General features: G+C 42.8%; 1 protein-coding gene across 1 annotated transcript; it reads right to left on the reverse strand.

Annotated features, from left to right (window-relative positions):
• Positions 1-235: 235 nt before the first annotated feature.
• Positions 236-42,111, reverse strand: LOC142491539 (trafficking regulator of GLUT4 1). Its single transcript, XM_075594251.1, has 3 exons — positions 41,386-42,111; positions 5,270-5,402; positions 236-3,168 (listed from the first exon to the last, which is right to left on the reverse strand). The coding sequence occupies exons 1-3, from the start codon at positions 41,785-41,787 to the stop codon at positions 3,158-3,160; spliced, it is 546 nt and encodes a 181-aa protein (XP_075450366.1). The 5' UTR covers positions 41,788-42,111; the 3' UTR covers positions 236-3,157.
• Between the last annotated feature and the right edge of the window lie 29,978 nt (positions 42,112-72,089).

The following is a 72,089-nucleotide window of genomic DNA, read 5'->3' on the forward strand; positions in this document are numbered from 1 at the left end:
GAAATCCAGTTTGATAAATCTTCTCCCTGTGTGAGTACAACCTGCTCCCTGTTTAATCTCATCTTTCACCACTGATGTATTGCAAACCTGGTTGGGTTCCAGCATGTTCCATCTCATTGCACATTCTCCTCTCGGATAGTCTGCCAACCCCATTGTGCAAACAAAGGCCAAGCCAGGGATCCTAGTGCTGCCATCCTGGACAGAGGAAGTATCAGACAGAAAACGCTGGGCCCATGCATTGTAAACTTTATTATCTTCATGCCGAGAAATACAAAATGGAATGCATTCAATCCCTCAACGCCCCCCTCTCATTGTATATCATCCATATTTCATGCCCTTGGGAATTGGCAAGAGGAAGCCAGTGTGGGATTTCTGCATGCTACAGTTTGTTGACTGTATGATATGAGAATCTGGAAGAAATTACTGACCCTGTTTGTCCAGAGGGAAGGCTAGCTGCGTATGCTATAGGAGAAAAGTAGGGTGTGATGCAAGTGTTCATTGGTCATGCCACTGCTTAACAAGGGTTGGACCGCAGCCATGCAGCATCTCTTAGCATGGCACTCTGCCCTGCCTGCATTGCACCTCATTTTGGCATAGATACATTCCTGTTGTGTCTCCAATATAAGTCTCCTCTGATTGGCAAAGACAAGCTTCCTCCTGATAGAGGACTTAAGGGTTACTGTGCCCCAAAGGCTCGCTATTTGTCTTTGCTGTGACTTGATAAATTGCAAGGACAGGGACTCCAATCTCCCAATGTTTACTTACATGTTGATGCTGTTGTTGCTATATTTGAATTGTCTATATGGTCCTAATGTGAAGCTCTGCTCATGGATCATTCCTAAAATCTACAGTATGAATGGGGAACTCATGTATTGATTTTGGAAATCCATTGCTTAGAGTGATAAAAACATTGTATTGCTGGGTTCTTTGGCAAAATGTTGTAAACCTCTCTGGTAGTACAGGGTTTTGCTAATTTTTATGCAGGTTATGAAACGGACTATGGCACAAGAAGAGTTGCCAAATGACCTCTACAGTTTGAACAACTCCTGCAAAGGGGAGTACAAATCCCATAATCTTTTAACAAATAAGTAAAACAAACAAGTATGAAATAACATGACCAGCAGACATTATTAATGTGGACAATCCCAAAGGCTGCTTGTTAATTTTTGGCATCTAGCCACAGTTTGCTGCCTTATTATGTTACCAAAGCATCACATCAAGCCATTTTTTTCTTACACTGATGTTCCCTCAATCTAACATTTTGTGATATCCAATGCTGTAGAAATGTAGTTATTTATCATTACATGAATTCACTGCTACTTTCCCCTTTTTGTGCCATTTAACTATATCTTACTTTAAATCCCACATTACATTTCTAAATGAATGAAGGATTTATGTTACTGAATCCTTTTTCCTCTGGACTGATTGCAGGATGCAGGCAGTGTAATTCTAGCTGCAAAATGAGGACTGTAAAGTGTGCCGTTTTCTACCAATCTGTACTCTCTACAATCCTCACTTTCTCTAATCAAAAGTACTTTAATGTCCTAAAGACTGAAATTAGGATTATTTGCATTGCATCCATGCGGCACAGAAGGGGTGTATCAACATGGTTAAAAAGGAATTTTAAAATAATGTACATTTCATTAATGCAAGATGTTAAGGGTAAGAAAATGTGGTACACTAAAGGAAATTGTGGATCCCATATTGCAATGTTTGTTTTTTTTAAACACTAATGTAACAGCATAGATGAAATGCTTCGAAATTCAATTGATGAATTCACAATTTGAGACTTACTGTGAAATGTGCAATCATTTATGATTTTATGGGATGCATAAACATAAAATATACATTGGTATTGTAGCTGAGGTATTCTCTGTGTGTTCCAGGAAGCTCGCCCTGACCAATAAGATATAAAAGATGCAGTATTGCAAGCTTGCAACGGACCAGTTTTTCATTCACATATCATGGCTACAATATTTAAAAGGCAAGCTGAAAGCTCTTATAGCCTTTTGAGAAATAGGAGAGATTTCACTTCAGGTTTGTGGTTCTTAAGAATAGTTGTAGGCATTTATACATTATGTGTACCCTCTTCTGGCTTTGCTGCAATACATTTCATATGGTTACATCTGTATTAAGTCTGCAGGATACCTTCAGCCACAACTATTTAAGGAAACTGTGTGCCACCTCCATATTCCACATAGAAACAGAATGAATGCAACTAGAATCAGATCAATCTCTGGGTTTCCCTAGTGTCATTTCTATGATGCTGCAGGAAAAGAATAAGCCAATGGTATGAGTAAAAACTTACACTGTGATCCCCAAATACATAACTATTAGCCAGCAAAGAATAAATGAGAAGCAGGATTAGATCAGCATGTCCTGCAGACATTGACCCAAGTGGCAACCCATGTGTGCAGGGCAGTGAGACAGGATATACAAGTAGAGCTGGATAGCTGGATCATTGTCAGTAACCCGAGGAGTACTACACGTCACTGAACATTTTTGCCTGTGTGTCCAGCTGGATGCAAGCGGAGAAGAGGTGATCACTGCGGCAGGGAAACGCATTCATAACTGCATGCAAAACATCAGATTGTTTTCAGTGTTTCATCAAAAATACTAAAAAAAGAGATTTAAAGTCCTGTTCCGTTTTGTCATCGAGGAAGCAGCATCATCCAAAACAGGGAGAAACCAGATGACGCATTCTCTGTGTGTCACTGTCTTTTCCAATCCCAGCTCTATTAGTGGCAGTTTTCAGCTTTTTTTTTATTTGAATACAGATAATAGCTTTCATTCCTTTGATACAAAAGCTGGAAATAAAAACAGATTTGTGCCATCACCTGAATGCCAGTCCCAGGATGCCCCTCCATACATTGTCCTTCTTCAGGCCTTTCTGTTTGGTGGACATCCTCAGGGCATCTTGCTGTTCCCCTTCTACAAGTCCTTTTCCTTGTGTGCTGTACTTCTGCGTCTCTCAACTTCCAAGGGTGTGTAAAGTGCTGCATGCAATCCCTTGGACCTTAGGTAGAGCTGGGCCTGCTCCTTCCTCTCGCGATCCTCCAATACATAATATTCTCTCGCAGTGCGGAGGTTAAAAAGTGCGAAGGAAAAGGCAGGCCACGTCCGGATCTCCCTCTCAGCTCCGTCTCACCTGCAGAACCTAGTGTAAAACTGGGAGGGAAAGCAGCAGCTGTAAGCAGAGCATAATAATGGCTATCTATTTCATTAAGTTAATAGAGTTAGTGGCAACAACATTTTGGCCCATATTTACTACATGGTGCTATGACACAAGACCCTTTGCAGTGGCAAAGGTGTCTTATGGAGTAACAATGCTTAGTAAATATAGTGCTTTATGTAATACAAATACACAAGGAGCAGACACTGCCTTTTGTTTCAACATTGTCCCTTATTCCTTCCAGATTGTAAGCTCTCACTAGCAGGGCCCTCGTTACCTCTTTGTATCTGTCTGTGCTTGTCTGTCCTTATGTGGTATGTCACTCTGTTTATGTGATTTACCTCTTTCTGTACCACCATTGTACCGCGCTGAGGTATATGTTGGCACTTAAATGATATTAACAATAACTATAGTGTTTCCTAACTTATATTAGGGAGATGTGCTGTTACTACATAAGAGGTAGATGTCTCTGGTAAACTGTACAGTACTTTTATTAACATTTTAGAAATCAAGATTTCAGAAAAAAGCACGAACAGAAAATGGGCATTAGTAATCAAAATTGCCTAGGTGATGTGTAACACCCCTCCTAAAGGGTTACTAACAGTACTGGTACCGTATATGCTGGGCCCTACCCTGGTTGCTATGAGGATCCATACGTCATGCAGGGGTATTTAAGGAGGACGGACTGTTCTGGAAGAACAGGTTCCTGGAAGAACACATTCCCGGAGGTCCAGAGGAGCGGAGCCTCGGGGGTATGTTAATAAAGGTGATAGCATAGACCAGGACCCCCAGTTTCTTATGGTGCAGATAGGGCCAGTACCACTTAAGTAAGAAGCCCTTAAAGATGGAAAAAGAGTCCTGTACAGTTTCAGTAAAAGGAATATGGCACGCCATATAGGTTCTCAAGAAAAGAGGGCCCCCGGGTGCCTGCTGATCAGCTCTCTGTGGTTCAGTGCTAAAGTTTCTGATCAGTCTGTGTGGAAGTGGCAGTTCCCAAATACAGACAGCAAGTTATTGGGTCAAGCACAATGAGCCCTATCAGGATTTACCGTAGGGGCCTCGAATAGTCTGATCACTATCTAAAGGGTTCTGAAGAGACAAGGAGGGCCGGGTCCCAAAGCTATCCAAGCAATTAAGTCAAAGTACCTCCATGTAAGTGTTAAGAGTGGGCACAGATGGAAAAGAGGTGTTTGTCTTTGTATGAACCTCTGCACAATGTGTGAAGATATGTCTGAGCGGTCCCTGGGTTCGGGACACGAATAAATAACGGTTGTACTATAAACGTTCCTGACGCTCATTATTTCTCAACGCTACCTCATTGCCCAGCAGCCTGAATGCCGGCACCCTGAGCCAAGATAAACCATGCGGAGTAGCCATATAAGTACCACATTGATATAACCTCCCTAGGAAGCTGGGCGGAGAGGGTTACATATGTAAAATTAATACAGCCCAGATGTCTACTTTTTTCTTTGATGCATCTTTTGCGGTTTTACCTTTCTAATGGAAGATATCGAAGTTCTGCAGCTAATTGGATGTAAGTTTTGCTTCTGACATTGATTGACCCGTTGAGGATGTCATTGGTTACACTGTCAGGCATACCTGCCCAATAACTCCAGGTACACAGCGTGATAATAATCCTGGAGTCACAGCAACGTTAGTATCATATGCCAGATCTGAAGAATAACTTGCATCATTACCACACTATTGATCTGCACTGGCAGTTATGCATCTTTAAGGTTTTCAAATCCCTTCGAGCTAAACAGGGATGTTTTTGAAACTATGATAATTGCTGGAGATAGATCAAGGAGAGGTGTCGGAGAAATGGAAGACATGAATAGCCGAACTGCAGTGAATTGGATTATAGTTCCACTGAGCCATATATAGCTTATTTCTAAAAGTTCCTGTCTCTACTATGATTTATATGTATATTTGATAAAATACGTCCTCTAGATGCTGAAGGAAAAATAAATCTACGAACATTAGGTTACCTCTTTGTCTGAGTTACAATATCATATTGATATAAAACGAAAAGGCTTGATGGGCCAAAAAGCTTACATCTGTATCTATATTTCTACAACATGCATCCAATTTGCTTACCTGCAAAGTTGAGGACACAATAAAGTATGATGATGAGAATGCCCAGCACAATGGAGACCACACTCAGTAGCCTGGCCAGGCGTCCTAATCTCCGGGCTCCATCCACATCCCCCTGCTGCAAGCTGTTCCGTGACTAGTGAAATGGAGACAGATAGCGTTAAAAACTAAGGTTAGCAATGCCACTCGTGATTCTATGAAGGACCGCAGAAGTCACTGACTGTATAGTGTGAGCCAATGAAAACTGGTTAGAGATGGTCAACAAAACACATACACCTGTTGCGCAACACTTCTGTAGGCAACACTTCTGTAGGCTCAATCATATCAAGGACATGAAAGTAACAGGCATCAAGGAAAAACTAAACTCATGCAGACTTGATATTTTAAATTCAGAACTAAACTGGGGTGGATGATTTATGTCATTATGCTATGAAAATATATTGTATCACTAAATCTTAACTTTTTTCTTTTTTAAACTCACATTTTATTACATTTTTCAGGGCCCCCTCCCTTTCTCTCTTTTGATATAAAGAGGTCATTGTGCCCTGAAACAGTGTTTTGCCATTTTTGGGGGGTCATATTTTTGCATGTCTGTAGCATAAAAAACCCTACTATATCCTATTGAAAGAGACTTGGTGTCTTGCTGTCTACTGCATTACAGCAAGTATTATCTTTACCTGAAACATCACCAGGATGTATTTCGTACAGTACTGTAAGTGTACATGCTGCAATGTCATGTTACAAGAAAATGGATCGTGGTTTAAATTCAGTGGTGAATTTCCCATTAGTCCTGGGTCTAAGACGGCAAATATACATATGCATTTGCCGCGCTCGAGTCTACCAGGCCAAATGGGAAGGCAATTACATGCGGCAGCAGCCTCCTTGCTGCCGCCCTCGTCTCCTATTCGAATTTCAACATCAAATGATGCCGCGGACGTCACCAACGTGATGTCACACGGCGTCTCGTTGCCATTGCAATGCAGCATCGCTGCGTCAAATTATGTCACGGTGACGTCTGCTGCGTCATTTGACGCTGCGGTTCAGAAGGAGGAGGGTGGCAGGAAAGAGGAGGATGCTACAGCTACTGTAGGTGCCATGGGGCGGCGGATTTTCAAATCCGCTGCTGAATGTAGTTTTTTTTTTAATGGAGAAAGATAATAAAGTGACTTTATCTGGGTCGCACAAATCTTGCAATAAATCATGGCTCCTATGTAACCCTTTCTGTGCCTGAGGGACAGTGTTCAGACAGAGTTCACCCCTACTTTGCACAAATATAGGTTGTGGATCACCCGCAGTCTTCGCTCCACAGAAAGGGTTCTCGTGCCTGTTACCTGTGCAGTTAAACAGGTTACGGAGCAGGTAAAACAAAGCACAGGGAGAGAGAGAGGTGGGGTATAAAGTCCTGGGAGAGAAGAAGGGCTGGTGTTCATATATAAGTATGTAAATATTTTCTGTATATAGTGTACAATTTGTTAAGTTTGTTGCTTTTGTATTGATGTTTGTTAAAAAAAAATGTAATTAAAAAAAATACCCTTCTTTGCACAAAAGGACTGATGTTCGCTGAACATCACAAGGGCTGCTTAGAGTGAAAGTCCTCGTGACGTTTAGGAAACATCGTCAAGTCTCCCAACCAGTTAAAGAGGCAACATTAAATTCAATTAAATAACATACCGTATCAATAAAATTGGCTTCTTTAGAAAGATTCAATTATCATTAAAATAAAGTAAAAACCTTCCAAAGCTTTTATTTACCATGGAAAAGTGAAAGGTTTAAATAATTATCTAAAATACCTTTTTTTTTTTTTTTTACAGAAAAGATTAAACTAGATTTAACCCTATTAAACATGATTTAATCCTTAATTCACTTTTGTCCTTGGAGAAACGGTCCTTTAAGAGGCTAAATTAGGACCAAAGTTACTGTTATTGTAATCTCAAACATTGTTCCATTATCTTTCTTTTTTTAAGTTAATGATGAGTTTTTTCTGTAGGTAATGACACTAAAACCATTGCAATTAATTGTATATCTCTTCGACTTCTACTTCTTCTGTTTCAGCCCAACCATATGTGTTCCTTCATTACCTGATGTTTAGAGGACAGATGGAAGGAAAATAAAACAGGTTTGTACTGTTCAAGAAAAATCAGAAGTTATAGACTTTAGTAAGGAGTTTCAAAGCACTTTAGTAACATACAAAAAAAATATCAAAGATTGCTGTCTCCAAGGGAGAAAATAAATCTATTTGAACCATTTCATGTAACAATTCCTGATGTGTACATGTTAAAAAATAAAAATAAAAAATAAAAATGGATTTAGTCTTGCTTAAGAATACTTTGCTTTTATTTGATATTTATTACTATTACTTTGCTGTAACCAATATTACACATCATATTGGGAAACCTTGCAATAGGAATGAAAGATACCAACCAAAGATACAACCTTCTAACATAATACCTGAACATTCAGCGGTTGTGGAAAATCGTAATAAAAAAAGCATAGCAAACAATACTATATTTTTGAATACAATGACTTGTCATTGTCAAAATCCCACAATCAGCGCTAACTGTTGACAAATGAATATTGGCCTCTAGTGCCCTTTCAAAGATCTCCTGTGTAAAGTTATGAGATGAGGTGAGACTATGATGTTACCTACTGTGCCGGTGACATCTTGGACATATTTTGTGTGTGGTCCTTAATGGACAGCACTATTCATATACTGTAGCTATATTTTATTGTCATCATTGTTATCTTCTCTTTGCTCTACATTCTCTATCACTAAATAATTCTGATATTAAGAGTACAACGCTGGACTGATGTAGTTCTTGCTGAGCTGCCATTAGCTTTGCGGTCATATCTACTGACGTAATGATCTACATTTTAGTCGTGAGTGATGCTTTGGAGGGATCAGCAGAGTATTTTATGTACTTTGTTCTTCCTTAGGGGAAACCTGTAAGGCTGCATGTGGTAAAGAGACTCAATCATCTAACTTTTGAAGTACTTTATATATTGCACACTTCAAACCCTAGAATGTAGTGTGCAAGCTGGAGACAAGTAACTGTGCGCAATATATGTGCTCAATATATCACATGGCTGTTATTTGCATATTTAATATAGAAATGCAGATTTCCAGTGAAGAAACATCCAATGTGGCCACAGACACAATTAGTCTATACACAACTCACAGAATGCCACACACACGCAGGATTGTCTTGTCCAAATTAGGACATAACTAGAACATCATATCACACAAGATTCACAATGCTAAAATTAGGTATCTCACCCCTATCTGGTATAACCTGACATTCACATCAATGGCAGTTAACACTAGATCGGGGTGTGATACTCTGCATCCTCACTTAATGAATCCTGGCCAAAGTGTGATTGTCAAATAACAACATGCACGTGAAATTGGAGTGAGTGCGGTGGAATGGAAAACAGCCGTGTGAAGAGTGATCTCAAGAGATATGAAGCAGGGAACAGCAAAGTTAATTCGACACCTTTTCTGCTACAGGGGCCTGTATGGCTCTCTGGCAGAGATGTGCTGTAGGTTTAAACATTAAAAAAAGGCAAAACAAAAAGGCAAAAAATGCCTTAACTAAAAGTGGCCAATGTTTCTGTGGCATATGGGACAGTCTTCAGTTTTAATGTTTCTATTTACAATGTATATGAGTTTGCAAGTAAACGTTGCAAAGCATTGCAGGGTTAATCAGCAATGATAAAGTTTATGTATTTATTTTTAAACCACTATTTATCCATTAGACTGCAGTTTACTGCCACTTGCAGAATAACAGATGCCCTTATAGCGCGATAATAGCGGTTTATCACCCATAAACAGTATTTGGGAAAAAAAAGTCATATGATAGACCAAAAAATGGCAAATCTGACGTTTTTTGCCAGTAACTGCTATTCACAAAGCAGTGATAACTTTATTGTACTTTTAAAGCTCACCATTTCTTTTCACCAGCTAAAGGCTGACGCAAAAGAGATGGAGACATGCATTAAAGCATTTATTTTCTGCACAGCATTAATACTAGAGGCTGACAGGGGTTTCCAGGTGGTTCCCATGGGTGTCCAGGGTGGGGGGGGGAGGGGAGGATGGGGGTCGGACACCATTATGAACACCATTATTAAAAATCAAAAGACCAAAAATAAACCACAATTAAAAAGCAAACACCAAAAACCCCCAGAAATAAACAATTGAAAACACAACAAAAAATGCCATAATTCAAAATCAAAACACAAAATAAATTGCAGAAATATTTAAAAGCAAAGCACCCTCCCCTGCTACCCATTGATTGGCACAGTATTAAAGCATGCCCATATAATATGGGCATACTTTGCCACTATAGCAATGAATGGGGGAGAACATAAAAACAGTCCCAAAATCAAATCAAATACATTACATAGAAAAATCAACACATTAGAAATGCCAATAAACCAATTGATTTGCAAGTGGTATACCATTGCCATATAATAAGGGCATGATTTGACACTATGGCAGTCAATGGTCAACCTAAAAAAGAAACAACCACCAACAATATCCAATCCAATCAAAACAATCACCAAATAAAACAACAATAAACAAGTAAACACAACAAAATTACCATCAATCAATAAAGCAACTACCAAATAAACACCAGAATTATAAATTAAAACACCCCCCAAAAAATCAATAAAGAAAGAAAACTCCAAATAAACACCATTATTAAAAATCAAAAGACCAAAAATAAACCACAATTAAAAAGCAAACACCAAAAACCTCCAGAAATAAACAATTGAAAACACAACACAAAATGCCATAATTCAAAATCAAAACACAAAATAAATTGCATAAATATTTAAAAGAAAATCACCAAAATACATTTAAAAGAAAGAAAAGCACACATTTGCCAAAAAAAAGCAGCATTGCTTGTTACTGTATGTATGTATAGCCCTAATGGGCAATGAAAACAAAATAAAATGAAACAACATGTAAAAAATAAATAAAAAATAACATACATTCAAGGTTTTTACTTACCTTTTAGTTGTCTTCACCCTCCAATTTCCGTGGTCTCAGCAAGTTCTCGAACAAATCCACGATCCAAAACAGCAACAGGCATCAGGTAAAGTCCAAAGTCCTTTCCATAGCCCCTTTAGGGCTATACATACATACAGTGACAAGCAATGCTTTTATTTCGGCAAATGCGTGCTTTTATATCTTTTAAATGTATTTTGGTTCTTTGCTTTGAAATATTTATACTATTTATTTTGTTTTTTGATTTTTAATGATGGGAATTTTTGGGGTGTTTTCAATTGTTTATTTCTGTTACTTTTTTGTTGTTTGCTTTTTAATTGTGGTTTATTTTTGGTCGCATGCTTTTTTAATAATGGTGTTTATTTGGAGGTTTCTTTTATTTATTGATTTTTTTGGTGTTTTAATTGTTTACACTGGTGTTTATTTGGTATTTGCTTAATTGATTGCTAGTAATTTTGTGGTGTTTACTTGTTTATTATTGTTTATTTGGTGATTGCATTAGATATTATTGGTGGTTGTTTATTTTTTAGGTTGACCAGTGATTGCTATAGTGTTAAATCATGCCCATATTATATGGGCATGATGTACACACTGTGCCAATCAATCGGTTTATTGGCATTTGTAATGTGTTTATTTTTCCATGTAATGTGTTTTATTTTGGGCCTGTTTTTTTTTTTTTTTTTTAGCTTTATTGCTACATAGTGGCAAATCATGCCCATATTATATGAGCATGATGTACCCGCTGTACCAATGAAAGGGTGGAGGGTGGTGGTAGTTGCCTGGGGAGGGTGGGTTAACCCCTTAATTACTATAGCGGTTATTAACCATTACATTGTATTTTTTTATTGTATTGTTTCTGGCAATGGAGGACATGGATGGTGATGAGGATGAGGATGGCCTTCATTGTGGCAGGCTGGCAGGGTTGAATGCAAGTTTTATTTACTTTATTTCTGCTGGTTAATGTTTTATTTTAAATGGGCAAATGCACTAGTAATTATATCTGGATAATAGTAATTTTTCCCATTACCGTACTGTATGTATTGGGGGGGGGATGTATTTATTTGAATGTATGCATCATTTTTTTTTTTAGGCACAGGATTGGTACCACAGGCCAGCGGGGTCCCCCGGACACCCGTGGGAACCTCCTAAGGAACCTCGGACACCCGCGGGGACCAGCCAAGGGCTCCCACCGGCCTCTGGTATCATTCCTTTACATACAATTAAAAAATTGCTTTTGTGTGTGTTAGGGGGTTATGGGGGTGTTGGGGGCACAGGGGGTGGGTGGATTGTGTATTGGTGGGTAGTACATATTTCAATGTTTATTGGTTGCAATTGCTCCCAATAAACCTGCTATTGTGCCTTAACCCCTTCATTGCCTTAGCGGCTATCCGCAAAGGTAATGAAGCTGCTTTAATGTAAATTTTATTAATAGTGTGCGGGAGCAGGTGGTTTCCTAAGCTGAACCACTTTGATTTCTGCCTCAGGGACCCCCTGCTTTCCAAGTTACAGGCCCCAGGATGGGGCATTGGGTGCCGGTATCGCTACCATTTTAAAATCATCCTCATCATGTGACTTGGGGAGATACCGGCACCCCATACTAGGGCCAGTAACTCGGGAAGCAGGGGGTCCCTGAGGCTGAAATCAATGTGGGTTATCACAGGAGACCCCCTGCTCCCGCACACTATTAATAAACATTAAATTAAAGCTGCTTCATTACCATAGCGCATATATATAATCACCACGACTATTAAGGTTATGGTGGGTAAAAAAGTGACTAAAACCCTCCACAGTAAAGCATAAAGCAACTGTAAATATTCCTGTATATTCATTTGCATGTCTTAGACAGGTCTGCAACCCTGTCTTTCACCATTATCACCCAGCAATCAGCACTTCCACTGCAGCAAGGGATTCTGGGAAATGACATGCAAATGAGCACACAGTGCCACTTTTTATCTCATTCTCACATTACATGAGCAACCCTTAGTCAATGCATGCTGCTTTAAACACAGCTTTTAAGCAAGGACTTGGGAGATGCAAAGTCAGTTAAGAGTGGGTGATGATCGCCTTTCTGAAAAGGGTTCACCACGATTTCTTTCAGCTGCAGGGAGAGCCGCCTCTCCCTGCGCAAATCTCGCCCGAAATAAATGTTTTTATATAAATTTTATCACTCTAGTGTAGATGAGCAGGGGGTCTCCGGAGCAGAACCGCGTTGATTTGAGGTCCGGGGACCCCTGATTCCCGAGATACAGGCCACGTTATGGGGTGCTGATATCTCCTATGCATTTTATTCCCACAGTCACGTGACACGGGACATTTAATGCATAGGAGATACCGGCGTCCCATACCGGGGTTTGTATCTCGGGAAGCAGGAGGTCCCCGGACCTCAAATCAACGCAGTTCTGCTCCGGAGACCCCCTGCTAATCTACACTAGTAATAAAATGTATATTAAATCAGCTGCTACCCATAATAAACATTAAAAAGACAACAACACTAATACCCACTTCCTCTACCCCCACATGATTGATACCAGAGGCTGCGGTTGTCTGGGGGTCCTCAGGTGGTCCCCGTGGGTGTCCAGGGGTCCTCAGGTGGTCCCCACGGGTGTACGTGGGCCCTCAGGTGGTCCCCACTGGCCTGCGGTACCAATTCTGTCCAACATTTTAATCAATACATTTAAATAAAACCCCTCCTTCCTCACCCCCCCAACACATACAGTACAGTAATGGGCAAAAGAACTATTATCCAGATATGGATAATAGCTCATTTGCCCATTATTAAATAAAACATTAGCCGGCCAGCATAAATCAAGTAATTAAACCTTTCTACTTACCCCTGCCATCAGGAATGGCATCCTTGTCAGCATATTGCAGGTCCATGTCCTCTGATGCCAGCAATAATACATGAAAAAATACAATCTAATGCCCCTAGCCCCTTAATCACCTTAGCGGTTAATAACGCTATAGCAATTAATGGGTTAACCCACTCTCCCCCGCTACCCACCCGGAAGGCCTAGCCACCCACACCAGGACCACAATACCCACCCTGTACACATTGATTGCAATTGTGGTAAATCATACCCATATAATATGGGCATGATCAGCCACTATAGCAGTCAATGGTCACCCTAATAAAAAAGCATGAAGGCCAAAAATACACAATAATAAAATTTATATACAAGCACCTAAACACCCCAACTCAAGAAATAAAAGCACTAGCCAACCAATTCCATAAATAAAAGCGCTAGCCAACCAATTAAATACATAAAAGCACTAGACAACCAATTAAATAAATAAAAGCAATAGCCAACCAATTAAATAAATAAAATCACTAACCAACACAGCAATTAATGAATTTAAACTACTAGCCAACAAATCAATTAATTAATAAAAACACTAGCCAACACATCAATTTAAAATAGTAGCCGTCAAAAGGAATAATTAATTAAAAACGCTAAACAATCGGAAAATGAAATAAAATCAAGCCGTCCAAATTACAAACAATTTAAGCCAAACAATATACAGAAATAGAAATAACAATAATAAATAGAAAAAAAAGCATTTGCCCAAAAATGCATTGGCTGTCACTGTATTGATCTGTACCTAAACGGCACAGATTAATACATTATCAGTCAATGGGCAATGGAACACATTAAAAATAAAAAAATACAAAAAAGAAACCTGTAAAAATAAAATTACATACATTCAATATTTTTCTTACCTTTAGAAGTGTTGACCATCCGAATCCCAGCATTTCAGGAAGCTCTCGTACCGCGACATCATCAAAGTCAATCCAACGCCATCCACCTTGAAGATCCGGAACAGGTAACAAAATTCTTCTTTATTTTATCTTCTATCATTTTCTTCTATCTTCATCTGTCATTATTTATTTCTTATCTTTAATGTTGTATCTTCTGTCTTCATCTGACAATCCAACCCCATGGTAAATCCCAACTAATGTTGTTGTCTTCCTCCTGTTAAAATGAGGCATCTGGGCCTTATATAGGGCCTGTGATGTCACATTTTCAGGTCAGATGGTACAGCTGCAATCTGATTGGACACTGTATCATGTGCCCGCCTTTTTTTCCTGTTAAGTATGCAACGTCATCTCCAACTTGTTTTAGTTGGTCCGCTTGATAATATTTAATAATATCCGGAACCCCATGCCTCCATTTGCCCATGGGGCTAACATTACCGATCTCGCCACTCTCGGTCTTTTGTCATTCCATATGAATTGGAAAACCTGATTTTGTATGTTTTTAAGCTCATGGAGAGGGATGATTATCGGGAGGGTTTGGAAGTGATATAGAAGTCTTGGTAGGATGTTCATTTTTACTGAGGCAATTGTTCCCAGCCATGATTGTGATGGTGAAGGGGTACTGTAACAGGGGATTTATCCCTGTTCACAAATGTGCCTATAATCCAGCAGTGTGGTGGTTAACTGCTGGTAGGCAATTAATTAACCACACCTGGCTGATTACAGGTCTTAGAAAAAGCCTGCCTCTGAGACAGGAAGAGAGACTCCTGAGCACACATGTGAGCTGAACAAGGAGACAGACGTCTTGACCCTGCCAGAAGAGACTGCACGCTGCCAGCAAGACACAGGGGAAAGTACTTCTAAACCTGGATCCTGACATTGCCTTATCACACAAAGGTGTGGACACCAGGAGAACAAAGAAGCCTTCCTCTACAAGAAAACAGATAAGACTTTTCTTATAAGACTGTTATCTATGTCTTTATGTATATATAAATGTCCCTATGACTTGGGCCGGTGAATCGTAACCACACATTTAAAGAGAGCTGGACTACAAGTGTACAGTATATATACTCCAAAGTGGAGCGGATTTTGTTTGCTGATTTACATGTTTGCTGTGTTTAAAATGAAAGGCGCAATAAAGCCTTATTTTAATTTCACCTTAAAACAGTCTCCATTGCATACCTCTGAACACGTCTCTTACATATGGTGTCAGAAGTGGGATGAGAGGTGGCCCTTGAAGTTAAAAGGGCCCCCGGAGATTGCCTGTGAATTTTTTTGTGCTTTTTGCCTGCATACAGTTTTACAAATAGCCTGAGCAACAAAAACAAAGATTCACCTGCAGCAGAGATCAGAATTAAAGGTATACACATCCAGGCAGGAAATCTACACTGCACTGAAGAAAGCCACAAAACCACAGATGGACTCTTTCTCCCGATTCCAAGAGGAGAGAGAGAGACTGTGCTGAAGCAGGTAAACCTTACTTGCCTATCACAATAAAGTGTAATATGGTTGTTGAAATAGGGGCTTTGCCTTCCAGCCGTAGTCAGGGTTCAAGAAGTGAGTTGGTGCTCCAATGAAAGGAGCTAGGTTTTGTTTATTGTTTTCTTAAAAAAAACAAAACAATTTTGTGCTGAAGCAGTGAGTACAGATGGTGATCCACGAACGGTACTGATTCTGCAAGTAAAGGCTGCCACACCGCATAGGACTACCAGCTGTGAATGGAGTATATGCAGAAAAGTGTGAAAATTGATGCAAGACTGTGCTGAAGCAGGGGAATTTTCAGAAAACAAGTGCTAAGTGTAAAATTGCCCTATCGGAATAAAAAAAAAAAAAAGGGGATTGCTGAACTGTGTAAAAGGTAACCCAAAGCCAATTGCTGAGTGTTGAGTCACCCTGCCGGGAGTGAAAGAAATATTCCACTGCAAAGAATATATTTTTTTCTGCAAGTAAAGTCTGTCTATGTATCTTGTGAGTAAAACAGGCACCCAAAGTGTGAATAGTGAATGCCATAATACCCAAAGATGAGACTGAAAATTACTGAACTCAAGCAGAAAACCACATTATTTTGCTGAAGCGGAGGGATTGTACCTAGCAAGTAAATGGTGTAAAGCAAATAAAAGTTTTTACTTAGCAACTGCAAATCCAGTATACCTAATGAGAAAGAATGTGTGCACAGTACCGCTGATGTTTTAAAACTTACTAAAGGAAAGAAAAAGTCTACGGAGATGCCTGTGAGAGCTACGACCTCTACAAGCAAAATATGCCCACCGGTAGGACTATCACAAGCTGGTGTTCTAGAAAATACACTGGCAAAAGCTGCAATAGCGCCTCCATAGGTCAGGAAGAAAAATGCACCTGATAGCCCCAAAATGGAGGACAAGATGCGGTGTTCCTGTAATGAACCCTACCCCACGGAAGAGTGGCCCTTCCAGTCCGATGCGGAGGAAGACATCTCTTACGGGGAAACCAAATTGAGTCACACCCACACAACACCCCAAGAATGGTGGGGGTGCCTGAACTCGGTATGAACCGAAAAGACCGCTCCCTATGATGACGATTATGATCGACAGGAGAAAGAGCTGGAGCAACAAATCACCGAATATTTCTGTCAGCTAATACAGTTGCAAGAAAAGCATGGTGGATCCAGTGAAGCGGCTAAAATTTCAAATGAAGATGGAGACCCCAGTATCCCCGAGGGGACGGAGTCATCCAAAACAAAAAGGCGAAAAAAGAAAAAGAAAAGCGGTTCTTCACGTACCGTGGAAGGAACAGACACGTCCGCAGATCCCACGGAGAAAAAGGGGGACCGAGATGCCCTGCAGCCTAGAGAAAATGGAGAATTCGTCATGCGAATGACCAAATTTCCAGAGGGCCCAAGGCAGAAGTCGGGTAACCCAAAGAAGTGTCTGTCTGGTGCCAACAGTGAGGAACCCTCAATCAACCATCCCAGGGAAGTGAAGCCGGAACCAGTGAGTGACGATCCCTTGACCAGCCCTGAAGATGCCCTGAAAATTGCCAGGTGTGACTGTGATCTGCTCCGGGAACAATTGAAATTGAAGAAAGATGGTTACGCAGAGCTACTGAAAAATAACGTGGAGCTACAGAAGAATGTGCTCACGATGTACTCTTTGGCCAGGACAGAATTGGCGATCTCAAGACTGAGCTTGATACTGCAAACGCTACTATTACCGCCATGGATGAAAAGCTTAGCCAATTTGATAAAATGATGGCTAAGCTGAAGCGGAAGTATGAGGAGGCACTGAAGGAGATTACAGTTTTTCAGCAAGATGTTCACAATCTTCGCGCAGCACTGGATGCCTCACAGCATGAGATCAACAGCAGCCACACAAAACTGGAATTCTCCAGTAAGGAACTACACAGTCTCGCTGAAGAGCTGGACAATTCTAAAGAAACTATAGTCAATCTTAATACAGATCTCAATGTCTCTCAGAAGGAGCTTCAGACCCTCAACCTAGAGAAGGAAATCTCACGCCAGGAGACTGTCATTCTCAAAGCAGATGTGCGTAAATGTAAGGAGAACTACATGGAGGCCCTGAAAATTACAGAGACTGCAAAAAGAGAAAATTTAAGACTGAAAGAAGAGAATTCTCATTTGACAGACTACGTCAAGGAAAAAAATGAAAAGCTGCACGAGCTGAAAGAAATAAATAAAGTTTTGGAAGAGGAAAAGTTTGAAGCAGAGCACCGACTGCAGAACCAACTGCAAGGTCTGCGTATGCACGTCCAGAATGTTGAGGAGAAGCAGCAAACTCTGCAGGAAGACAATCTGCAGGCTGAAAAATAAATAAAAGTGCTGCAAGAACGTCTGATTACCCAGTATGTCCCCGCAAAGCAGCATGAGAAACTGAAGGCTACCCTGAGCATCACCAAAGCATCGCTAGAGGCCAAGCTTAGAGCCCAGGTGACTCGGCACAAGAGGGAGCACAAGAAGGTTCAGAAACTGAGACAAGTAACTGTGGCCCAAGCAAAGAAATTCACAGTGCTTCACAATACAATGAAAATTTGGAAGCAAGCTCAAAGAAAGCAAAGTGCGCAGATAAATTCCCTGAGAATAGACTTGCAAGACGCACTCAAAAAACAGGGATCTCTTGCGGATGAGATTACAGTACTACAAGGACAAGTATTGACCCTGACCAAGCATCAGTATCCCACAGCCACAAAAACCCAAAGGAAAAAGGGTACAGTGAGAGCTGTGAGCACCACTCGCCTAAAAAACAAGGTTGCAAAGTCTGAACCACCTAAACAAGCACTAGCTAAACCTTCAGCCACCGAACAGGCAACAAAAAAAGGTATACTGCACCGACACACTTTATTCGAGCAAATACCCAGTATGTACCTGGCAGATACCTGGAATGCGCCGCTCCTCACCTTTGACAAGCCCGGTTGCGTTTGCCTTCCCAGCCTGAGTTCATGCCTGGCTGACGGGCGGCTGATCTGTTAAATGATAATGATTAGGATTTAATAGGCTGCAATGCTTCGCGTGTCTACCAGATGGCATAAATTCATGAATTGTAATGCAGTATATATATATACTGTGCAGTATTGCAGCCAGCAGGAATAAAATGCATCAATCCCTGCCTGGAAAATACCTCAATGCACTCGGGCAGAAAACAGTCACAAACCTCAATACACCCGGGTATACCCGAATTCGTGGGACTAGCCGAGTTCGAATAAAGTGTGTCGCCAGTGTACGTGCAGAATCAAAACCAGAAGAATCCTTAGCTGATGAAGCTGAAAAGATGGGACATTCTCTGGAAGTGGATGTGGAATTGCAACTCAATCCCAAAGAAACTGAACTAGCATTGAGTGGAAAAAGAGCAGAGAGACAGCTTCAAGAGCGGAAAACTCAAAGGGCTATTCTTAAACGCACTGCAACTGTTCCATACAGTCTGCCTACAATAAGAGGAGCACCCGACGCAAGGGAAATCTCATGACCACGCACGCAGTAAAAAGACTATTCTTGGAAAAAGTCCTCCTCGAGCGACTGAGGAGTGCTGATCTCAAGCACCTTCGGGAGGAGACACGAATAAACTGGACAAAGGGCTCCAGTCCCAGCGGGACTGAGGGTTCTCTTCCTCCATCCATTCTCATTCAAGTCACAGAGATATCTAGAATGAGAGTGGAAGGATGGGCTTCGGCCGTGGCAAGCCCGAGCTTTCCACAAACAAGGGAGGTATGTAACAGGGGACTTATCCCTGTTCACAAATGTGTCTCTAATCCAGCAGTGTGGTGGTTAACTGCTGGTAGGCAATTAACTAACACCACTTGGCTGATTACAGGTCTTAGAAAAAGCCTGCCTCTGAGACAGGAAGAGAGACTCCTGAGCACACATGTGAGCTGAACAAGGAGACAGACGTCTTGACCCTGCCAGAAGAGACTGCACGCTGCCAGCAAGACACAGGGGAAAGTACTTCTAAACTTGGATCCTGACATTGCCTTATCGCACAAAGGTGTGGACACCAGGAGAACAAAGAAGCCTTCCTCTACAAGATAACAGATAAGACTTTTCTTATAAGACTGTTATCTATGTCTTTATGTATATATAAATATCCCTATGACTTGGGCCGATGAATCGTAACCACACAGTTAAAGAGAGCTAGACTACAAGTGTACAGTATATATACTCCAAAGTGGAGCGGATTTTGTTTGCTGATTTACATGTTTGCTGTGTTTAAAGTGACAGACGCAATAAAGCCTTATTTTAATTTCACCTTAAAACAGTCTCCATTGCATACCTCTGAACACGTCTCTTACAGTTACCCAGGCCATTAATAAAGGTATTTGGCCCGGCTGGGTGCCCCTGGGCCATATTGGGGAATTGTGAGTGTCAGCTCTTCAACCCAATCATGGCATGCAACTGCATGTATAATAAAGATGTATGTGTCGTTTTACTGTTCCAGGAGTGCCAACCAGCGGAGATGTGCATGAGTACATGAGTTTCAGGGACGATTTTACGGTAAAATGTTGTCGGGGTGTGTTTGGATAGAAGGGGGCCAGTGTTGCGGGTTACCCCGAAACATGTACTCAGGAATCCCCCCAGAATCCTGAGGACATGAGGAACACAGACAACCAGATAAAATCCTCCCTAGAAAGCAGTTTGCAGCTCACCGCCAAATCTCCCTGCTTCAGCACAGACCAGGGCAGTAAGACCGGGCAGGGAACTGGGTTAAATTACAGGTCACGGTATATGCCCAAACCCCAGAACCCAGTGGGGGTTCCGTACATCTCTCACCAGGTATAAGGTGTAGAGAGTTATGGGGGTTTTAAGTTAAAGTGTAGAGTGTCAGCTCTGCGACCCAGTGATGACTGTAATTGTATTAAAAACTGTCTGTGTGTCTCCCACCAGGGATAAAGGTGACGAGAATCATATCATGTTTTAAATGTATGGGTTATTGCAACGGTGGTTGCCTGTAAACTGTGCCAAGGAAAAGGGTTTTAAAAGCCAGCAGGCCGCAGCCCAGCGAATAGCTTTTAGCTAACTTCTGCTAGGAATGTCCTAGCTAGCGGAATTTCGCTGTGAGTGCTGGTTAGGTAAAACCATTAAAAAGGTTATCACGCAATTTTTATAAAGCCTTATAAAAATTGATGAATAAAAGTTTCCCAAGATTTATATGTTTAAAGTAATGTCAGAGGAAGTCATTCAGTGTAGATGAAAATCCCTTTGCATGGTAGCCAGAGTGTGTACTCCGCCCCTAAGATTCATAGGCAATCCAGGACGTGGAGGTGTTGAACTTTTGTTAGCAATGACGGGTGAAGGAAGAGAACTTCAATAAGCCTTCTGGCAAATTGTCCCTCTGCCCAGACTGAACGGCGTCAGGTAAGAGGGGCAGGGTCCCATATGCTAAGTGACAAGTGGGGGAAGATGGCGTTTGTCACACATGCCCAGTTGCTATGCTGAAGATCCCTCTGCCAAGCTACACAGGACTGGCAAAACTCCAAGAAAGGTGGGATAATTTATTCCCACGCAGAGATTGGCTGGCCAGGTTAGGTATATGGAGTTTTAACCCTATAATAAACCATGCAGCCCATAAGGTAACAGTTCCAGCTAAGTTCCATCTAAGATTCATCATGCGGTAAAGAGTTCCATCTTAGTTCCATCCTGTAACAATACTTAACATCGTAACTAGTACAGTAAGTATATTTGTTTATTGTAATTGTAAATCAAGCTGTGTATGTTCATTCTGTAAATAAATTACAATTTATTTTATCTCTTGCTTTGCTCAATCAAAGGATCCGGGTAATTTTGGTGTTAAAAGTTCTGGTCTCCTGTGACAATGATATCTGGAATTTGTTCCAGGTCAGCAGGTCTTTTTTAATTTTCTCAAAGAGGTGCGGATAGTTACTCTGGTAAGGGGAATTATATGAGCTTGCTATCTTAATTTCCAAGTATTTAATATGAGTGGAGCTCCATTTATAATTAAAATTTGCTCGTAGAAGGTTCATTTCTGTGGGTGGAAGTGATCAATTTAGAGCTTGCGATTTGTCGTTGTTGATTTTATACCATGAGACTCTACCAAATTGGTCTTGTTTAGATTGTAGATTAGGGAGGGATGTCAATGGATTAGCTAGTGTTAATATTATATCATCCGCAAATAAAGATATTTTATAATTGGACCCCCCGATTGGGATTCCCTATATATTGACTTCTTCTCTAATTGTTGCCACCAGGAGCTCAATTGACAATGCACAGAGGAGTGGGGACAGGGGACAGCCCTGTCTGGTTTCATTTTAAATTTTTATGGGTTGCAAGACACCTCTAAGGAGCATGACATATACTGTGGGTGTCGTGTAAAGGGCTCTAACGCCTTCCAGGAATGGGCCCAAGAATCCAAATATTAACATAGTTTGATCTAAGAATGCCCACTTTATCCTATCAAATGCTTTTTCAGCGTCTAAGCTCAATAGAATAGCCTTTGTACCAGTCAGGTACACGTGGTCAATGATGTTTATGATCTTTCGGATGTTGTCTGAGGCTTGTCTGCCCGAGACAAAGCCTACTTGATCTATATGAATCAGTCTTGGAAGGATCGGGTTCATCACAAAAACATGAGCCAATGATCATAAGGGATCACAGAAAGCCCCTAATGATTGCACTCAAGATAGGTCACACTGGGAATAATAGTGTAAACACAATGAAAGCTAGAAATAGCCTAACCCTGCAAATAGGGTCAACCACTGATTGTCACACAAGAGTACACAGAAAATAATAAAGTTTTAATATAACTGTAACAGGGGAGTTATCCCTGTTCAGGTAATGTGCCTCTAATCCAGCAGTGTGGTGGTTAACTGCTGGTAGTCAATTAACAAACACCACCTGCCTGATTAGATGGCTTAGAAAAGCCTGTCTTTTGAGACAGGAAGTGAGACTCTTTAGCTCACACCTGAGCTGAACTTGGAGACAGAGCAGGGATTATCCTTGACTCTCACAATTTGTCTTGAGCCCTGCCAGAAGAAACAGCAGAGCTGCTTTCAAGACACAAGGGAAACTTCTAAACCTGAATGCTGACAAAACCTGAGGAAAGGTAGCAACGCAGGAACAGAGAAGATTTTCCCTCCAAACCACAAGGAACAGATAAGACATTCATTTATGAGACTTTATATATCTGCTTATTTTCATGCTATATGTTTGGGGCTGGGAGACATGCTTATCTAAAGGGAGTGTGGACTGCATACAGTAGTATTTCACTAGAAATACTCCTAAGTGAATGGAAGCTTTGTTTACCCCTTGTTTGGATGGTTTCCTGATGTTAAGGAAACAGGCGCAATAAAAATCCTTATTTAATTTCACTATAACCAGACTCCCTTGCATACCTCTGTGAGCGTCCGCCTACATATGGTGTCCGAAGTGGGACGAGAGGGGGTTCTTGAAGTTAAGGAACCCGGAGTTTGGCTGTTTATGCTTTTTGCCTACAAATAGTCTGAGCAACAAAGATCTCATGCAGCAGAGACAGAGTTAAAGGGACACACCCAGGCAGGAAACTTACACTGCAGTGAAACTTACAAAACACAGATGGACTCTTTTCCCCAATCACAAGAGGAGAGAGAGAGTGACTGCTGAAGCAGGTAAATCTTATTTGCCTATCACAATAAAGTGTAATATGGTCATTGAAATAGGGGGTTTGCCTTCCAGCCATAGTCAGGGTTCAAGAAGTGAGTTAGCCCTTACATGGATAGGCGTTTGTTGTTTTCAAATGTTTAGCTGAAGCAGTGAATACAAATGGTGACCCATGAGCGGTACTGATTCTGCAAGTAAAGGCTGCCACACCGCATAGGACTACCAGTTGTGAATGGAGTATATGCAGAAAAATGTGAAAATTGAAGCAAGACTGTGCTGAAGCAGGGGAATTTTCAGTAAACAAGTGCTGAGGGTAAAATTGCCTACTATAAAAAAGGAACTGCTGAACTGTGTAAAAGGTATCCCAAAGTGTGAAGAGTGAATGTCATAATACCCAAAGTTGAGACTGAACTCAAGCAGAAAATCACATTATTTGGCTGAAGCAGAGAGATTGCACCTAGCAAATAAATGGTGTAAAGCAAACAGAAATTTTTACCTAGCAACTACACATCCAGCATACCTAATGAGAGATTATACCTAGCAAGTAAATGGTGTAAAGTAAATAGACGTTTTTACCTAGCAACTGCACATCCTGTATACCTGATGAGAGAAAATGCGTGCACAGTACTGCTGATATTGTAAAACTTATCCAAAAAAGAAAAAGTTTACAGAGATACCTGTGAGAGCTACGACCTCTACAAGCAAAATATGCCCACCTGTAGGACTACCACAATTGGGGGTTCTAGCAAATACAGTGGCAACAGCTGCAATAGCGCCTCCTGAGGTCAGGAAGAAAACTACACCTGAGAGACCCAAAATGGAGGACAAGATGCAGCGTTCCTGTAATGAACCCTACCCCATGGAAGAGTGGCCCTTCCAGTCCAAAAAGGGGGAAGACATCTCTTACGGGGAACCCGAACCAAGTCACACCCACAAAACACCCCAAGAATGGTGGCGGTGCCTGAACTCGGCACGAATCGAAAAGACCGCTCCCTTTGATGACGAATATGATCGGCAGGAGAAAGAGCGGGAGCAGTGGATCACCGAATATTTCCGTCAGCTATTACAGTTGCAAGAAAAGCCGGGTGGATCCAGTGACGCTGCTAACATTTCAAATGAAGATGGAGACCCCAGTATCCCTGAAGGGACGGTGTCATCCAAAACAAAAAGGCAAAAAAAGAAAAAGAAAAGCGGTTCTTCATGTACCGTGGAAGGAACAGACACGTCCGCAGATCCTGTGGAGAAAAAGGGGGACCAAGATGCCCTGCAGCCTAGAGAAAATGGAGAATTCGTCCCGCGGATAACCGAATATCCAGAGGGCCCAAGGCAGAAGTCATGTACCCCAAAGAAGTGTCTGTCCGGTGGCAATAGTGAGGAACCCTCAACCAGTCATCCCAGGGAAGCGGAGCCAGAACCAGTGAGTGACGATCCCTTGACCAGCCCTGAAGACGCCCTGAAAATTGCCAGGCTTGACTGTGATCTACTTCGAGAACAATTGAAACTTGAGAGAGAAGATAATGCTGAGTTACAGAAGACGGTCCTCGCAATGTACTCTGAATCTGGAACAGAATTGGACGATCTCAAGACTGAGCTAGATACTGCAAACGCTACTATTTCCGGCATGGATGAATAGCAAAGCCAATCTGATAAAATGATGACTAAGCTGAAGCGGAAGTATGAGGAGGCACTAAAGCAGATGACAGTCTTTCAGCAAGAGGTTCACACTCTTCGCGTAGAGCTGAATGCCTCACAACAGGAGGGCAACAATGTCCGGACAGAGGTGGACGTATCTCAGAAAGAGGTTCAGACACTCCGCAGAGCACTGGATGCCTCACATCATGAGACCAACAGCTGCCACACAGATCTGGAAGTTTACAGAAAGGAACTACACAGTCTCACTGAGGAGCTGGACATATCTAAAGAAACTATTGTCAATCTTGATACAGATCTCAAAGTCTCTCAGAAGGAGCTTCAGACCCTCAATCTAGAGAAGGAAGTCTCATGCCAGGAGACTGTCATTCTCAACGCAGATGTGCGTAAATGGAAGGAGGACTGCAAGGAGGCCCTGAATAGTAACGAGACTGAAAAAGGAGAAAATTCAAGATTAAAAAAAGAAAACTTAAAACTGAAAGAAGAAAATTTTCAGTTGACAGACGAAGTCAAGGAAAAGAATGAAAAGCTACACGAGCTTAAGGAAATAAATAGACTTTTGGAAGGTGAGAAGTTTGAAGCAGAGCACTGACTGCAGAACCAACTGCAAGGTCTGCGTACGCACCTCGAGAAGGCCGAGGAGAAGCAGCGAACTCTGCAGGAAGACAATCTGCAGGCTGTTAAAGAAATTCAACTGCTGCAGGAATGTCTAATGACCCAGTATGTCCCCGCAAAGCAGCATGAGAAACTGAAGGCTACCTGAGCATCACCAAAGCATCACTAGAGGCCAAGCTTAGAACCCAGGTGACCCGGCACAAAAGGGAGCACCAGAAGGTCCAGAAACTAAAACAAGTAATTGTGGCCCGAGCAAAGAAATTCATAGTGCTTCACAATGCAATAAAAATGTGGAAGCAAGCTCAGAGAAAGCAAAGCGTGCAGATAAATTCCCTGAGAAGAGACTTGCAAGATGCACTCAAAAAACAGGGATCTCTCGCGGATGAGATTACAGTCCTACAAGGACAAGTATTGACCCTGACTAAGCGTCAGAATCCCACAGCCTCAAAAACCCATGAAGACAAGGGTACAGTGAGAGCTGGGAATACCGCTCATCTGAAAGACAAGCTTGCAAAATTTGAACCACCTAAACATGCACTAGCAAAACCTTTAGCCACCTAACAGGCAACAAAAGAAGGTACACGTGCTGAATCAAAACCAGAAGAATCCTTAGCTGATGAAGCTGAAAAGATGGGACATTCTCTGGAAGTGGGTGTGGAATTGCAACGTAACCCCAAAGAGGCTGAACTAGCAACCCCATTGAGTGGGAAAAGAGCAGAGAGACAGCTTCAAGAGCGGAAAACTCAAAGGGCTGTTTTTAAACGCTCTGCAACTGCTGCCATACAGTATGCCTACAATAAGACGAGCACCCGACGCGAGGGAAATCTCATGACCGCACACGTAGCAAAAAGACTATACTTAGAAAAAGTCCTCCTCCAGCGACTGAGGAGTGCTGATCTCAAGCACCTTTGGGAGGAGACACGAATAAACTGGAGAAAGGGCTCCAGTCCCAGCAGGACTGAGGGTTCTCTTCCTCCATCCACTGTCATTCAAGTCACAGAGATATCTAGAATTAGAGTGGAAGGATGGGCTTTGGCCGTGGCAAGCCCGAGCTTCCCACAAACAAGGGAGGTATGTAACAGGGGAGTTATCCCTGTTCAGGTAATGTGCCTCTAATCCAGCAGTGTGGTGGTTAACTGCTGGTAGTCAATTAACAAACACCACCTGCCTGATTAGATGGCTTAGAAAAGCCTGTTTTTTGAGACAGGAAGTGAGACTCCTTAGCTCACACCTGAGCTGAACTTGGAGACAGAGCAGGGATTGTCCTTGACTCTCACAACTTGTCTTGGGCCCTGCCAGAAGAAACAGCAGCGTTGCTTTCAAGACACAGGGGAAACTTCTAAACCTGAATGCTGACAAAACCTGAGGAAAGGTAGCAACGCAGGAACAGAAAAGATTTTCCCTCCAAACCACAAGGAACAGATAAGACTTTCATTTATGAGACTTTATATATCTGTTTATTTTCATGCTATATGTTTGGGGCTCGGAGACATGCTTATCTAAAGGGAGTGTGGACTGCATACAGTAGTATTTCACTAGAAATACTCCCAAGTGAATGGAAGCTTTGTTTATCCCTTGTTTGGATGGTTTACTGATGTTAATGAAACAGGCGCAATAAAAAACCTTATTTAATTTCACTATAACCAGACTCCCTTGCATACCTCTGTGAGCATCCGCCTACAATAACGATAAAATCTGACAAAACACTAATTAAAATAAGTATAAGTAAAATCCCCATGCACTGGGAAGAGGCAGAAATGTGGTACCAGTAATCTATACTACCTACATAACATAAACATCTAGACTGATTTAATAAGCCATAAAGCCACACAAATGTAAGGGGCTGTAAGATTGCTACATCACAGGGAGAAACATGTAACCAGTATAAGCAGCCAGAGCACAAGTAGCCTCAGATTGGGGCATTGGCTGTAGGTAAGGTGAATATACGACCTGATCACATCCGTAGTATGGATGTGATTTCCCCGCTTGTGCCTTGGATAGATGTCCGGAGCAAACACTGTCTGCCATAAACCTCAGCCTTAAATGCATAAACGTCAGCGTGATGACGTCACGTAACCCCGACATATACGTTTTGCGCATCACCGTCATGTTTTTGTGATGTTCTCTGTTCCCCTAGGCACCAGGTAGAGTTTCTATGTTGTTTGTCTATGGTGAGCGACGTGTTCATTTGTGTTACCAAAGATTGGGTTCAACCTGTTCGCCAGGGTCTTACTATAGATTTTTAGGTCTGAATTGAGTAGAGATATTGGCCTATAATTTCCACACTGGAGGGGGTCTCTACCCTCCTTATACATGATGGCTAAATTGGCCATGGACATTGAGGTAGAAATAGCTGCGCCCTCCAGGAAGGAGTTGAATGTTTCGAGAATAAATGGGGACAGCACCATCTTAAATTTCTTATAGTACAGGTTGGAAAAACCATCTGGGCCTGGTGTTTTATTTGTTTTTAGAGATTTGATCGCATCTGATAGCTCTTTCTGCATAATTTTTTTATCTAATGCTTGGGAGTCTTCCTCTTTTAGATCAGGTAAGTTACACTGTTTTAAGTATTCAGATAAAGCCTCGGACCCTGTATGGCGACCTTTTACTGAATCTAGGTTATATAATTTTGCGTAGAAGTTTGAGAATTCCTGGGCTATCTCTTACTTGTTATATGTGGTCAATCCTGATTTAGTCCGAATCGTGCAGATTTGAGATTTTTACTCTCATACCTCTAAGTTTTTTTAGCCAGAAGCCGGCCTGCCTTGTTGCCCCTATCACATTAGAGTTGGTTTGTCCATTTTAGTGCTCTCTCTATTTCGTCAAGTTGGAGATGTTTAAGTTCAGTCCTCGTTTTGTCTAGAAGTTTGAGCAGAGAAGAAAAAAGTGTCCTCTGATGTGTTGACTCAGGTATAGTTGTTGAGGATAGTCCAGATAAATGCAAAAGAAGACAACAATATATCAATAAAGGTTATATACCTACAAAAGTACTTATAATAAAGTACTTGCACTTACAAATTAAATGTGGCTTGTACTGATAATTTTCATCCCATCCGGAATAGTAGGGGTTAATCAGGAAAGGAAATTAAATGTGACGTATACTGAAAATTTTCATCCCATCCAGAATAGCAGGGGTTAATCAGGAAAGGCTAGGAAATTTAGATATGGCCTGTACTGATGATTTTCTTCCCATCCGGAGTAGCAGGGGTCAATCAGGAAAGGCTAGGTCTCCAATGCATTCAAAGTATGCAATGGAAAGGAGAGAAAAAGAGCGAAAAGATCATGGCACAATAAATTTATTAACAAGAGATTGGTTAGAACAATTTTGCACTTACAGCCAATATGTATTAAAACAATGTTTTGGATAGCTTCTATTTCTACGTTCTAGAACATTCTTTCAACCTGAGGAGTTCCGCCTATAGTTAGGAGCCCACCGAGGAGGACCTCCATAGTCTGTCTCCCGATCCATAATGATGGACCTCAGGGCCACGTAAGTATGTACCACAGTCTCCCCGGACCTCAACCTCAATCTTGGCGGGCACGGGTCAAGGGGCAGACCATTCAGATGCAGGGGGGGGAGAAACCCTGCTGTCCGAGACACCTCTCTCTCCTCTTGCTTTTAGCTCCCGGAGCATCCAGAGATTCGCCGGGGTTTTTCGATGGATCCGTTTCAGTGTAGTGGATCATCCGCTGCTGTAGCATTCATCTCTAAGGCAGGCCAACATCCTTCCCGTTAGTATGCGGCTGTCCTTTCTTCAGCTCCCAGCGAGGACTCCGGAGATCTTCATTCGCGTCTGAGGGTAGGTAAGGGAAGGGGGAGGGTAGTTGAGGGGCGGGAGGGTGGTCGGGAAGGGAAGAGTATGGATAGGATATAGGGGGGGGGTCGGGAGACGCGGGAAAGGAGGCAGGGGAAAACTGGGGGGGATGGGAGGGAAAGGGGGGACTCAGGGAAGGGGACCCAGAAATGGAAGGGAGGACCTAGATGGAGGTAGAACTGGAACCAGAGGGGGGGGGGGGGGGGGGGGGAAGGAGTAAACAGGGGGCTTCAGCAACCATGGGGTTTGGAACTCTGCCCCGGGGCCACCTCTTTTTCTAGACTGACGGGCGTTTTCTTCTCCCCTCTCTATTCAGAGAGGAGGCAGGTTTTCTTTGCCTTTCCCCGTCGGCCCGCAGGGATGGTTTGAGCCAGAAAGGCCAATCTTTCTAAAGCCACTTTGAACCCCCCTTAGCTAGTCATATCCTGGTTTCTTTTTTTCCTTTGTATTTTCCCCCCTCTCTTTCTTCATTGCTGACTCAGGCAGAGCCCCATCCCTAAAGGGGGGGGACATGGAGGGGGGGGGGCTATTGCTATAAAAAAAACTAGGGAACAGCCAAAACAAGGCAACTTTAAACAAGAAACATCCGAGCTCATCCAGGAAAAGTTCAGGATCTGGAAACTTTTAAACTTTGCTCATCCTTCTTTCTCAGGAGAATCGATGTAAATCAGTCTCCCGTTTTGGGGTTCTTCTGGCTCGCAAGCCTTTCAGAAGCTTTGTGAATAGGCCCCTTAAAGTACTTGTAATGTTGTTCAGGGAGTGCGAAATCATGTGCATAAAATAGAAAAAAATAGAGAAAAAGACACATAGTGCAGATCTGTATGTGAATCAGTAGAGATAAATTAGTAGTGTCTATTTAAGTGGCCAATGCCGCAACTCACACAGTCCATTGAGGATAACTGGCACTCAAAGGTTTCTTTTAAGGATGTGTGTCCGTCTGTCTCAGTCCCCCCTGGATCTCACGGAATGGATCAGTGGAAATGTAGCCCTCGTACATACCGATGTGAGGACCTCTCCAAACATGATGTGGTGTATCCTCACCCCAACAAGTATAGTTACACAGATAAATGTATGTGTAAAAAATAGGTTTTTATAATAAAATAATAATAGCAAATCCACTCTTACAATTAAGTTAGTACAGGAAGATCAAACAGGATAGACAGCGAGAAATGGACCACACAGCACTTCTCTGAAGTGTCCAGCTGGCAGGGAGTCCCCACTTCCGCGCTCGGCTTCTGAGCTACGTCATCAGCTGGTCGGAGCACCAGAAGCAAAGAACTTTCGTGAAACCGGTTGAGGACGACCGTGATATTTGTTTTGTGGAATTCAAACGCGCCGCCGTAAACGTGATGCTGCATGCGAGGCTTCGCCTGAGACTACTTTGCTGTTCATACAATGCCTTATGTTTAGGGTTCGAATGTGAGTTTACATTTGGCTTACACTTACCTTATTCATAATACACTGTTACCATGTGCACTATCCTGCTTTTCTCCTTTTTTTGCATGGGATCCTTATGCTGCGTCTCATGTATTACCACACCTGAGCATTGTATCGGGAGAATCATACTGAGAGTCTTTATGGGATTCAATGCCTGCTTTATGCATTGAAATTGTAAGTGTGCATTTCATGAGAATTGATTGATTTGCTTTACTTCCCCATAGGGAAAAATCTTTTTCTTTATACTTCTCTGGTTCCTTGCACACCCCGCATCTCCCAAAACCATACAGTAAATAAGATCAGAATATCTATCTCAGAATATACAACTCGGAATATCTGAGTTTCCATAAGGTTGAAGTTCTCAACTCCACTCTTCAAGACCCCCTCCAACCGCTCAGGTATTAAGGATATCATAGCTTTAACACAGGTGGCTCAATTAGTGCCACCTGTGCTGAAGCAGGGAGCCACTGATTGACCCACCTGTGCTGAAGCAGGGAGCCACTGATTTACCCACCTCTGCTGAAGCAGGGATATCCTGCAAAGCTGACATGTTAGAGCGTCTTGAGGATTGAAGTGGAGAAACCCTGCACTAAGGTTCAATCGCAATACATCTTATCCTATGTCGCACCAAAAAAAAAACCCAATAAAGCTGGTTACATTTGTATGAGCAAGTTATCATGTGAAATAAAAGTGACATGTAACTGTCCACTACAAATATGGTCAATAAAAAATAATGACGTTATTTACGGCACGCAATTACTTATGTATGGCATAGCTGCCTTGTTAATAGCATGGTAAATATTGCCTGTTTCTTATAGGCATTGGGAGATATTTCCAGCAAAGACCAGCACTTTTCTACTGCATCAATTTGCACAGAACGGAAGCCGCCTTTGCCAACAAATGCAACACTTTTAACCCTCTCACTTCCCAAGCAGCCTGTAATGATAGCCCATGCCAGATGAAAAATTACAATAGGCTGGAGTGCATTTTTTTCTACTGTAATGCTCCTAAATTATATCAGAATGAAACCTGCCAAACTAGAGCTGTGTCATAATGATGAGATATATATACACACATACACACGCACACACACATTTCTGACTGTAATCTTACCCCAATCACCAGTACAAGATGAACCTACAAAGCATAGATAGAACCACAAAACATCTCTGGTCTTTGAAAGCTAGAAAATGTACTGATCTATGAACCTGTTTTGCACCTAAAACAATTGCATTTTTCTTCAATGTATATTGGATGACTTGTTGGCTCTAGATCAGTGATGCTCAACAGGGGGGTTGGGAATCCGTAGGGATTCACAAGGTCCCCCCCTCCAAATAAATGTAATCCCAGGCAGTATAGTGGGTTCCTGATCCCGCGTGGGGACTGCACACCCCAAACTGCACCTTGGCATGAGTGGTATTGCTGTCAATTACAGCGGGAGCATCCAAAGTCGCTCCCCACAGTGCTTTGCATCTGCCATTGAAAAGGCATTATGGGGTGTGACTTTGGAAGCTCCCACAGTATTTGACAGCTACTGTATACAATCCATGCTGTCTGCACACTCAGCACACTCAGGTGGAATACAGTATGTAAAAAAGGTTGCGAACAGCTGCTCTAGATAATCAGATTTTTTTTAGCCAGACATGCATATATTCTACAATATAGTACTGCTGACCGTTTATCCTACAGAAAAATCAGTTTGGAAGGAACAAAGCCAGAGCGGGTTAAGTAGTACTGGTGAACTGGAAAACACATACTGTAATACACAGATGAAAAAAAAACTTCAAGTAAAAATAAGTCGCATCTTTTACACACATTAACTTTCCTAGATTTTTCCTTAAATGCCTAAACTGACACAATGGCTTTTGGGGAGTTCAATATAGTTATTTGAGGTAGCATTCATATTATATGTCTTTCTGGGGCGATTTTGCTTCACATTATGTATAAATCTATAGTACAGGCATACCCCACATTAACGTACGCAATGGGACCGGAGCATGTATGTAAAGCGAAAATGTACTTAAAGTGAAGCACTACCTTTTTCCCACTTATCGATGCATGTACTGTACTGCAATCATCATATACGTGCATAACTGATGTAAATAAGGCATTTGTAACAGGCTCTATAGTCTCCCCGCTTGTGCACACCTTTGGTACAGGTAGGGAGCCGGTATTGCTGTTCAGGACGTGCTTACTGGCACATGCGTGAGCTGCCGTTTGCCTATTGAGCGAGATGTACTTACTCGCGAGTGTACTTAAAGTGAGTGTACTTAAACCGGGGTATGCTTGTACCTGCCCAAAACCGCTTTCTGATTTATGTCAAATGTTCAGAGTGATTTTGAGTAAGGATGTGAATGGAAATAAGAGCTAATAGTAGTCACCCAACCCATTAAATATAGGGACACATTACCTCTTTGGGAGGCACATAAAGCTGTATTGAGGGGCACACTTATTAGGATAGCTTTGGCTACAAAAAAAGAAGAGGCTCGTAAGGATAGTCTCTCAGTGCAGAAACCACGACCTAAGAGTCAGCACACAAACTCAACCCTTCCAGGTGAATATTGAAGGAGTTGGCGGCCCGCAAAAGGGAATTAAATGCCTGCCTTGGGCAAGAAAAAAAATATTTTGAGCAAGCCAATAAGCCTGACTCCATGTTGGCCTATAGGCTCAGACATGTGCAGCCTCTGCAGAGGATCCATACGATCCGCACTAAATCAGGTAGCCTGACCTCAAACCCAACAGCAATAGCTAAAGAATTCCACAAATATTACCGATCCATTTAAAATGGAAAAAAGTGGTAACATCCCAAAATATGCAAAAGAGCTCTCAAGATACCTGCATGAGTCGAATCTTCTTACTGTCCGAGGACCAGCTTGAATGCTTAAACTCATCAATCACTCCCGAGGAGATACACGAGGTAATAAAAGTACTCAAACTGGCCAGGTCCCTGGGCCCAGATGGGTTCTCAAACATTTATTTCAAGACATTTGTCCACCTCCTTACGCCCCACTTAATTAAATTCCACACTAGAAGGGGCACAATTTCCTAGCAGCATGCTGCAAGCCCACAGCTGTCTTATTCCTAAAGTAGGGAAGGATTCTGCAAGCTGTCCCAGCTGTAAAAAATCAGAATCCTGAACATAAGTCTGTCCCAAGAGGAGATTACATTAATTGCCATAAATTTTGACTTCAAATGGTGCAAGGTTGCTCTAAAATACCTAGGTATATTCCGAACAAAAGATTGACACCTTTTACCTGACAACTTTCCTGGGCCTATTCAAGTCACTCAATGCAGACCTTGTGAGATGGTCTAAATTCATGGATTGGTAGAATTAATGCAGTAAAGATGAACCTTCTTCTGGGAATCCTCTACCTCTCCCACATGCTACTCATGCGGTGCCCCTTGGTGCTATACAGCAGGGGTGCGCAAAATGGGGGGTGCCCCCCCAAGATTCTCTGCAGGGGACGGGGAAGAGGCCTGGCGTGCTTCCTGAAGGCATTTAAATTAAATGCATGGAAGTGGTGAAGGCCTCTGTAACTTCATTAACCTTGGCTCAGACGGCTTCAGGTGTTGCATCACCATGACAACGTGATGTCAAATGAGGACGCGGGGTCACGTGACGCCGCATTGTCATGGCAACGTGATGTTGTGACATCAGAATGCTGGAGCCAAGGTGAGGAGGGTGGGAGAGCCGGCAGGGGGGAGCAGAGGAAAAAAAATTGCATACCCATGCCATAAAAGATCTGCAATCCCCAATTTTTTTTTATATCTGGAATAAAAAAAACTCCTGTGTAAGTAAAACAATCCTATGCTGGAGTGAGGTTGTGTTGCTCCCCAGCTACATTACAGTAGCTGCTACTTCCTATCTGTTTTGACTTCCCAGTTTCTGTTCCATGCTTGTCTCTGACTTCCCGTTACCTGCTATTGCCCAGACTCCTGCCTCATCTGATGACTCTGCCTTCTGCCAGTTCTGACCTCTGCCTCCAGTCCTGACACCTGCCTCCAGGCTTGAGCCCTGCATACTCCTCTGTCTACCCAGATATATGGGTTCCCTTCCAGCTCTCACCCCAATACCAGGTATTTGATCTGACTCTCTCCATGGATATCCCAGTACTCCTAATAGTTTGTGAAATCTAACAAAAAAAAAGAAATTGTCCACCTGAAGAGAAACAGGAAATGCACAATGCGCTGCAGTACTTACTGGGTTTAGTCCTCAACTTGCAGGGTCAAATCTCCTTCCTACAAGGTCAAGTCACCACCTTACAGGTGGAGAAAGTTGTGCTACAGGATGCCATTCTCACCTTTAAAGAGACAGGTGGCTCAAGTGCCGATTACTTACCCCACTTTTCCAGACCTGACTTTACCCATGCCGGACTGCTTTTATGAGAACCGGATACATTTCAGGTTTCCTTTAATCAATGTGAAATACATTTTCGTTTTTCTTAGACCTTGTTTTTAGATCAAGCTAAAACTGGACTCGTCCTCCGTAACTTGACAGGGGGATGCCCTTATGTGGGTGACACCACTGCTTGCTCAGAACAGTCCCCTGCCTGGGAATTATCCTGACTTTCCAGCCAAATTTAAGAATGTTTTTGACTGCAGTCCTTCTATCCAAATAATATTCTACTATCTTCTAGAACTTCGACACGGTTCAAGTGATTTAGCATCGTACATATTCAAATTCAAGATTTTGATGGCAGAGACTGATTTGACCGACAGTGCACAAGCTATGTTTTTTTGACAAGGATTAAGAGATGAACTCGATGGCTCATGTTGCCCATCTAGAGACTTGTACTGCAATGACACACTTAGTGCATCAGATCGATCACATAGTGGGAGAGCGCAGGACTGAAAGACGTCACCCTGGAATTGTATGCTTAGCCAAAATGCTCTGAAGTTTTTATTCAAGATTCCTCAGCTAGCCACTCTCCGCCTGAACATATGCAGATTGGATCTATCAGGTCTCACTTGACCCCAGAAGAAAGACGACAACTCAGGTCAGAATCACTTTGTCTGTTTTGTGGTAATTCTGGACATTTTCTACGAGACCATCCTAAACAAACCCTTAGGTCGGGAAATAATGGTGAATGGAGATGCTCTGTCGAGTATTCCTAGTCAAACCTCTCAGGATAAGATTACCAGATATTCACTTTTGTCTTTGTCTATGATGCTTCATCGACCTGATCAATCTCCTTGTCCTGTTGATGCTTTAAATCAATTCAGGAGCATCAGGAAATTTAATTGTTGAACTTTATGTACAGGAACACCAAATTCAGTTATTAAAGAAAAACTGAGTGGAGACGGTGGAGTCTATCGATGGATCCCCATTAAAGTCTAGACCCATTACTATGCTAACAATTCCACTCCTCCTGGCCTCTCCTAGCCACCTGAAGATGCTATCCTCTGAACCGGAATGGTCTCCTGTACCAGCCCTCTCCTCCTTGGTCTCTTCACTTCAAAAGGTTCATAAGAGTTTAGCAAGTCAATTGCGTCAAGCAAAGACCAGATGAAATAACAATTTGTGAATCGTTATCGGACGCCCACTGCTGTGTATCAACTGGGTGAGCTAGTATGGTTATCCACTCGGGACTTACCCTTAAAGAGCACACCTAGGAATTTTGCTGGGCCATTTTCTATCACTGAAAAAAATGATCCCTTTGACCTATCGTCTCAGTTACCTGCTTCCTGGAAGATACACCCAGTATTTCACGTATAGCTGTTGAAACCCACTATTTAAAACACCTTCCCTAACAGAGTTCGACCCCTGAGCCTCGTGAAAATATGAGGACATCTGGCGTTTGAGATCCAGGCGATCTGCGACGCTAAGAGAGTATGGCAGACGTCTATTCTACATTATAGATTGGAAGGGCTACGGACCGGAGGAGAGGTCATTGGAACTGGCCAGTCAACTTCAGGACTTGTGTACAGGGACTGCTTCCTTCTAAGCAGCTTTTCAGCACTCCGCTGTGCTGACTGCAATACCTGACCACCTTGGCCTATAAGAACGCACCTTTCTCAAAGATTTATTGCTTCACAACAGCTTTGCTGTTGGGGTGAGTTTATGTTGCCCTCTTGCTACATTAGCTGGTACTTCATATCTTGACTTCCCGGTTTCTGTTCCCGGCTTGCCTCTGACTTCTCATGGCCTGCTGTTGCCATAACCCTGGTCCGTCTGATAATTCTCCTGTTTGCTGCCTGCTCTGACCCCTGCCTCATGCAACGACTCTCGTGTTGCCACTATCCCTGATCCCGTGCATACACCTAGGCCTATCAGGTCCCTGGGTTCATTCCAGATCTCACCCCAATCCCCACATACTTTATCTGACTTTATCTGACTCACCTTGTGGATATCCCAGTACTCCTGATACTGTATGAGGTTTATTACAGAGAAATGTAAGATTATACATTTGGGAAACAAGAATAAATAAGTGACTTTCAAATTAAATAGGGCAATATTAGGTCAATCCTGATGAAGAAAATTTTAGGAGTACATGTAGACAGCAGGCTTAGCAATAGTGGCCAATGTCAGGCAGTAGCTGTAAAGGCAAATATGATCTTATCTTGCATTAAACGGGGTATGGATAGAAGGTAAGTAAGCATTATTACGTCACTATATAAAGCATTAGTAAGACCACACCTTCAATATGGAGTACAGTTTTGGGCACCACTCCATGAAAAACACATTATGTAAATAGAAAGATTGCAGAGTAGAACCACCAAATTAATAAAGCGGATGGAAAATCTGATTTATGAGGAGAGGCTAGCTAAATTAGATTTGTTTACATGAGGAAAGATGCATCTAAGAGGGGATATGCTAACTATATACAAATATATTTGGGGCCAATACAAGGAGCTTTCAAAAGAACTATTCATCCCAAGGGCAGTACAAAGAACATGGGGTTAATCCCTTAAGATTGGACAAAAGGAGATTTCACCAGAAACAAAGGAAATTGTTATTTACAGTAAGGGCAGTTAAAATGTGAAATTCATTACTCATGGAGACTGTGAGCACATATAAAATAGATATCTTCAAAAAAAGATTGGACATCTTTTTAGAAAGGAAAGGTACAGAGGAATATACCAAATAAGTAAATATGGAAAGGATGTTGACCAAGGGAGAAATTGTATTGCATTATTGGAGTCAGGAAGGAATTTATTTTTTCCTCTTATGAGACATCATTAGATAATACTTCACTGGGTTTTTTTTTTATTTTTCTACCTCTGGATCAAAATACTGTAAATACAAATATAGGATAAATATCTGTTGTCTAGAGTTAACATAGGTTGAACTTGATGGACATATGTCTTTTTTCAACCTCATCTACTATTTAACTATATATCATTAATGGATTCTCATAAGATTCCCAAGAGCGATATTTTCTGATATCTTCAGATAAAGGGCTTTGTTCAACAAGTCTGCGAGCCCCAACCACTAACTTCATTCGAGTCGACCTCCCTTGATGCTCCCATACAAAAAGGTATAATCGAATCCCTTTACAATTCCATTTTTCTTAAGATCCCCCGGGAATATTCTTCTTTCATGTAATCATTTTCAAAGTCGCTGCCACAAGCTCCATATGTGGATTAATCACAGAAAATGCATATAATGTTCTATACATGTAGTACCTAACACCGGTAAGCCTGTCAAGAATGTTCCCAGAGGGTTTCCCCCTCTGTCGTAAGGGATGTGGTCAGCGCACTACCTTTGTTCACATGTGGTTGTCCTGTCCAAGGGTGGCTGAATTGTGGAAAAATGTCCACAATTTTCCCCAGAGTTCTGGGTTTCTCCTTGCCCCTGGATGCATGGTCATGCCTTTTGAACAGGCCTATATGGAGCATTGACAGACATTCAAACAAATTAATCACACACATCATAACTGTAACAAGATGCTCAAAGGCTGCTCTCTGGATGAGTCCAGACCTGCAATCACTTATACAAATCAAAAAGAGAATCTGGTACTCAATTAAAAGGGAGAAACTGACAGGTATAATCTGGAACTCCTGCTCAAAATTCCAGAAAGTCTGGCAACCTTGGTTGATTTGCGACAGCCACCCCTCAGCCGACTGCCCCTTTACCAGCCCACTATCCTCATGTAGTTGTGCCTAGAATAACCCCAGAGGGCCTCTTTACTATCATACTACTGTCACTAATGTGGTTATTAAAAGCATAAATCACGTTGATTTCTTATGGCTTCTTGTATATCTCTTTGTAACTTTAACAATATCAAAGATTACTGCACCCCACCACACCCCCTTCTTCTTTCTGTTCCTCCCCTTTCCTCTTCTTTTGACAGCAACTGCCAATACAATTTGAGTACAAATATAGACAAAAATTATATTTAAATAAATGGAAGTAACACCTGAAACAGATAATTAATAATTTAGCTTTAGTGTATTTATAAGTGGCATTTCTGGCATAAACATAAAATGTATGCCTTTAATCAATTCGGAATACAATTCGAGGTAATTAATACCTATAGAGTGCTCAATCGACACCTACTGTATTTATAGCAATATGTAAAAGCAGAATCAATACACAACTCACCTAATCATTAGAACATTATGTGCCTCTGATTCGCATTACTCTTTTCTGAATGTATTGAAACCAGATGAGAACATGAGCAATTGGTGTGGAGTGGAATGATAAAGCAATTACTTTTACCTAAAAACATTATGACTTCACTTTTCTTTTTAACTTTTTGAAGAAAAAAAAATGTTTTGTTCAGAAAGTGTTACCTTTGTGGGTCTAACTTTAAGGTGTGCATAATACTGCATTATCTACTATTGTATATCATATTAACTAATGTGCGTTTTTCAAATAAATTATATGAATAAAATGCAGGAATGTCTGTACTGAGGTTGATGTGTAAACAAGCAAGAGCACCCACTCAAATAACGTCTGGATGAGATTGAATTTATAGCTGATTGGGAAGGGGATACAGTATGTTTCAGTTCAGCACCACGGTGAGCTCCTTTCTGCTGTTCTTCAATCTCCTCTCCCATCCCATCATCTTGCACTTGGTGTATCGTCTTTTCACCAAGTTCCACCATTTGTAATTAATCCAACCTAATAATAACTAATAGTTACTGGTATTAAGTTACAAATATGTAAATGGTAACGCCCTCATCATTCATGTTAATATGAACGCTAAACCTTGATAACCTTGAATGGGACACCTCACAAAAGGGAATTGAAACTGGCCAGCCTCTCTGTGATAGTCTATACAGTACCTGTCGGGGTGACTAGACCCAGCGCTTTATTCAGACAAGCAAAATGTGCTATTGCAAACGCATAAGCAGCAATATTCTAAAAAGCAAACAAGTCAAACAGATTAATTTAATTATATATATATTAAAAAAAAGTGTAATGATTTTGGTCCTTTCAGCACTCCAAGCCACCCCACCCTTGGAGGTCTTGTGATTGAAGAAAGAATATGTCATTTCTTTTTCTATCAAATTGGAGTGCAAATGTATAGATCTGAATTTTGCCACAGACCCAAGACTGTGAGTTGAATGTAAATCCCAGAGCCACGTATTGATCCACATCTGTCTGTGAATCAATATGAGTGTTTTATGAGGGCATTAAAATCCTTCTCTGCCTCAGGCACTGTATCTCTCAGTTGTTTAGAATTTCTAGTTAAGGAGCCAATTCCATTTGAACTCTTAATGCCTGTTTTAAGGGCACTTACTTTCTTCCTATGTAATTCCTACTGTATGTACACCTAGTTAAAGATACTTATACAAGGCTAAGATAACTATGGAGTATTTGTACCGAAAGCAAAGTGTTGGGATTATGGAAAGTGTTAATAAAAGAAAAATATTTGTTTTAGCCAAGTTTCTGTATGATATTGGTATATAGGGTTTATACATAATGCAATTTCTTAATACCATAAAGTAAGGCATATTGTTGTATAAAGGAAGGTCAATAACATGGTTGTGATGAAGTTATGTTACCATGAGTACGGGCTACTAATCACTGGGGGTAGTAAAACAGATATTGTCTTGGCGTGTCCTATTTTCTTAGGTATCCTACAAGGAGTTAACAGCAAGCTACTTATTCCCAAAAGAGATGCGCTGGAAAGGTCTCATGAGGCTCTAATGTGAATATGCAATGCTGTCGTTTGACTATAGTCAGATCATCTCTCATTTAAAGGACTGGTGCACACAGTTGGTAAATGGGTTAAACGCTGAATCAGCTAACAATGACACATAAATCGTTCCTTGCTTGTCAACTTTTCTCTCCCTCCCCATTTCGGAATCTGATTAATAGAAGAGGTTCAATCTTAAACTGCTGAGATGGTCAAATGGATATTGAATGCGGGGAAGCAGCAGGGAGGAGCCTGCATCTTGCCATATCCCATTAAGCATTTGTAAGATGTACAGTATAGAGCACATTATCTCAACCAGTCTGTCTATTACATGGGGATACCACCAGAACTAAAATTCAGTGGCGACTAGATCACATACAGTACAATACATTAATAGGACAACATGCTCTCATGTGTTTAGGTGTATTTAGATCGTAATGATACAAACGGATATTAACTGATAAGCTTAACTCCTGACTGTGATATTGATCTTACAAAGTGAGTGTTTCCAATATACCTCTTTAATTAATCCTTTTTAGCTTGTAAGTATTGACTGAAAATCATTTGAATAGGGACTGCATGCTCAATTAAACAATTCCAACCTTGCACCCTGTCACACGGTATAGTTTGTACAGGACACATGAAACCCCAAATTTCCATCTCAAGTCCTACTCACCATGATGGAGAAGACCAATGCGACTATGTTGACTGGCCAGACTGGGCAGAAGCAGGAGAAGATGGCCAGAATGAGATAGTCGGTGGGTCTGCCCGGCCCCTGGCCGGTGGTGGTCGCTGTGGAGGAAGCCCTGGCAAGGCTGGCTCTGGATGGCGAGAGGGGAGCTGACTCTAGCTGCCCTGCTGACACCGACTTGTAGGGCAGGCTGTGCCCATTCTGATCCAGGTCCCCCATAGACTTCCCACTGGACATGGTCACTGAGAAGGACTTCTTCATGCCATTTTCCTCCTTCATCTCAGAGGCAGAGGTGAGGAGCGTCTCAGTCTCATGGAAGTCCGCAGGCAACGGGTTACCTGATCCCCCCAGTGCCTTCTCGAATTGAGTATCTGTGTTAATGGCCATGACAATTGTACCCCCCCCTCTTCAGGGCTCTCTCACAGGATAAAAAAAAAGGTGACAAACGTCGCTGCTTCAGTGCTGCTAAAATCCCATCCAGACAACAAGAATAAAGGCGGTTAGAATGTGGCAGAGCTGTTTTTATTGGGAGGAGTCTTCAGCGGGATAATAAAGAGCTGAGAGGAGTGTTGGGTGGTGCATGTCCCAGTGTGAGGCTCCCTCTTCCGCTCTGTCTCTTTGGATGGTTTGCTGCAGACTGCTGCTGCCCTGCCCCAGCCCCAGCTAAAGGCTGCTCAATTGGAATCGTCCTCACAGGACAAACCAACTCAGATGCTGGGCTGATGACACAGGCAGATTAATGCAGCCTTTCACACTCTGAGCTGCATCAGCGCTGTCTCTTGGGAGTTAGCAGTGGAATTCCTCAGCACGTACGAACAGGCATGTACAGTAATACCCGGGATACTGTTGGATAACTCACATCATTTCCTTATTTTCTCTCTCTATGATTTTAAGGAGTTATTCATTCTTCTCCCTTATTCCTCGAATTGATTTTTGCGTTTGTTCCTCCCAAGTTATTTTTTTGCTGTGTTAGCTGAAGTCTGCCAGTTGTTATTGCATGAACATGCTGTCTAAATGTCACACATTATGGCTGATGATGCATATTTTTTAACTCAAATGAAAAATGAGTGTGTATTTCTCTGGGAATAAATGTTGATGGTTAATCAAATGAATTGGTAAAATAGCAGTCGTAAAATAAAGATTTAAAAAAAAAAAAAAGCAAGGCACTGTATGGCATGCAACTCAAACGTCTGTGTGAAGAACTAATTAAAATATAATTTATTTTCATGAACTTTCTTTAATCTTCTCAAATGAGTTTCTAGAATTGTGCAGGGTGAAAGCAGAAATTGCATAGTATGCAGAGTCAGCAGTGCTTTTTATAGGGAAACACCAGAAAAGAAGCATAAAGCACAGAAAGTCTAAACTACTATACATAATTCAGCTTTAAATCAAGAAATAGGGTAGGAAAAAAACCCCCATTGCTTTCCCTTCCAGTTAGTACAATATTTCAGCCTAATTTCTAATCATTTGATAATCACTAATTGTCATGGGAGACCAGGCATTTACACCTTTTTACCAGGATCATAACTTTGAGCAAAACGAGATAAGTGAAATAAATTGTGATTTATTCGCATGAAAAGGCGAACACACAGTGGAACACAACATACTTGAGAAAACACAGTTACAGGGTGTCTGTACTACAGAACTAGACTTTCCTAGTTGAAATGAACGCAAAAACCAAAGTCTTTAGGTGACCGGGACTCAGCCCGAAATGTCCTGGAACTCAAATCGGCATGAAGTTACTGACGCCACCGCTCTTTCCTCCGGAGATGCTGAAATCCCTTGACTGGGAGCTAGCTCCAAATGTCCTGGAGCTAATTTCGGCTTGCAATCCTAGCCGCGACTGCTACGGTCCCTTTTCAGAACTTGACCGCAAAAAGTGGGACTTAGAAAATATTTTGCCTTTTCTGAAGCCAGCTCACTGCTATTTCTCCGAGAGCATCTTTTGGTACATTCAAATTTGCCGTTGATGTTCTGGCGCTTAGAATCTCATCACCGGATTGGCTGAGGGATTCTTATAGTATTTCAGAGTTCATTCATGAAATACTACAGCCAATCCGAGCGTGGGAAATTTCCTACCAGCCAATCAGAGCGATGCCTGTCTTCTAAAGCTGGGCAAGCGGATCTTCTGAATCAGCCAAGGGCATGCACAATCTTGCCATGTCTGCCACTTGGTTTTCAGAAGCCACCGGCTGGTTTAGGCTCCTCAGAGTCTGGGAAGGCAAATGGTAGTCCCGAGGACTTACATTCATCCCAGGACGTGGGTACGCAAGCCTAAACCTTCTGCCCAAATGTTCTTTACACATCTGGCATCCTCTGTGGCTTTCATGTCCGATGTCTGGGGAGACATGCTGGCACCAAGCTGGTAGCCCAGTGACTCACCCAGAACATCGGTCCGGAAAGACCCAGCTCATTATACCGTGCACAAGCATATAAGTATTTTAAACACACTGTTTAATAAAATATACATTTTATTATTTCCTAAATCTTCTGGTTATGGGGAATAGAATAAGAAGTTGCACTTTATTTCTTACTAATTATGTTCCCCACACACTATAACTAGACTTAGCCTTTAAAACTCCTCACAACCTTTAAAACTCCTCACAACCTTATCTATGGTTGGAGCTCCCCAGTACCCCTATACTGGGTTTGGGTGGCCTGGGCATTAACTGGGCACCCCCCCTTAATCCAGGGACCCCTTGACAGTTCCAGGGACACCTCACACCCTTATGCCCCATTTACCTTTCTGATCTGTGCTGAAGCAGGGAATCTTAGCGGTGAGTCACACAAGTGTTTTAAGGGGAGATTTTGCCAGAGCAATGTGCCTATATGTATCCGGGAATCCGACCTGATTCCCGGATACATTTTTGGGGTATCCAGCAACTCTGGACCCCGACTAGCTAGACACATTCTGACAAGACTTTCTCCAAAAAAAAACCCTTGAAACTCATAGCCCAGCGATCTTTGCTTGCTGGCACTCCTGGAAAGGTAAAAACACATAAATTATTTATTGTCGCATAATTATTCACAATGCATATACAATAACTGGGCTCAAGAGCTGACACTCCCTAACCCCAAACATAGATCAGAGGTAACCAAATGGGCTTAATCTTTATTAGTGAGCCTGGTTAACCCTTCCCCATCACACTAATACATAGCATTTCTTGTTGATCTCTACATTTTTTTTAATGGAATTCTTTAAAGCCCTTTGTGCTGCCCAACAATGTTCAGAGTTATTCTGTATACTGCTACAAACTGCAAAGGGGGTTATTCATATTGAAATGTATTTTAACATTTGACTTAAAATATGTTTCCTCTTTTGGTTCCCTTCATCCTTATCGGTGCTGTCCCTCGAGCCATAAAGGGGTTGAAGCTACTGGTTGTACTCCCTTGAGCCCTGTCTCCTGTATCTTTGTTACTTCCATTCCTGAGAAATCCTAAAGAAGGAATCCCATTGATGGATGAAAAGGGAGAGTCACCTCAGGGATTATCATGAAACCCTGTACTGAAGTAAAATAATAAAAATATCACTAACTCCCTTTTGTTTGGGAAGTTTCCAAAAAGACCAATAAAAAAGGGATTTGCCTGGGAATAAAGAAGGCATCATAAATGTAAATGTAATTCTAGAAGTATTTGGAGGGGATTGCTGCTTTATCCCGCTAGTTCTCTCCTAGCATTAGAAGATTTAAAGGCAAAGGGCTTTCAAACATTAAAAATGTTTTTCTTGTTCAAACAGTAAAATATTTACACCAGCTGAAATAAATAGGTGCTCTGTTCCTAAAAATACCCTCAATCTGTCACTATTGTCTGCCTGTCTTTTTGATTTCTGCTCTCTATGAAATGCAGTCATACAGTACCGACACACTTTATTGCAGTGTGGTCGGTACCGCAAGCCGGGAGATTTCCCGGCTTGCTAGTGGCCGCCCCTCGGCGTGCCGCGCGTCATAGACGAGCGGTCACGCGTCTTCGGGAGCCTGCGCCCCCTGCACGCGCGTCCAGGGCTCCCCGAGGGAGCCCTGGTGTCCCGCGATCTGCGGGACGGCGGCAGGGGGTTCCGGGGGACCCGGCAGACCCGGCAGCGGTAGGGAGAGTGCCCCGATCGGAGGGCGCTCTTCCGCTGCTTCGGCGCGCGCCCGTCACACTCGGGCGCGCGCCAGGCTACTGCTGCGGCCAAGAACGGGCAAATGCTCGAATAAACTTGGCCGCAGCAGTACAAGTATTTAGAATACAAAAAGTTTTCCCGCACTCCGAATGAATACAAAAGAATCAATGATACTTGAAATGCTGATATGTATTAGGGAGTGGGGAAGTACCATAGTCCCACTTTGTGGTGACTATGGGAATGGGCCTGTAGAAGGGGTAAGTGACTCCGAAATGTTGCCCCCTGTGTCTCACCGTACCCACTTCCTTCCCTGTTAGGGATTTCTTTATCATATCCCACACTTTTTAGTGATGTCACATTTCCCCCTTCCTTCACCATCCCTCCCCCTCCTGTTCATTTTATGTGATTTGCGTTTTTTTGCCACATTGTCAATTCATTTTCTTTATTTTTGCTCATTAATACATATCAGCATTTCAAGTATCATTGATTCTTTTGTATTCATTTGGAGTGCGGGTAACACTTTTTGTGTTCTGTATGTCCCTAGGAGAGTTTAGGGGGTCTCTTCATTGTTCCCCAGCACCCACCGCGTACTTATATCCCTAATATATTTAATACATTAGGTAGTGCGGCTTATACAACATACTTTCCATACAAGTATTTAGTTTTGCTCTTAATTTCAATTGGGAGAAGGAGTGAGTAGGTGTTGCAGATATTGTATTACAGTCAGACTCAACCATTGACTAAAAATGCTTTAGTGCAGAACTGTTTATGCATTCCTCAGCAGAATCACACATATATTTTTAGTAGACAACAAGACAAAGCTGAAGATAGAATCTTCTTCATCCAGCTACTTATACAAACTCTAGCTTCTTATTCACATACTGTACATATACATATTTTTTCCCCACTTTGCACCACCTATTGCTCAATAGTTATCCACAGAATGGGATCTGCTATGTAAAACTCACTTATATTTAGCTTGACCCAAAAATGATTTGGGCATCAAAACAGTACCAAACTGGACACAGGTGGCAATTGTTAAGAATTTGAATAAGTAGTTGCAGTATTTTAAGTGTCAAATTATGTTGGGCCACTTATTTCACAGTAGTTACCCACAGAGAAAGTTCCCTTACATAAATTCCACTTTTATTTAGTAGCCTGGTCCAAAAAGAATTTGGGCAAGAAAACCGGGGCTAAACAGGGCACAGGTGCCACTTTTTAACAAAAAAGTACTACGTTTCATGATGAATAGCACGTTAGAAAAAATTGAAATAAATAAATGAATACTGCAGTGTTGCATGACTTTGGGCCACCTATTTGACAGTGGGTTTCCATGAAATTGTGCCCTTTACATAAATTCCACTTTGTGACAAAAAAAGATTATGGCATCAAAATCTGTTAAACTGTGCACATGTGCCAATTTGTAACAGTTTCACTAAGTTGCTGCTGTATCTCAAGGGTTGAATTAGTTTGGTCACCTATTTCACAGTTGTTATCCAAAGAATGATATACCTTATGTAAAACCCACTTTTATTTAGCCTGGTCCATAAAGGATTTTGGCAACCAAACAGGTGCCAAACTGGGAACGAGTTCCAATTTTTAACACTGAATAAATAGCTGTAACATTTCTAGGCTGAAATGACTTTGGGCCACCAATTTAAAGTGATTATCCACAGAGTGGGGTCCATTATAAAAATGTAACTTGTATTGAGCCTGGCCTGAGAAGGATTTGGACATCAAAATGGGTACCAAGGCAAAAGCATTTGAATAAGGAGCTGAGATTGTTCAAGGGTTTAATGACTCCAGGCCACTTATCTTTCAGATTATATCTACAGAGGGTAATGCCCTTCTTTTAAATATCCAGTTGTGTTTTGCCTGGTCCAAAAATGATTTTTCCATCAAAGTAATGTAAGAAAGAATGGTTAGAAATATTGTATAAAGGATATATATTCAGTTTGAATAGGACTGTAGGGACCCCCCGCTTTGTTAATTCGATGGGCCATTAGGAGTCTCACAGAAATGTTGAGGCATTTACTGTGAGATTGCCCCAGATTTTCCAAGGCAAGTGATCTAATACTGGTGGCTCCATCTGTAAAGCTAAAATTACACAATGGAGCTCACTGTTACAAGATTAAGTAAGTAACAAAGGAAGGAGAGGTAGTAGATGGTATGATACCTTTTATTAGACCTACAAGTAGTTGATATGTTACAAGTTTATGAACCTCTCGAAATACTTCATTGGTTATACCCGGTTGTTAGATTAATGGACACATACAACAATCAATTGTGCAGGATTACTGTAGCAATATATTTAAGAAACACTGGCACATTTGGCTTCCAGTTGATGAATTGTTGATGAACAAGTTCTTAACCCAGCACCAAACTTAGTATGCAGACATCTAACATGAAAACATATGAATTTTGTTATCTGAAAAAACTGCTGAAGTGATCTACATGGGGATAAACACGTGGATGCAAATACTGTATGAGGAAAAAACACACCAACAACTGCATACTGATATTAGATCATATAGGGGTCATAACAAATTAATATCACACTCCAATTTTCAGACATATAAGTGAGATATATGAATGTAAACGACAAATGTAGGGGTATGTGAAGGAGTGAAGGGGTTAACTCCCTCACTCTGCCAGGATCAGGAGACCATTAGCTGTCAGGTCTGCTAGGGTGTTTTCAATCAACTCTTGATTAAAGCAGGTTTTAAAAGGCAGACCGCTACTCCCTGTACATGCATGCTAAAACCAGCAGGAGCCCAGAAGGATTTACCTTGTATCAGCTTGGACATACACTCGGCACCAAGCTCCAAGCCTGCAGAGACCCAGGCTTCTTGATCACAGAGGGATTTACCAGGTAACAGCGGAGATTCTATAACGATGCTTGTCTCCGATAGGAAGCAGACCCGCAGAGCTATGGTAGGGGTAAATGATCACCAACCAGAGACAGGGGACAGCGTTCTGTTAGAGTAGTTATAGTTGGGATGCAAGCAGAGCTCAAGGAAGGCAGCAGAGATGCAGGGTCGGGGTCACAGGCTGGGGTCGGCAGAGGGTCCTTTCCAAGGAGCTTACAATCTATCAGGAAAGGTAAGTGGAAACATAAAGTACAGGATGGAACTCTGTCAATGTGGAGGTCATGCCAATATTTTAAGTATTACAATTGGGGTAGTCCTTTTCTTCTTCAACTAATAAGAGTGATGTTTCAATTCTAATAAGGAGTAATGAGTGCAGTGAAATAGAATTTTTTTTCTCCTCTATTTTAGATATACTATCCCTCTAAGCAACACCCTCTTGTTCTCGTCAGTTAAACTAACAGCTGAGCACGGCATATTTTCTTGTTTATTTGCATTCAAGTAGGCATCAAACCTCTAGATATTAGATTTGTATACACTGTGCTTTAGAACTAGCGACATAGAGTAGCGTCACGAATACAGGACTTAATTGTGTTTGCTTATGGGTTGACAGTTGTGTAGCTGAAATTTGATTTTGAATTTTTGAGACAATGGAGAAGAAAGCCTGTTGAAAAGCGTGTGGTGGAATTTCTAAAGGATTTGAGATTTTTGTTTAAACAGACCGGCTCAAGCAAAGAGTCGGCGACTTTGAATAGTTCCCTTGAATTTACTGGAATTTTTAATCTATGAGGCCAAATATTGTTTTTTTGGCATCTGCAACGGCTTTCAAATAAGTTTTCCTTATAAGTCTAATATCCGTAAGGTTAGAGTGGCATTAATCTTTAGCCCATCACATTTCTGCCGAACGCAGGGTAGATCTCTGGGAAAACCACGGGTTACTTTTATGTTGCTTGTGGGATAGCAATTTTTTATGTGCAATAATATCAAGAGCAGCAGTAGCTGTGATATTGAACGCTAACGTGAGAGAGGAAGTATTGTGGACAGAGTGAGGAATGTTAGACTGTCTAAAATGTTTAGCAAAAGTACTTGGGTCTATTTCCTTTTATATTCTGTCTAACACTTTTGTGGGTGAAGGAGTTTTTGGTTTGGAGGTATTATCTGGCAAGTGAAGGATAAATTTAATAAAGGCATGATCCGACTCATCCAAGCAGGGCCGGCGTGATGGCGGTGTAGTCGCTGCCACTGCACCGAGCTCCATGATTACAAAGGTCCTGCGCTCTCCCCTGCTCCCCCCCCCACAACAATTAAACTAATTACCAGTGGGAGAGCGCGGGGCTTCTGTAACTCTCTTACCTTCTCCTCCCATCGTCTCGTCTCCTCTCAGCATCTCCCCTTGCATGGTCCCATCATTATGACTCTGTGACATCAAATGGTGTCGTATTGCCATGACAACGGGATGCCACATAACGTCATGGCGCTATGCAGCAACATGATGCCATGACAACGGGGTGCCACGTGGCGATCCATTCTCATGGTAATGCGACGCCAATTCATGTCGCGGACCCATAATGACAGGACCATAAAGGGGGAGGTGCCGGGAGAAGATGAGATGCCAGGAGATGCCACCGGAGAAGGTAAGAACCGAGGCCCCACACATGTCACTGCACCGAGCCCCACAAACATCCCAGCCGGGTTTGCATCCCAGCTATGGACTTCCTTCAGCATCAAGGATATGCCGGAGGTTAATACCTGCTCAAGGGTGTGACCGACAAGGTGTGATGGACCCATGAGTAGCAACTCAAACTGGCCATACTTAAGTGCTGCTAGAAAGATTTGATCAGAGGAGAGTCAACATTCTCTAACCAGAGACTGAAATCTCCTGCAATATGGATGTTGTACTTGTCAAGGATATCAATGTCAACAAATCCAGAAATTCTTGAATAAAGACCTCGTTATTCCCTTGAGGGCGGTATACCACCAAAATGATGGCTGAGGATTTTAGCGTTGATAATCCATTTTGCGCAGAGGAATTCAAAGTTAGTGGTTTTAAAGGCAGAACCTTTGGCCCAGAAATGTCAATTGAGATGACATTTGTTGATAAGATTAACTAATATCTTTGAACCTATAGTAAATCTAACTTTTTTTACGAATAGAAAGCTGTAGCACAAATTAGAAGCTGTAGTACGAATAAGAAGTTACTTTAACATTACAAACTATACACCAATAAATACTTTAAAAGTAATGTCCTTAAGTAATTAATGTCCTTCAAAACTGCAGCTACTAATGCAAATATTGATAAATAAAGCCAATACTTATTGGAGCCCATGTCAAGTATTTAAATGCAAAATACATTTTGAGTCCAGCAAAATTGCAATTGTGTGTTACAGAGTATCACATATCTGGCCAAAAGTGGTCTAACCTCAGCTACCCATTTAAGGGGCCTATGCAGAGAGCAGCGAATTTAAAAATTGGCGAGGGTAATAAAAAGTAGCTTTTTTGGAGAGTTTTATTCTCCATATGCAGAAATGTGCGAAATCTGCAATTTATAGCATGAATGCGTGTGGCGAGTTTAAAATGGAGAGATGCGCGCTGCTGAAATGTGTTAAAAAAAAATCGCGCATTTTTTTTTCCTTTCCTATGGCCGGCGAGCTCCAGCTTCTTGCCAACTTTTCTTGGCGGAGCAAATTGTAGAAAATCGCGCCATTTTATTGGCGCGAACAGCCGCTAGATGCCGTTCGCACCTTTCTGAATTAGGATATTTTTTAAAACTGGCGAGATGTAGGTTCTCGCCAGCCGCGCGGCGAGATTTACAAATAGAAAAAAAAATGGCGCGTTTTTCGTAACTCGCCATTTTCTACTCAAAAAAATGGCGAGATTTACTTTAGCGCTGCTCTCTGCATAGGCCCCTAAGTATATTGAAATGCACATGGAGCAATTTTTGTATTTGTTTACTTGCAAAACAACTTTTTGCGCCTGGCAACTCAACTGGTTGTTATGGAGGGCATTCTTTCCATAGACAGTGTAAAATGGCCCAAAATGGTTTAAGCCTGGCAAAATCTCAGCTACTAATGCAAGTAATGTGTATTAAAATGCATTGGTACCTGTTACAGATTTGACTCCTAATTTGATGCAGAAACCCTTTTCAGGCCAGGTGCAGGTCAACTGGACTTTATAAAGGGCATTACCCTCTGTGGATATAATCTGTAAGGTAAGTGGCCCAAAGTGATTTAACCCTTGAAAGGTTGAGCACCTGTTTTGATGCCCATATCCCTTTTTGGACATGCAAAAAGCAAATGGATTTTACATAGGAAGTCCCCTTCTGGGGATAACCACTGTGAAATTGGAGGCCCAAAGTTTTTTTTAATCATCGATACACTACAGCTACTTATCCAAAGTGTTAAAAGTGGTACATGTGCTATGTTTGGCACCTGCTTTAATGACTTAATTAATTTTGTGCTAGGATAAAAACAAAGAGCTTTATTTAAGAGACCCCTCTCTGTGGATAACCACTATAAAATAGGTGACAAAGTAATTTAACCCTTCGAAAAAAATATTTTTTTTACAAATAGGAAGCTGGAGCGCAAATCAGTTTAGCAAATTTTGCTTATTTTGAATGTTTTTGCTGTGTTAAAGGGACATGCGCAATAAAGCCTAATTTTAGTTTCACTTTAAACGGTCTCCATTGCGTACCTCAGCACACATCTCTTACATACTGTATGGTGTCAGAAGTTGGGATGAGATGTGGCCCTTGAAGTTTAAAGGGGCCCCGGAGACTGCCTGTGAAAAATGTTGTGTTTTTGTCTGCATAAGTTCCAACAAACAGCCTGAGCAGCAAAACAAAGAATCACGTGCAGCAGTGACCAGAATTAAAGTGTTACACATCCAGGCAGGAAAACTACACTGCACTAAAGAAAGCCACAATGCCACAGTTGGACTGGGAGGACGGTGACAGACGGTGACCCAAACAAGGGACTGATGCTGTGACCAGAGTCTACCCCACCAGAAAAGAAAGAGAAAAAAAACCCTCTTGGAATTTAAAATGGCCGCCCAGCTGAAGTCAAATACAGACTCTGCAAGAATGGGGAAGAAAATATGTTCCTGGTGTAAAGAGCCCAGCCACACGGAGCAGTGTCGCTTCAGGCCTTATTCGGATAATGAGGATGGCCGCTACGTGGCCCCAGAAAAAGAGCAGCAGCTAGAGGAATATTTTTTTCAATGAGCCAAGGAACTCCAGCAGCAAGCAATGCGCTGTGGACCCAAGTAAGGTACAGAAGTTTTACTTAGCAAGTGCACATCCAGTATTGTATTGTATTGTATGTCTTTATTTATATAGCGCCATAAATATACATAGCGCTTCACAGTAGTAATACATGTTGTAATCATATAAATAACAAATAATATAAATAACAGGTCATGGGAATAAGTGCTTCAGACACACTGTAAGAGTAACATTAAGGAAGAGGAGTCCCTGCTCCGAGGAGCTTACAATCTAAATCTTACAATCAGTATCTCTGATGAGAAAGAATGCGTGCACAGCACTGCTGATGTTGTAAAACATACCAAAGTAAAGAAGAAGAAAAAGTCTACAGAGACGCCTGTGAGAGCTACGAATTCTACAAACAAAGTCTACCCACCTGTAGGACTATTTTTTGAAAACGGAGAGAGAAAATAATGCTGAGCTACAGAAGACTGTGCTCACAATTTACTCTGCGGCCAAGACCAAATTGGAGGATCTAAGGACAGATCTAGATACAGCAAACATTGCTTTGTTGCACATTGCTTTTCATCCATGGCGGTAATAGTAGCAGAGTCAATCTGATAGAATGATTGCTAATCTGAAGTAGAAGTATGAGTAGGCATTGAAGGAGATTAGTCTCTCTCAGCAAGAGGTTCGCAAGTGCCATAGAGAGGTAGAAGTCTCTCAGAATGAGGTTCACACTCTACGCATAGAACTGAATGCCTCACACCAGGAGGTCAACAGTGTCCGGACGGAGGTGGACATATTGCAGAATGAGGTCAACCAAGAGATAGAAGTCTCACGCCAAGAGACCGGGAGTCTCAACTCAGAAGTGCGTAAGTGGAAGGAGGACTATGAAGAGGCCCTGAATATTATAGAGACTGTGAAAAGAGAAAATACAAAGCTGAAAGAAGATATTCTGATTTGATTGACCACGTCAATGAAAAGAATGAAAAGCTACACGAGCTTGAAAAAATAAAGAAACTATTGGAAGATGAAAAGTTTGAAGCAGAGCACTGACTGCAGAACCAACTGCAAGGTCTGTGTACGCACATCCAGAATGCCGAGGAGAAGCAGCGAACTCTGCAGAAAGAAAATCTGCAGGCTGCTAAAGAAGTACAAGTGCTGCAGGAACGTCTGATTACTCAGTGTGTCCCCGCAAAGCAGCATGAGAAACTGAAGGCTACCCTGACCATCACCGTAGCATCGCTAAAGGCCAAGCTTAGAGACCAGGTGAGTCGGTATAAGAGGGAGCACAAGAAGGTCCAGAAACTGAGAGAAGCAGCTGCGGCACTAGCGAAGAAATTCACAGTGATCCACAATTTAATGAAGCATATATGGAAGCAAACTCAGAGAAAAGAGGGAAGAGATAAAGACCCTGATAGGAGAATTACAGGATGCATGCAAGAAACAAAGTGAGGCTATGTGAACCAGTAAAGTACAGGTGTGCCCAAGCGTCGGTATCCCACAGCAACTAAAGCCCTTGAAGAAAAGGGTACAGTGAGAGCTGGGGACCCAGCTCAACTGCAAAATGAGATGGCAAAGTTTGAACCACTTGAGCAAGCATTAGCTAAACCTTCAGCTGCCCAACAGGCGACAAATAAAGGTACAAGTGCAGAATCAAAACAAGAAGAATCCTTATCTGATGAAGCTGAAAAGATAGGGCGTTCTCTGGAAATGGATGTGGAATCGCAACTCAATTCCAAAGAAGCTGAACTGGCAACTGCATTATGTGGAAAAAGTACGCTGACTGAGGCTTGCAAGACCTGAGCAAGAGTTGCAAGGAATGGACATTTAGGGCTAAATTGGAGTCCATGGAAAAAGTTCCCCTCGAGCGACTGAGGAGTGCTGACCTCAAGCACCTTTGGGAGGAGACATTGATAACCTGGAGAAATGGCTCCAATCCCAGCAGGACTGAGGGTTCTCTTCCTCCATCCACTCTCATTCAAGCCAAAGAGATATCTCAAATGAGAGTGGAAGGATGGGCTTCGGCCGTGGTAAGCCCGAGCTTCCCCCAAACAGGGGAGGTATGTAACAGGGACTTATCCCTGTTAAAGAAAATGCTTCTAAATCCAGCAGGGAGCTGGTTAAATGCAACAGGCAATCAACCAACTCCACCTTCCTAATCAGAGCTCTGTCAGAAAAAGCCTGTTCTGACACACAGGAAGAGGATTTCCTAGTCCACAATTGGGCTGACCTGGGGAACAACAGATGTCTTGAGCTGCATAATGACTGCAGGCTGACAGCAAGACAAAGGGGACAAGACCTCTATACCTGGAAGCAGAAACTACCATAGCACACAAGGGTGCGGACCCAGGAAAGCAGAGAAGCCTTCACCTACAGCTACAAGAAACAGATAAGACTTTCTTATGGGACTGTTGTATATCTGTGTATATATATAGTGCTGGTAATTAGCTTAACTAACCGCCCAGTTAGAGAGGGCTGGGCTACATGTGTACATATTCTCCAAAGTGGAGTAGGCTTTTCTTTTGCTTATTTTAAATGTTTTTGCAGTGTTAAAGGGACAGGCGCAATAAAGCCTAATTTTAGTTTCACTTTAAACGGTCTCCATTGCGTGCCTTGGCACACATCTCTTAAAGTTGGACTACGAATTAGCAGTTAACTTAGAGTAGAGAAGTCCATTTAAATATGGTGAAATGAACAATGTTTCTGTAAGCAAAAAATCATTGGGGAGTTTGGTTACTATGAGATCATTGTTACTCTGAAGAATTGGTGGAAGAGCATTTTAATTAAAAAGTATCATATAGTGATTGAATGATTATGCAACTAAGTATAGTCCTATTAAGCAGAGGGACTCTTTGGTACCAAATGTTAAAAACAATTATGATAAAATGTTTAGGATTAATGAACAGAGGGGGACTTCTTCCTGGGAAGGTGGGAGGTCCAACAATGCATTGCTCCGAATCAGTGATCAAAGTGGCTTAAAAAAGTCATGGGACAATTTTACATTTATTAACCTCTTGAGAGACAGAGACAACACATTGCTTTGTTGCACATTACAGTCTCTATTGACCCTCAAGTGGTTGAACATTGGTTTAAAGCTGTTTGGACAGTAGTTAGACAGATTTGTTTAAACCATAGTTATGCTATAAAAACAGAAAGTGAAACTTTCTATAATAAATACCAATTTGATTAAAAAGAAAGTAAGAAGTAAAACTGTGTAAATAAAAAGTAGTAGTACTCTGTGTCTGTAAATAAAAAAATAATGGTACACCATGAACCCCTAGTACTTTGACATCTGCTACTAATATTTTACAAAAACAAGAGTGGAAGTTAGTGGGCTCTGTATAAGGGTACTGAAAAGAGCAACGAGACGCAGAGCGCTAAAAATACAATTATTTTTGCTTGCATCTGTGGCAAATGTTAACTAGTCAAACAATTTCACAAATTAGACATAGATCCTTGGTCAGATGAGTTTCAATTTCCAGTAAGACATGGAAAAAATGATGCACCCAGACGCAGAGTTTTATACATCTGCACCTTCTATAACTATTCCTTCAAAGCACAAGCTTATGCAGACAAGGCACAAGTGGTAAGAATGATAAAGATATATTGATGCATACATGTTTGAAATCATATATATTTACAGTATGCATCAATTTTCAGGACAAAATGTTAATTGCGTCCTTTTATACATAACACTCATACGGGGTTTATTCACTAACCTTCGTCACGGGTCAACCCACCTGATCCAGCATTATCTGCCATTCAAGTCAATGACAATTAACACCGGATCAGATATGTTGATCCGTAGGTTGCGGAATCTCCCCAATAGTTTCCAAATTCAAAAAGAAAAAGTGGTGGAACACCGAGCACCAGCAATTGAGCCCAGCAGACACTAGGGTTACCTATCTGCTCCACAGATTGAATTAAGAATATGATGTGTAGCCAGGTCCCCTCTGGCTCCCCAGACATTCGGTTCTCTCTCTTACCTGCGACAGTGTGAGGGCAGTTGCAGGGGTGATCGTGTCCCCGGGGGCTCCCGGCGACATCAGCTACAGGGCGCCGCCATCTTGTGTGCGTTCGTGCATGCGCGGAAGCTCGCGCATGCGCAGTATAGCCCCAGATGCGATACCGCAGCGATTACAGGGAGTGAGAAGAGGCGCTCCATAGTCAGGGACATCCCCCAGTTCGCACATGCGCAGTTAGCAGCGGCGGCGGCCATTACACAGCGCGCACGCGGCCCCAATGTTAAAGAGAGCCATAAAGGACTACAATTCCCAGCAGCCTCTGGGGACTGCACTTTCACCCTGGTCATAGGCAGCCAGACAGCCAATAGAGCTGGCAGCTTCTCATGCTGCAAAGTTGCAACAATGTTGTGTGCAGACAGGGATTGTCAGTTAGGACCTGGGACACAGAGAGGGGAGGGTGTTTTTGTGCAGGGAGGAAAGTAGCCTCATGCACTAGGCCAGAAGTCTCCCCTTTGGCCACAGCTAGGCCCTACTCACCTCAGCTTGTGGTTACTACAGGGACTCCCCTTAGACTAGGGACAGGGTCCTGTAGAACCTAGACAAGTGAGGGTCCAACCAGGAAACGTAACTATCCTGGCAATTGCTGTGAAGGTGAATTGCTGTGAAGGTGAATTGCGTGAAGGTATAACATCCTCTGCGTTAGCAGAGATAAGATACATTATAAAGGTGGATCACTCCATGCGGGAGCAACCCACCGTTGAGGCGGAGGCATCTTGGATCATCTCCTGGAGCAAGGGATTCCAAGTAAAGGTCATCTGCGCACCTGGTAGCAGGAACACCGGGCAGGTATTATCCAAGTCACCAAGTGCACCACCTATACACTTCATCTTAGTGGGCAGCTCTGTCCCACACGTGGGTGGGGTTGTGGGACTCTTGGGACGTTGGGTACAAGGACTTTGGGAATACTGTGTGGGGTTAAGTCCCTGCGAGGTGTGTGGATAGTTGTGTTTAGTAGTGTTACAGGGTGACACTGAAGTTATGTACTGTTGATGTCATTGTTGTTGATGATATGTGATGTATGGTTATTCTGCATATAGTAAACGGTTATACTTATACTCCTGTACATGTGGTTCATATATGTGGATCCTGTGTAGGGGGCATTCTACACTCCTAGAATCCTGCACAGGTGGAGGCGCTATAATTAGAAGATTGTTCCAGAGGATTCACCCCAGGCTCTCACTAGCGGAGACTCAGACCTCCTGTGAGCCTGACAGGTATACTGCACCACACCTGGTAAAATATAGGTTCCCCTTACATACGCCATATATGCGATTGGGTGGGGGAATACCTGTTACAGATGTCATTTAACATTTTTTGCTCCCAAGTGCATGACAGACTCCTTTGCAGATAAGGGTCTCGTCTCATCTCATCTCGACTCCCAACAATAGTACGAAACTAAAACTGCTATACTGGAGTGTATTAAAAAATAGATCAAAGATTACAGGTATGTTCACTGACATTCTAAGTACTGGCAGTCACTCTTAGGCAGGGCTTCGGTTGCCAGTAGTGAATCATGGTTCAGGGACATGCAACTCTTAGGTGATTGGGCAGGACGATAGGGGAGTGGCCTGGGAGCCTGTGATGATGTGCTGAGCTGCCCTCATTGAAGCTGCTTGCTTTTCATGATGATGGCGACACAGCTTACTGTGGTTGATGCCGCACATGCGCAGTTACGAGTCGCACCACTGACATCATGTTTTTCCCGGCCCTCGCACCATTCCCCACCTGGTAGCACTTAGATAGGTAAGTGTAAGGGGTATTTAAGGGTTTTTAGCATTGTTTAGTATCAGCCCTCACATTGACAAAGGCTGCCTGTGTGCAGCCGAAACGTTGGATTTATGCTGGATTAAATTTTCTTCTTTGTGATAAGACCGTGCGCCTGGACTATTCTCTTTACCATGTTCACTGACACAGGCATTTGGTAAATGCTGAAAATTATTTTTTGTATTCACTTCACTGCATCTTCTTTTCGTTCTCCCAAAGGTCGGTACATTTTAAAAAGCATATCCTCTGAATCCCTAATAAAGGCATAGTGTGACGACCTCAGATGCTGCCCCAACTTCTGCATCTTATCTCTTCCTCTCATATTTTAAAAACATTTGTTTACACGAGTGCTCAAAGCCAGATTAATGTGCGTGCACAGGATGAAAATATGTTAGTGTCTAGATGATTCTATAATAAGGCAGGTACACTGGCGACACACTTTATTCGAGCTTGGCTAGTCCCACGAATTCGGGTATACCCGGGTGTATTGAGGTTTGTGACTGTTTTCTGCCCGAGTACATTGAGTTATTTTCCAAGCAGGGATTGAAGCATTTTATTCCCTATGGCTGCAATACTGCACAGTATATATATATAAACTGCATTACAATTCATGAATTTATGCCATCTGGTAGACACGCGAAGCATTGCAGCCTATTAAACCCTAATCATTATCATTTAACAGATCAGCCGCCCGTCAGCCAGGCATGAACCCAGGCTGGGAAGGCAAATGCAACGGGGCTTGTCAGAGGTTAGGAGTGGCGCATTCCAGGTATCTGCCAGGTACATACCGGGTATTTGCTCGAATAAAGTGTGTCGGTGCAGTATAGTCTTTCTTGTTTTGTAGTTAGGGACAGTGCCCTTGTCAGCTAGTGTCCTTAGAAATGGCTCATCCCTACTCTTCTGGCTCACATGGAGGAAGCCTATGCCGAGAAGGGATTTCCCGAACTGTAATCCAAAGCAGGGTCGCCGACAGGGGGGGGGGGGGGGGGGGGACAGCCAGGACTGCTGTCCCGGGCCCGGTGTGTTTAGGGTCCTGTCGCCCAGCTCTACAGTTGGCCCTGAGAAGCAGAAGAAAGTACACAGGGAAAATCCCTGGCTCTGCAGAGCTTCTGTGGGCAGGGCAGAGCCTCAAGGACAGCAGCGCGTGTGGGAAGCTGCAACCCGAGAGAAAGGTGAGGGAAGGGTTAAAACTGGGGGAGAAAAACAGACCTGAAATGAAAGAAGTCAGAAAGGAAGAGAAAAACACAGAGGAAATAAAGCACAAAGAGGAATACATAAGTGGGGAAAGAGAGACAAGAGTGGGAAAGAAAATTCAGGGAGGATGACAATCATGGGGAAAAGAAATGGGGGTAGGGAATATGGAAAAGAGGGGTGAGAAGAAGAGGGGCGAAAAAAGACATGAGGGGGAAATAAGATAAGATTGGAGAGGGGAGAGACATGCTGTGGGAAGAGAGGAGAGAGAGAGGCTGGTGGGAGAGGAGAGAAAAAGACATGCTGGGGCAGAAAGGAGAGAGACAGGCTGGGGGGAGAGGAGAGAGAGACATGCTGGGGGGAGGAGAGAGACAGACCGGAGATGGAGAGGAGAACAAAAGTTAGGCTGGGGTGGGGAGAGAGGAGAGCGACATGCTAAGGAGGAGGAGAGAGTGAGAGAGAAAGAGAGAGAGAGACCTGAGGAGGGAAAGGAGGGACATAATAGAGGAGTGGAAAAGATGGAATGACAAACGGGTGTGAGAGAGAAAGACACAAGGGGTAAAAGGAGAGGGGGCAAAATAGACTGAATGTGATTGACATAACATTTGCAGGGGCCCTATTCTTCAAGTCTGTCCTGGGCCACAAAAATTCTGTTGGTGGCCCTGACCCCAAGGCATAGAAGAATCTGCCCAACTGTAGGGTCCCTAGCTAACTCTAACCCAGAAGACCCACAAGGTGGCATACTCAGCACCTTAGATAGGGATACTGAGAACAGCATGAGAGGAGAGAGCGTAAGACCCAAAAGGGATCCCCAGGGGATGGAATACTCCAGCCACTATTCAGGAAGAATAACAGTTATATTACACAGGATGAATAAAGCCTCAGCACCTCCATAGCGGGCAGAGATCAGGGGCTGCTGGGTAAGAGAAAAGAAACGGTACAAACAGTGGAGAGCGTGCAGATTGTAAAGTGTATATTGTGACTGAGCTCTTATCTGTGGCAGTAAATAAAACTTCTGTTTGTATGAATACATTTCCTGGCGCCCTTCATTGCATTGTCAATGCCCAGCCTGAACGAATCCAGTACCTTGACCAAGTAACAAAGACTTAGCACAGCCATGTAAATAGACACTTGGGGCCTCATGCAGAGAACAGCGCTAATAGCAATCTCGCCATTTTCCGGTGAAAATCGCGCTAAAAACAGCCGAAAATGGCGAGATTTGAAAAAAGCGCCATTTTTTTTTTCCCTTGAAATTCGCCGCGCGGCTGGAGAGTTTCTAATCTCTCCAGTTTTTTTTTCTGCCGTATGCAGAGAGCCGCGATCGCCATCTAGTGGCTGTTCGCGCCAAAAAAATGGCGCGATTTTCAACATTTTTCCTCTCCACCAAGCAGCTGGCGCTCCGTGGCCGGGGGAGGGAAAAAAAAAAAAAACACGATTTTTTCCCCACTAGTTTCAACAGCGCTTATAGCGCTGGTTGAAACTCTCCATATGCAGAAAGGCTTGTAAATGCAGTTTTCTGCCCTTTCTGCATATGGAGAAAAAAACTCTCCAAAAAAGCTAAAATTTTTCCCCCTCTCCAATTCTAAAATTCGCTGCTCTCTGCATGAGGCCCTTGATGTAAACGTTTTAGGAGTCGGGAAAGGTGGCTTACATAAATAAACAGTAATGAATGTGCTTTCTTAGAATCAGGGTTTCTTTTTCTCAGAATCAGGGTTACTTTATACTTTACAGTTACTTTATAGTGCAAGCATTCAATTACTACGGAGAGTAAATAGATGCTGAGTACAATTGATTAAAAAAGTATTTAACCACTGTTCTGTTCCACGCTTACTGTGGCTTAATAAGTTGAGACAGGCAGATAACTCAATTCCTACGTCTATGCAAAATAGAGTAGGGTGAAATGTTTTGGGAATGTATAAAAACAAGGAATAGGTAAGGAACAAAGCTCTCTTACATGGAGAGCAGTAGGAAGAAGCTATGCAGAGGGCAGCAAGCTCTGACAGGAAGGATATAAACACAGTCCCAGAGGGGAACAGTTTGGACTGCACCAAGTGACAGGGAGAAAGGAACATGCCAAGAGCCCCAAGGGGGTGGGGGAAAGGGAGGTTGCTAAGGCAACAATCAGAAACAGGAAGAAAACTGAACAGGAGACAGAACACTCCCTGTCTGGTATCAATGGATATCATATAAACTGAACCTTGTAAGAGAACAAGGAAAAAAGAAGCCCCTATTATAGCACCTAGTTAAATAAGATGATTAATGAATTAAAACCAAACTTTAATGGGTACCAATAGCTTAATTAATGTTGGACAAACTAACATAAACGCAACACATGATACTCATATACTGGCAGGAACTGCTGATTCTGTGCCAAAGTGCACGAGGGTGTATAGCTATATATATATATATGAATGGTATCAAATCATTTACACCAATACTAACAGGTATATAAGATTGGTGGCTGATAGCAGAATGTAGCTATAAACTTTAAATTTCTCAAAAGATGAGAAAAACAAGGTTATATTCCTGGTGGTATAGTCTAATGACATGAACATATATATATATACTCTTAATGTAATAAGAGTGAGGTACGAATTCCCTCTTGTGTAAAAAAAAAAAAGGACAGAATGAAAATACCGAAGTCTGCCATAAATGAACCCTAACTCAGTCAATGTAATTACTGAGCTGTTTATAGGCTTAGCTAGGAACACTAATGGGTAATACCTGTGCATATAATCTGATCAAAGGACACAATGTATTAGTTGCCAATTAAGTACTTCCCATAGTTAGTAAATACACTGTGTAGCAATGTTGTAACAGCTGGTAGTGTTGTATGAACGCCAACAGTAGTGTATCCTTAGAGCCCTGCTATTAGATCAGGGGTGAGCAAAATTTTTATGCCAAGCCCCCCTTTTCATCCATTAATTTTCTCGCCCCCCCCCTGCCTGATGTAATCAATCACATGAAAAAAAAAAACCTTTATTAAACGGTGTACAATGTAATTACAGCTCAGCCCCGTTATAGCGCGGTCCTCGGGGCCACCCGATCCGACCGCGCTATAACCAGGGTCGCGCTAATTTAAAAAAAAAATGGCTGCCGCTCGATCGGGAGGAGGAGGAGGGGAGAAGAGGTGGAGTGAGGAGCCGGCAGCCACCATACTTCCCCCAGCATTCCCCTTGCACTTCCCCCAGCAGCCTCACTTCTACCAGCACTGATCTACCCCCCCACGATCCCCACACCCCAGTCCGGCACCGATTCCCACAGCCCGGCACCAATCCCCCCTCCAGCAGCCCCAAACCCCAGCCCGGCACCGGTCCACCCCCCCCAGCAGCCCCACACCCCAGCCCGGCACCGATCCCCCCAGCCAGCAGCCTGGCACGATCCCCCAAGCCCCAGACAAATCCCCCCAGCCCCGCACCAATCACCCCCCACCCAGCCCTGATCCCCGAAAGGCAGCCCCACAATGCCCCAGCAGCTGACACCGGGGGTGAGGGGGGGGGGGGCTGTGTGCGTGCTGTGAGTGTGCTGTGAATGTGTGGGCTGTGTGCAGTGAGAGTGTGCTGTGTGTGCAGTCAGTGTGTGCAGTGTGTGCTGTCAGTGTGTGCAGTGTGCTGTGAGTGTGTGCAGTGTGCTGTGAGTGTGTGCAGTGTGTTGTGAGTGTGTGCAGTGTGTTGTGTGTGTGTGCAATGTGTGCAAAAAAACCACATACACTCAATCACAACACATACTCAATCACAACCGACACAACACACACACTCAATCACATCAACATCACACACACAGACAGACACAACAAAAAATCATAAGTCACAGACTTTCACCTGAGGATGGGGGGGTAGACAGTAGTACTGTAAATCTGCTCCGGTCCCCCATGCTGCTGAAAACTGGAACGGGTAACACAGGAGGAGGAGGGGATGTCTGTGTGCAGGGAAGGAAAGCCCCGCCCCCTCTGACAGACACAGAGAAGCAGCCTCAGCAGCACGGAGCTTAATCTGGCCGCCCGTGCACAGCTCTGCCCGCCCCCAGGTTTCCCCGCAAGCAGCCCGCGCCCTCCCTAAATAATCTTGCGCGCCCCCCAGTTTGCGCACCGCTGTACTAGAGGGTATAGTAGCTGGTAGCAACATAAACTAGGTAACATAACCACATGGTATGTGTCAGTTATCACTGTGTCAGCAGCAGGATAATGTTCCCTTGGTTAGATGTTGTAGTTGTAATTCATCAATGTACTGAGCTGACATATATAAGATTAGAATCTAATGGTTGGTAAGGGAGGGTTTGCAAGTCTGTATTTATGCAAAAGAGCCTGAACCAGAGCGGAGAAGTCTCATGATGCACGGGCGTATAAAATCTATGGCTTGTGCTGCCGTGCTCAGAGTCAATCCGTGTGTGTATTTGCTTAGGTAATGATGCATTTGGTGAGTAACTCTCTCCTCCTATGTGTCCTAAGGGCTGTGGCCAACGCGCCCCATTTATTCATATGTGGTGGCTGTGTCCTGGGTTGGCGGAGATCTGGAAAAGATTACATAGGCTGACACAGAGAGTTCTGGGCTTTGACTTCCCTCTCGACCCATAGGTATGTCTTCTAAACAAACCTCAGGAGAATATGGACTGATACCAAAACAAACTTATTAGCCATATAATGACAGCAACGCATTGTGCCATAGCAACAGCATGGATGAGCCTGAACTTGCCGGTTCTCAACCAGATAAAAACAAGAATATGGTATTCTCTTAAAATGAAAAGACTTACTGGGATACTGCGAGACTCTTGCTCAAAATTTCAGGACGTATGGTAGTAATGGCCAATTTATGAGGCTTTCAACACTCAAGGACACCCACCCATAAACCAGACCAATATTCTCCAGTGAAGACCCACTCAATTTCTTGGGTCACCCAGGGAGACAGCCAAACAAAAAGGTATAAGATACAGAGGGTTATGATTTGATTTGAAGTATATGTATGCATATATTTACTTATTTTTGCCATTGGTCATTCAATGTGAATTTTTATAATGTAATATGTGCACGTCTGGAATGTTCCACATTCCTCCCCCCCCTCCCACTATTGATTTCTGTACTCTTCACCCCCCCACCCACACACAACTATTGGAAAACGTAATAAAAATGTTTAAGTATAAATGAGAAGAATGGTCGCTGTAATGGGCCTGATAAAGGTTTTCACAATTCCATGTTTAGTAGTCTTTACTTCAACTTTACAGACCCTTACTTCCGCACTAGGAATGGTCTTGACAATAAGACCCATTGGTCACTGGTTTCACTCAACTTGTTTTTTTTTTAAGCAAGACGATCTCCTTCTTGAATGTCTTGTTTGTTAGACTGCCATTTGTGGCGTTCTTGGAGTGTGACAAGATATTCGTGCCTCCAGCAATCCAAGAATGTGTTAGCAAGGCACTGCACCTGCCTCCACTGGTGTTTATACATTTCTTTTGAATTACAGTAACACCTCCCACCTTCTGCACGAGGAGCATACAGTAGCAGGGTGTAACGATTTGTATGGAGGGGCCTCTGATTTAATCAGGTGAGGTGCCAGCAGATAAATGTGCATTGAGGATGAGCTGGGAGCTCTTGGAGTCCCTGACTTCAAAGGGCATCCAGTGGCTTTGTAGCCAAGGTGTCTGGAGATATTCAGGACTATCAAGCTGCAGAGCCATAAGGAGTGGGGATGGGTCAGATAACAATAAGTATCTACTATCAATCCCTCCTTTGGGTTAGACAATGCCCAGCCATTCAGCCCTAGACTTGGTGTTGCCGGGGTGGGGGGGTGGGGGGTGGGGGGGGGGGCACTCCTGCTTCCTCCCAGAGTTCCTTGCCTGCTTGTGATGGGAATTCAAACCCTATAAAGAGGCAGGTTGCCCCAACCCCAGTTGTAGAGTGTTCGCTGTTCGTAGTTGTTGGTTCGTGACTCTAATCCAGCAATGGAGAATTAGTAGCCAGTGTTATTCTTGGCTACTTCACCCTGTTATTTTACCGTAAGTGTTATTTTCAAGTGTTATTTGTGTTACAGTGTTGTGTTTGCCCGAAAGGGAATAAATCTTCAGTTTATTTTATCATTTTGTCCTGTTCAATCCGTGCCCAGTATATTCGGCGTGAATTAGGTCTGCTCTACCGTGACACAGGGGTCAAGATATTTGGTGACTCAGGATCTGTAGACACTGGAATCAAAGGTCTTGCATTGACAATGGCTCAAACTCCAGCCATAAATGTTGTCAAAACTTCATGGGATAGTTGAATTGAACCAGCCTCCAGAATCATAGTCCAAAATGCGTTGAGCGATTCTAATAATTCATTCCCAAGTTCCTTCTATGGGATAGGAATGGAGAGAGTTAAATATCTACATGCAACCGTGATTACTCAGGTACTTCTGGATACTGAGATTTTTGTTGTGTGTTGTTTCAATTTGTAGTTTTCTGCATGCCCCAACAAAATTGGTTCCATTGTCTGAGCATAATTGTTTAACTGGTCCTCTGATAGCAAAAAATCTTCTGAGAGCATTTATGAAGCTTCATAGATTCAATGAGCTCGATGTGTATGGTCCGTGTACTCATACAAGGGAAACGTTCTGCCCATTGCTTGCTATCCATGTGCCCACCTTTGGTCCTATGTGAAATGACCAGGAGGGTAATGAAGGGTCCACTATCAGTACTAAGTCTTTCAGGTGGCAGGTCTGCCATTCTTTGTTCATAGCATTTGTAACGCAACATACGGCATCTGATGCACCTGTGGATGGCACCAGCAATGCATCTGTTTGTGCCAATGATCCATATTCTTGTCGCTCTCATAGCTCCCGCTGTGAAATGGTGATCCTGATACATAACTTGCGCATGGTAGTGGCGAACTAACAGAGTGACGATGTTGTGTAAGCCAGGAACGATGACGAGATTGCATTCTTCCCTGCACAATTGGGAAATGCTACTGTAAGATGATCACCTATTCTCATAAGCCGATCCTTATCGATGGTAGGATTCAACTTCCAGAGGGGACTACCATTAGAGATATTCCTTTTCCAGTTGATGCATATGATCTCCTCTGCATACGTTTCTTCCTGGACACGTCTGATGACAATCTTTTTTGCCTCTGTTATTTCACTGACGGTACTTAGTCCCTTGCAGAGATGCCAACTGTGATAGCCATCTACATTACCACCAAGTGTATGGTGGAAAGAAGTGGTTACATGTTTGAGATATGCAATCGCTCGCAGGAGCATTGTCCATTTTGAGAAATTATAGAAATGATGGCATCCAAGCATATTCTTAGACATCACAGCAGAAACTTGAGGGTGGATCTCTGTGTCTACTTCGGGATCTCTTAATTCAAAGGTGTCTACTGGAACTGATGTCATCTTATCAGGTTGTGTCAGAAATGGACACAACCAGATGTAGCCATGGCAGTTGAGCTGCAGACACTTACCTAGTAGCATTGTCGGCAGGGTTCTGGTCTGTAGGCATATAGTGCCACTGATCTTGTAGCGTATATTTCCTAATTCGTTCTACTCTGTTGCTTACATATACATAGAATCTTCTTGTTAGATAGCAATCTGTATAAAACTTGATGACATCTGGTTTACTGTCTATTTAATTTACTATGAGTTCTGCTAGCTCTACTGCTAACACTGCTCCACACAGCTCAATAGTGTGGTAGTGGTATAGTGTGGTCAAGTTGTGGTGCCAACGTAGCCTTGCCAAGGATGAATCGAATATGATGTTCTACACTAGTATCTGTGACCTTTAAGTAAGCCACTGCAGCTATGTCTTTCATAGAAGCATCAGAGAAAACACACATGTCTTTGTTTCAGGCAGTGGTGAGGGATATGGGTGAATAGGTGTATGGATCTGCAGTTGCTCAAGGGTCTTCAAGGAATCCTTTCACACCTCCCACTCTCGTTACTTTTTTTTAGAGTTAATGAAGTATCCTAGTCCCATACTTCCGCAAGCAACTCAGCATGCTGACTGGTGCTACAAATTCGAGAGGGTTGTAGAGATTGTTGACCAAATACAGGACTCCACATTGAATGTATTGCTTTTCTTTGATGGATACTTGGAATGTGAATGTGTCCACTTTCAGATCCCAGCTCAATCCTAGGCTCCGTTGTGTAGGTTGTGTATCAACCCCAAGATCTAACTCTTTCAGATCATTAGTGTGATCGTCCGAATCAAATGCCTTCATAACTATGGCGCTATTAGAGGCTATTTTGTGGAGCCTCAGGTTGGCATTTGCTAATATCTTTTGTATTTGTGACGTGGGGTGCTATGGAATCTCTGGATTGCACCCTGTTTAAAGTTTAAAGGATGTGACATCATCCCTTAAAGTGATGTCACATCCTTTTAAACAAATGTAACATATCACATGGTACAGGAACCAATGGGATTGTCTTCAATCCCATTAACTATAATACCATATGAGATGAACCATGTGGTATTAAGGATGTGACGTACTTCCCTTGGAGATGACATCACATCCTAAAAAAAAGCCAGTCACATGATAATCGGATTGGAGCTGTACCATTTGATCCTAAAATGTGACGTCACAGGCCCTATATAAGGCCTGTTCATTTTAGCTGAAGATGTCGATGAGTCAACATCTGTTTTGGATTTAGCATGGGGTTTGAATTGAAGGAAAAGAAGATAGAAATAAAGAATGACAGAAGAAGATAATAGGAGAAAGAAGATGGAAGAAAGAAGATGGAAGAAAGAAGATTTTTATACCTGATGCTGATCTTCAAGGAAGATGGAGATGGATTGCAGTGGATGACGTCGCGGGTCGTGAGTTTCCTGATACACCTGGATTCGGAGGGTGAAGACTTCAAAAGGTAAGGACAATATTGAATGTATGTACAGTAAATGTATTTTTTCAGGTTTTTTTTATTGCATTTTTTTCTTTTTATATTTTTCATTGCCCATTGACTACTAATGTATTAATCTGTGCCCCTTTGTACAGATAAACACAGTGACAGGCAATGCATTTTGGGGCAAATGCTTGTTTACAATTGATTGTTATTATTTCTATGTCTTGTTTATTATTTTCACTAAATTGTTTGGTATTTGGATGGCTGGTTTTTAGTACATTTTAGGATTGGTTAGCACAGTTTTATTTCTTGATTTTTTTTGTTGGTTAGGTGTTTCTTTAATTGTATTCTAGTATTTTGTTAGAATAATACTATTGATATGTAGTTGAGGCTTTTTAGTTCTTTTATTCTTGTGGTGTTTAGGTGCTTGTGTATTTCTTTAATTGTTGTGTATTTTTGTGCTTGATTGTTTTAATAGGTTGGCCATTGTCTGCTATAATCGATTATCTGTTACGCCGGTGCTGCCCGCAGACCAGACCCGTCCCCTGAGCTGAAGGGGGAAGTGGTAATACACGCACCCACAGCAAAGGGAGCGTGTCCGAAGTGTGGTATGAAGCGTTGCCAGGCCAGGTGTAGTAAGGTAGACAATACTTGCCGGTACCGGTTGTAGAGATAGAGTGATGAATGCCTTGCCGAGGTCAGGGAGTGGAGAGTGGAGATAGGTCGTAGTCCAAGTCGTGTTCAAGGGGTTACCAGAGTGAGCGTTGTCCAAGGAGTACCGAGATCGAGAGCCAGAGGAGGTAGTCGTACAAGCCGCGTCAGAACCTGTGAAAACACTGAGAGAATCCAGAAGTACTTCCATACAGAGACTATGTCGAGCAAAGACTGAGAGCAGAGAGGAGCTAGATAAAGCAGGAAGGTCCAATTAGGAATGGAGGCAGGACAGGAAGAGCTACAGGGAGACACTGCAGATTGGTGCAGGCATAACAGGCCAGGTGAGTCTTGTTGGTAACCTGAGTATGCTCGTGCAGTGTGCGGGGGCGGAGCCTGAGGTCCGGGGGACGGGAAGAAGAGTGTGCAGACTGAGCGTGCTCCGTAACTCGTGTACGCGCGTGAACCGAGCCAGTGGATGGTGCAGGTGTGCGTGCACGAGGGCGTGGGCACGCGCGGCGCTGTACAGAGGAATCGCCGAGGGGAGTGATCCCGCGACGGCGGCAGGGGCGGGGAGCCGTTGAGGCCGGTAAGGCAGGATTGTTTTGTGTGTCCAGGGGCTCCCTGCGGGGAGGGAGTGCTCTGTGTGAGGAGCGTGGAGAACGCAGATTCCTGACATTATCATCCCCATATTATAGGGGTATGACGTACCACTGTGCCAATCAATGGGTAGAGGGTGGGGGTACTTGTGTCGAGGTGGGTGGTTAGGCCTCCCGTTGGTAGCGGTGAGGGTGGTTAACCCCTTAATTACTATAGCGGTTATTAATCGCTATGGGGTTTAAGGGTTAGGGGCCATTAGATTGTATTTTTTCTTGCATGGTGATGAGGACAGCCTTCATGATGGCAGGGGTAAGTAGAAAGTTTTATTTACTTTATTTATGCTGGCTGGCTAATGTTTGATTTTTTTTTTCCACAAAAAGTTTTTATTGGGTTATGGTACAGATCGAAAATTGTTTAACAACACATTGTCTTCCCTCAGTTTCCACAATCCCAAGTTTTCTGTGTTTTCTCGTTCCGAACAATGAAAGACATACCGGGCAAACCAACTGACAGACAAGACGAACAGCACAAACAGTTGGGGGGGGGGGGGAAGGGTAAAGGGGGAGGATAAAGGAAGGGGGGGGGAGGGAGACCGCACATGGAATTCCAGGCGTCCCTGTCTTCTTTCGTACTCATACCACTCCAGCGCAAACCCATCCTAATTAGTGCGACTTCCTTTGGCTGTCCTCCCTACCTGTACCCCATCTAATTATTGTCAGTACCGTTACTTCGGAGGAGAATGCATCTCAATCTATCAGGGCATTATGGTGGCGGCGTCCACCCCGGGGATGTCTGATTGGTCTAGCTACGGGGCCCAGACTTTTAGGAAGTTTGTGCCGGTGTCATTGACCATACTCGTCAATTGTTCCATCCGGCAAATAAACCAAATTCTGTTACGAATTTTCGCAATTGTGGGTAAATCTGGTAGCTTCCACAATGCTGCAATTTCGCACCTCATGGCTGTTGCAAAATGTGCAATTAATTTCTGAGCTGATCTGCCCAGCCCCCGGGTGCGTCTGCCAGTAGGAACAGCCAGGGGTCTAGGGGGACCGCCGTTCCGAGAAGTCTCTGTAGCCAATCTTGGATTTCCTCCCATAAAGGAGCTACTCTGGTGCAACCCCACAGCATGTGAAGTAAGTCTGCTTGTTCCCCACATTGTTTAGGGCACAATGGGGGGTAGTCTTTTACAAACTTTGCCAATCTCATTGGGGTAAGGTACCACCGCATTAGGACCTTATATGCATTCTCCTTCAAAGTAGTGCATATGGAGCTTTTAGCTGCTGCCAGTACTATTGTGGTCCAGTCCTCGTCATCTATCGTCTCCCCTAAGTCCGCTTCCCATTTGTTCCTATAGCTAAGTTTGGTGTCGTCGTCAGTTCCAGGACAGACCACCTCTCTGTAAATCCTAGACGTAAGTCCCGTGGTGTCCGTTCGTCTTGAACACAGCTGCTCTAAATGTGTACGCCGGGGGCGCTTTGGGATTTTTGTATAGAAAGCTCTTATCTGGAGGTATCTAAAAAATTCAGAGTTCGACATCTCTGTTTCCGATTTAATTTGGTCAAAGGATTTTATTGATTGGCATCCCTCCAGATGCAGTAGCCTCGTGAGGCCCTTTGTTTTCCATGTGGCTAGGTTCTTACTCAACAGGCCCGGAGCGAAATCAGGGTTCCCCATAAGCGGGGTCATGAAGGTGTGCTGGGTAGTAAGGGCACACCTATATCTGGTGTTCTCCCAAGTTGCCAACGAGCTACTCAGTGCGGCCAGCGGCTCTCCCATGGTCCTCTGTACCTTTTTTGGTAGCCAAATTAGATCTTGTAGGTCTACAGGGGCGCAGCACGCTTTTTCCAACTCCACCCATCTACGCAAGCCAGGGTGCATATGGATAGGTAGAAAAAATTAAGGGTGCTCAACCCAGATGAAATCCATCAAAGCTATAAATCAAAACCCTGGAGATACCAGTGGGAGTGGGTGGGTACAATATAGACTTTTGTAAGCATAATGACAGTTGTCCAACTTAACCATGACAGTCTAAACCCATAAAGAAACCCACTCACGTCATCTCCAGGGGTGTAGTGCAGGCGTGCCAGCCATGAAGGAATCCACAGTCCAGGTGAAGGCAAAAGAAAGACGAATGGCGCACAGCCAGGGAGCCAGGTGTAGGATAAAACTGCTATTCTTTATTGTGCATGCAGGAGGACAGGCAACCCCCTTGGGGAACAAACAGGAACCTCCTACGCGTTTCGGACCTGGCACTGAATAATTTGGGTTAATTGGGCCGATCTGCAATACGATATCAAGCAAGGTACCGCCATGCCTCCTCGAACTGTGGGTCTAATTAGAATACTCAATTTAATGCGTGGTGTTTTGTTACCCCAAACGAATTTCACCATGGAGGACTGTAAACGGATGATGTCATCCTTGGCCACTTGTATCGGGAGGGTCTGGAAAAGATACAAGATTCTGGGGAGAAAATTCATCTTAAGG

Source organism: Ascaphus truei, chromosome 3 (genome assembly GCF_040206685.1).
Source record: "Ascaphus truei isolate aAscTru1 chromosome 3, aAscTru1.hap1, whole genome shotgun sequence".
In the NCBI taxonomy this organism is placed as follows: domain Eukaryota; kingdom Metazoa; phylum Chordata; class Amphibia; order Anura; family Ascaphidae; genus Ascaphus; species Ascaphus truei.

Excerpts from the sequence above, each read along its gene's own strand:
- LOC142491539 (XM_075594251.1), bottom strand. The coding sequence starts at position 41,787 with ATGGCCATTAACACAGATACTCAATTCGAGAAGGCACTGGGGGGATCA. Across the intron at positions 5,403-41,385 it reads CATTGGTCTTCTCCATCATG|TCACGGAACAGCTTGCAGCA; the intron begins GTGAGTAGGACT and ends CCATTTCACTAG.